This window comes from Lepidochelys olivacea (assembly GCF_965140295.1).
Source record: "Lepidochelys olivacea isolate rLepOli2 genome assembly, chromosome: 9".
In the NCBI taxonomy this organism is placed as follows: Eukaryota; Metazoa; Chordata; order Testudines; family Cheloniidae; genus Lepidochelys; species Lepidochelys olivacea.
In genome coordinates this window covers 21,618,002-21,678,949 of record NC_140419.1, presented here as the reverse complement: position 1 = coordinate 21,678,949, position 60,948 = coordinate 21,618,002, and the positions used below count along the sequence as shown (strand labels likewise).

Here is a 60,948-nt window from a genome sequence, read left to right as displayed (position 1 = left end):
CTCCCAAAGTCCTTTCCTGGCAGTCACTGGGCTCACTGCAAAATCTGGGAGGGAATCATTGGGGCACTCCCTCCTGTAGTTGTTTCAAACTTCTGTTTAGGAATCTTGCAGGGATGTTCCCAGGACAATGCATCTGATATACATCAAAGCAGAGCTGGATACCTCTGCTCCTCCTGCACTCAGAAACAAAAAACGGATTGGATGTGAGATTCTCTCTCTCTCTATTTTTTTTTAAATTTTTTTTAACACCATTAGTTTTAATGGGAAATTAAATCTTTGAGATGACTTCATTAGGTGACAATGTTCATTCATTATATTTAAGAGAGAGACCATAAAGTGTTGTCGGACTCGGAGCATAGAGAAAATGTTTTCATACTGCCACTTCAGCCAAGAGAGAGATGAGCACAGCCTGGGTCCATTTTTTTTTATAGAGGTCAAGGTTCAGGCCAGAATAAATCCTGGTTTTAAGCTCTGCCCGCAGTGCAGCAAATAGAGGCAGTTACTGTACTGTTTTCAATGTCCCGGGGAATAAAGCAGAGCCAGTATAGCAGCAACAGAAGGAGCAATAGCAGAAGCAGCATGGACAGCACACAGAGGAAGAGAATGAAGCTGTCAACTTCTCTCCTTCAATAACAGCTTGCTTGGCAAGTGTTATATCACTTTCCAGCGGAGGGATGCTCCTCCATTTGCTACATAGATATTTTCTGTAACTTCTGTATGGCAAAAAAATAAACACAAGACATAAAAATGATTTGTGTCTCTGCTTTGCAGTTTCACTGTGAAGAGGATAATCAGTGTTGTGACAAGGAGAGGTGACAGGACAAGTGTAGAATCCTAAAGCATCCAATTTGAAAGGGCTGGTAGGAGTTCTTGATTGAGGTGAGACAACTGTAAAACAGGAGTACTATAATTCCTTAGTATTAGACATAACAGCAGCATGTGGTGAATTAGCTTTCTCTTCAGTGCACAGATGACCCCTGTGTATTGGTCTTTTCCTTAGCGTTGGAGTTGGAGTCTCACTAGGTCTCGCTGTGGGAACACATGCAATATAGTAGGTTCAGGGGGTGAAAGTAAAGGACACGATCCACTCCTGGTGCACACATCTACCTTTTACTGCTGTAAGCTGAAATCACTGTGTTAGTACAAATGAGTGTGACAGCAGAACCTGCAGGAGCCATCATGCTTAAATAGGTTGGCTATAGCCAGTTGCATTGCTTTCAGAGCTCTGTCAGAAACCATGATTAATTACTTAAAAATCCTATAAAACTGCAGATCCCATAATTCATTAATGACTGTTACATAGTGTCACTGATGGACATGGCACAGTACAGGTGACTAACAAGGTAGTCATTTTGACAAAGTAGATGACATTTTAAGGGCCCTATCCTGAAACACTGGGAGTGTCCTTATTTCCCTTGGATATTTTACAAAACATCCCTTGGTGACTTTGTACATTCTGAAGGCCCTTCACTTTCCTTAACCCCACTTCCTTTCTATCTCATGTGTGCTCATTCCTGTAGTATCTAGGTGATAAAATCAACAACAGAATCCCAGTCTCTGAGAATGAACTGTCTCCTTTTCTCCTTTCCGGATTAGTTGTATTTCTGTAGATTGGCTGAATGACTTTCACTTTTGCAGGGAGGGTTGGATGCAACCCCCTCTAAGAGCTGTCAATGGCGCTCCCTAAGACAGCAAAAGTGATGCATTTCTGGAGAGTAATGCGTGTCACTTTCCCTTCATTATCATTTGTAATTTGTAGGCCATATTTTGTTTTCAGATGCATGTGCAAGACTCCAAATATGCATAATTATTTAAGCTATTGTATGTTTTAGAGAGAGGTAGGTGGTGATTAGAACATGGTATAAATGTGTAAGTCCAAAATTGTGCTTTATTTAGAAAAAATTAGAAATCTTGTGGGGAGGAGATTTCAAAATGAAGACATGGATAAAGCAGATTTAATGTTTGCTGACTGCTGTTGGCCTTGTAACTTGCCCATGTGGAAGGAGAAAAAAATGTGTTCCTTGGGTGAATGACTTTCTCCACTATTGTACCTTGACCTTCTTCCCCGTTCAGTTCACTCCCTTATGTTGATCCCAGGAGATGTGTGTAAATCCAAAAGCACCATTGTGCCAATTGGGGTTTCAGTGAAAGACACTAAGTAGCATTTCTATTCTCAGGGAGTTAACAATACGCAGTATCTGCTGGGCATCTGGAGGCTAAATTTGCCAATATTGTAGGAAGGGGAATTGGACTGTACAATAAACTGAGGAGCACAGAGTGAACAATTGGGTCAAACTCTGTATAACTGCCAATGTTCATGCAATCTGAACCTCAGACACTGACAGTCTTAAGGATCTATTGCCCTGATCCTGCAAACATTTACACACACGTGTAATTTTATTGATATGAGTATTTCTATTGAAGTCAGTGGGACTACTCACATAAGCAAAGCTATTCACGTGCCTAAGTGTTTGCAATATTGGACCTGTGGGATTAGGGTTGGGGGGAAGGAAGAATCCATACTAAAATAACTGGAGAATCCTACGAGATTAAAAATTGATATTCTGAAAAATTTGGAAACAATATTAAAAAGCTCTGTTCATTTTAAATTTGTTCTAGTAAAAATAACTTCCTGCATCAGAGACAGAAAGAAAAGAGAAAAATTCCTGTCAGGCACACTTAAAATTTATAGTTAAAGCAATTTTAGAAGACAGATTTAATATCTTGTAGTGCTGTAATTCCTCTAAAGACTTGACTGTTATCGTCAGAGAATATGCTGAATGTTCTAAAATTTTTCTCTTTAAAACATCACTTATGAAAAGCAAGACCTATTTTTCTCATCTAGCACCTTTTTACTCACGACCTGACATAAGCAGAAAAAGAACGATGCTGCAGTTAGACTGTATTTGGCTTTTTCCTGTTATTTTTATGACTAATTTAGAAGTTGATCAATAACTATATTGCTACCTTAAAATAATGCTGTGAAAAAGTGGCATGTTGTAACTTTGGCAGAGCTTTTCTGAAACACCCATCTCTGTTAGCAGGTGTTAACCCTCCTCGGAAAGTGTTAAATCGGTTTTGCTGACTCAGTGGTGCAGCTGGCTTGTTATCACATCCAAAATAAAGATTTAAGAAGACACCTAGGGTTTGGACCAGACAGGTCCTGAGGGAAAAAGCCCTAGAAACAGCTAAAACCTCTAGAGACAATTTAGACTAAGACAAAGCACAGAGATAGCCAAACCTGAGAAGAATATTTATTTAGTCTGGAGTTTCATGTAATATTGTTTTTGGAATTGCCATTTTGTTACTATGTCAGGCTGCAGGAGAGATGAGATTTTGTTTGCAGTGAGGCAAGGGATTCCACGCATTCCATATCAAAAAGATCTAAAATGGTCTATGTAAGGATAGTGGAAAGATTATAATCTGGGAAAGGGCCTCCTGTAACCAGAATCCATCTCTAGTTTAGGGAATTGATGAGTTTCCTTTATTTCTAGAGCAAATGTTCCAGCAATCAACCGGAACGTTTTCCGTAAGTATAGTGGCATTACTGCTCTAATAAGTGAAAGGTACACATGCTGGAAGAGAGCATAAAAAAGAGCAACTATAGGCAGTCCTCTTGACAACAGTTTCAGAGATTTGTGTTCTTACTCTTCTGTAATTGTCACAAATGCAACACTTCCCTCCAAATTACTGTATGCAGTAGGAAGTATTTACTCAGAAAACTGCAGCAACATCAGGCTTCACAACTTGTTTCAAAAGCATGAAGGGACCTGAATTTGTAATCATTCTTTTTAGAAATTTCAACTTGTATTGTACACACCATAAAGCACTCAGTGTGAGCTTTGTGACAAGATTTTGATGTGCACCAAGTGTCCCTTGGAAACAGATGAAGATGCAGTCTAAGCATAGCCAGACAACTTTAAGTATTCACAAACGCACCTCAGTCACTAAAAGTGAAGCTATTAAAGATGTATGAGTGCAGTAGCACTGCCCTGAAATAGGAGTTGTAAGAAGAAATGTGTATCTTTAGCAGTGTTAATTTCTGCATTTCCACAAGAAGGAGGCAAAGTTGATTGCAAAACATATTTATTGCATATGCTATTTAGGAGTTTCAGAAGCTCTTGCTGTAGGGCTACAACTACACCACTGGCCTTTATATTATAAAAACTGCAACATACCCTTTCATCTTTAGAGACTAATGCAATTTTATTATTAGAATAGATTATGTAAATCTTTATTAGCAGGATCAACACTTGTTCCTTTTTCAGATTGGCTACACAGTCAACTAGCTGTAGCATAGGATTTGGAGGCAAAGTGGCCTGAATTCTGTTTCTGACTCTGCAATTGTTTGCTATGTGACCTTTAGCAAGTCACTTGACCTTTTAAAGCTTCATTTTCCCTATCTGTAAAAAGGGGATAATACCAAAAAAAAAAAAAAAAAGTGCAGTGTTTTGTGATTGGTGAAAGGTGCTATATAAGTGTAATATATTATAATTATACCTAACATTAGCTATTAACTTCCTGCTGTTTGGAAGCACACTTGCACACACACATCCCCACACACAGAGGGGACTTGCCTGATTTTCCTTGGGTTGATATGTATATGCTGATCTTTTCAGAACTAGCTAGGCAAGTTTCCTCTTCCTTGGATACAACCTTGTAGATTATAAATAAATATGTTGAAGGGGGACTTTTCTGATGGAGTTGAGAGACAAGTGAAAGATATTGCCTTTGGGAAAAAAAATTAATTGGTGTTTCTCCAGCATTGCTTGTCAGTTATATTGTGTGTTTCTAGAAGCTCCATGATAAACTTTTCATCTAGGCTTATTATGGTTTGTAAATTGTTAGGTGAAGCAGTATACTTCTTAAAATTGGTAGTCAGATCCTACCATAAATTTACTAAGATCTTGGAAACCATTCCACATAATTTGTAGCAGAAATAACATACAGCTATCATCTTTCTTCACAAACCACCTTCACATACAACTTCTACTTGATAGTTTTTGCTGATAATAGTTTAAAATTGAATTTATTCTTTGGCAAATGGAAATCTTGCCCTGTTTCTTTTGGACAATGGTTAACGGGGAACCACTTACTAGCAGTCAGCCTATTTGCTTATTTTATTTTTTAATTTTCATTAGACTCTAAGCCAGTATGGTAATATGTAGTGTTGCTGCTATGATGCTTGTCATCAGGATTTTTAAATGATTCGTTCTTAGTAGCCTACATGAATGTGGTGAGACCTGTACGAACATCAAAGAAAGCAATAATCCTGAAAAAGTTCATAATTAGTTAAATCTTGTAATTCCCAAATGATCTTATGCTGTCATTACCATGTTTTCTTATGCCACTTGCTGCTATAATGAGAGAGATTGTGAGGAATACGCAGCATAGGAAGTGTTACTTCTGTGTATATGTAAAATGACAAAAAGAAGTGTGGGTACAAAGAAGAAGTAACTGTTATCTGCTCCTGGGCAGCTGGATGATGGTGGCTACCCCCTACCCTTGCTCCCTTTTATGTCTCTTCATCAACCCTGATAAATCCACCCATTTTCTTCCTGACAGTTAGTAACATGTGGAACCAGCTGTGGGGCACAGGTGATTAGAAAAGAAGAGAAAATTAGTTAACCGTTGCACAGCAGAGCTTGATCCATGTTCCTGAGGAGTGTGGGGCAAAGGTGTGAGGAAGGGGAATTGAATCTATGTATCATATTACAACAGCAAAAGAAGATTAAATTAACCTATAGATTCACACCTGCCACTGACAGGTGAGGGATAGATCCAGGGCTTTCAAATGCTGCTCCCCCCAACACCAACTGCTTTGATTGCAGATGTCATAAATATAGAGGGAAGGGTAAACACCTTTAAAATCCCTCCTGGCCAGGGTTAAGAAGCTAGGATAACCTCACTGGCACCTGACCAAAATGACCAATGAGGAGACAAGATACTTTCAAAGCTGGAGGAGGGAGAAACAAAGGTTCTCTCTCTCTGTCTGTGAGTTGTTTTACCAGGAACAGAAAAGGAATGGAGTCTTAGAACTTAGTAAGTAATCTAGCTAGCTATGTGTTACATTCTGTTTTGTTTAAATGGCTGATAAAATAAGCTGTGCTGAATGGAATGTATATTCCTGTTTTTGTGTCTTTTTGTAACTTAAGGTTTTGCCTAAAGGGATTCTCTATGTTTTGCATCTGATTACCCTCTAAGGTATTTACCATCCTGATTTTACAGAAGTGATTCTTTTTATTTTTTCTTCAATTAAAATTCTTCTTTTAAGAACCTGATTGCTTTTTTCATTGTTCTTAAGATCTAACGGTTTGGGTCTGTGCTCACCTATGCAAATTGGTGAGGATTTTTATCAAGCCTTCACCAGAAAAGGGGGTATAGGGTTTGGGGAGGATTTTTTGGGGGGAAAGATGTTTCCAAGCGGGCTCTTTCCCAGTAATCTATTTGTTAGATGCTTGGTGGCGGCAGCAATAAAGTCCAAGGGCAAAAGGTAAAATAGTTTGTACCTTGGGGAAGTTTTAATCTAAGCTGGTAAAAATAAGCTTAGGGGTTTTTTTATGCAGGTCCCCACATCTGTACTCTAGAGTTCAGAGCGGGGAAGGAACCTTGACAGCAGACTTCAGCCTATGTGTCCCATACAGCTGCATAGGACCCTGCACTTCCAGAAGCCTCGCCTGCTACATGCCTACCAGTGGCACTCTCTGGCACAGCACCAGCAGACTTCACCTCTGTGATTCCCCTCTGACCAGCTGGCTACAGCAAAGGTCAAAGCCCTGAATGACCTGATTTCCCCCCTCCTCCACCCAAGAGCAGAGGCGTTGTGGTTGGAGGGAGACTATGGAGTAACCAAAGGCTGGAGCAACATATGACCTCATGGGGGCACTCATAGAGGGGGAGAGGGAGCTGGCTGCATGGGGCCTTGCAAAGCCTAGTGCTAGGCCTGAGATGCTGCTCTGTCTACTGAAGGAGTTGTAGAGGGCAGGCTGGGGATGGGGATCAGTCAGTCCATCGGGGCGGACCCCATCTAGAGCCAGCCTGATGTTGGGTCGGGCCAGGCGTCTTCAGTCCTTTCTAATGCGAGGCGCCCGTCTGCTCCCCAGACTACAGGCCCCAGCAGCCTTGGAGCTGGTTCCTGCCCATCGCAAGCCCACAGGCTGCTGGGGCGTGTAGGCGGCTGGTTCCCTCCGGGGCTCTGGAGAGGAGGGAGCAGCCAAGCCGAGCCCCGCCCCGCCGGGCGCAAGAGGTGGGGGGCGCCAGGGGCAGGTACCTTCGCGCCGGGCTGCCGGTGCCATGGCTGCTGTAGACGGGCCGGTGAGGGCGAGGCGGGATGGTGCCCGCCTGAAGGAGCCTCTGCCCGGGTCAGCTCCAGGCAGGCAGCAGCCGGGGGGCGTGTCCCTCTTAGGACTCGTGCGGGTAGAGACCTTGCGCCGTTAGCCGGGGGCGCGGTTCGCCGCCCGCGGGAGCCGCTCACCGGCCCTGCCGGGGTTGGTCCTACAGCACCCGCGTGCGCTGATCTCCGCTCCCTTGCGTCGGGCCGCCCCAGCCGTGTGCGGGTCGGGGAGCGCGGCAGGCGGCGCAGACCGGGGGGCGGGGACCGTGGTCGAGTCCGGAGGGGTGGGGTGAAGAGGGTGACGGGACAGGCGGCCGAGATCATGCGGGGGGTGACCGGTTCGGGGGCTGGAGGTGCTGGGCGCGGAGCTCCCGTGACCTGGGAGTTCAGGGGCCACAGCAGAGAGTCCCTAGCCGGGGCGGGGGGGCAGGGCTGGGGTCTCCCCCAGTCCCACAGCTCTTGAGGGGAAACGGGGAGAATCCGTGCGTCACGTGACCCGCTTTACCTCAGTGAATTGTTTGGGCAGTAAAAGCTCCAGGGGGTGGATTCTGCGTGTCCCGAATAATTAACACCGACCGCTTGGACAGTCTTTTGTTGGGGAATGGTGTGGGCCGGGCTCCCCCTTCTGTAAGGGGCTGGGCCCAGCAACAGCAAGGGGGGTTAGGCGAAAGGGGAGACTGCACCGGTGTGGTTTTTTTTTTTTTTTTTTTTTTTTCTAAAAAAGTGAATGTCAGCAACTGAATTTTTCAGTAACCCATTCTCTGGCCTAGCCCAGACAAGAGAAGTGAACCGAGCTCATCCTCTTTATCTCTTGCAAGTTGTTTCTATGAATGATACCTAACCATGTGTCTCTTCTCTCCCTCCCCCGCACACTTCCTGCTCCCAGTTTCCCAGCCAAGGAAGTTTTCCTCCTTGCATCATCTTCTGGGGATGGTATTGTTACTTGCTAGTGTATTCTGACACATGGAGAGCAACCTCAGAAGTCTTTTTCACTGCCCTTTAGCAGTCTGTGCTATAGATCTGTAGTTTGTTTCAGGGGATAAGGAAAACAAAAGGGGTGCCTTCATGAATTCAGAGTTCAACCCCCATTATCTTTATCTGGGTTATGTGTGGTAGGGTTGATTATTATTTGTTTGGGTTTTGCAAATAGGTGTGGGAACGGTTCATGCTGAAGGCTGAGTCGGGGGGGGGGGGGGAAATTCACCAGCTGAAGAGCTCTCCATTTGTTTTGTGTTGCTGCTATATTATGGCTGAGGGCTTTGGATTTCCTTCATCTGCTCTGACAGGTCAAACAGCAGAGGTATCTTTCTTGAAAAATTCTGACAGCGATCAGGCACTAATGATGCACAGAAGGCCTGCAGTTACTGCCTCTCTGAGCCTATACGTATGTTGTCTCAACAGCAGACATTACATGTAAGGGAGAAAACTGCCTAAAATCTGCATTACTGTTGTCTTGCTTTACTTACAAAACTGTCAGTGTAGGAATAATGATCTATGTCGGAAACCCTTTAACTTACTCCATCTTAGACCTTTGTCAGGATTTTATTTCTCTATTACACAGCTAAAGAGTAGATTCAGTTCAGTGTTTTAAATCACTGAAAGTTCTATGTTCGTGCTATTTATTTGCAGATTCAATGGAGTCCTTTAGGGTGATTTGCTGAAATCCGTTGCAAGAGTCAGTCCAGAGAGGTTCATGCAAGTTACCCACTGTGGTGTGGATTTTGTTAGGGTATTCCATTAGGTTACTTCCTGTATTGCTAATAAGAATAAAATATCACTGTCAAAACAGGTTAATGACAATGTAAGGAAGATTACTTTTAATGCTCAGTTATGCTTTAATCTTATGTTTCAGAATTGCATGTATTATTTCTCTCAACTTGTTTTAAAAGGTCTGTACTAATAAACTCTTCCATAGCATAAGACAGAACAATGAGACTCGTGTGCATAATGTTGTACAAATTGGATATGTGTGTTTAAAGAAGAAAATCTAGGAAAACAAGAATGGATGTAGTCTGTGCTTAAAATAAGGAGGGAGCACGCTTTCCCCTTATCCCATTAAAAGACAAGGAAGAATTTCCTCTCCTCAGCCAGTCCAGTGAGAGCTCCACCTCCTGTTTCAGTCTGTTTTTCACATGGGATATGGTACTGTGCCAAATAACTTTATAACAAGATACCCTGGTTGAAAATTGAAGCTCAAGAAATTCTGATGGAAAATAAGGTGCCTATTATTAACAGTGAGGGTATCTAACTATTGGAATAATTTAACCAGGGTTGTGGTGGTTTTTCTAAGCCAGGATTGGATGTTTGTCTAAAAGACATGCTCTAGTTCAAACAATAATTCAGGGAAGTCCTATGGCCTATATTATACAGGAAATCAGATTAAATTATCACTGTGGTCCCTTCTGTCTTTATAATCTATGAAAACTGAATGGTAGCAAATATGCCAGTCTTTATTTTAAAACAAACTGAAGGAGTGATTCTGGGAATTACAGATCAGTGTGCGAGAAAAATTGATTGAAATAATAATCAAAGATAAAACTATGAAATATTAAGGCTAACAGAAAAGTAATGTCAAGGACTGGCAAAGAGACACGGAAGAATACATAGGAATAAATGGTCAATATTCAGGTTGGCAAAAAGGAAACAGTGGAGTGCCCCAAAGTTCTGTACTAGGACTGGAATAATAGCTAACTATATGCAATTTGGGTTTTAGTTTCTTCTTCTTCTCTTCCACAATACTACATGGCTGAGTTTCCTGTTTAATCTAAGGCTGCCTTTTCTTGCATGCAATATTGCGATGTGGCATTCAATGTAAGCACCTGAGAGAGAGTGGCAGCAACAAATAGGATAAATGGTTTTTCTATGAGGGGTCCTTTTCTTTGGAATTCACTTTATATCTTTGTTCTGCCAGAGCCTGAGTTACTTAACCATCTGGGCACAGTTTAAAAAAAAAAAAGGCACCTTCTTTCCGCATGTGGGGAGGTGGTATGTTGATGGGTCATCATTGTAAAGAAGACTAGTCTGGTGACAATATGGCAGAAGCATGGGAAAACCATAGAAAAGCTTACACAGTGACAGTGAACGTTTAAAAATAAAATAAGAGCAGATTTGTGCATCAGAAATCACATGGAGTGAGTACAGGACATTCAGGGGTTCATGCCTGTCAAGGTTCCTTCCCCACTCTGAACTCTAGGGTACAGATGTGGGGACCTGCATGAAAAAAACCCCTAAGCTTATTTTTACCAGCTTAGGTTAAAACTTCCCCAAGGTACAAACTATTTTACCTTTTGTCCCTGGACTTTATTGCTGCCACCACCAAGCGTCTAACAAATATAACTGGGAAAGAGCCCACTTGGAAACGTCTTTCCCCCCCAAAATCCCCCCAAGCCCTGCACCTCCTTGCCTTGTGAAGGCTTGATATAAATCCTCACCAATTTGCATAGGTGAACATAGACCCAAACCCTTGGATCTTAAGAACAATGAAAAAGCAATCAGGTCCTTAAGAATTTTAATTAAAGAAAAGTAAAAGAATCACCTCTGTAAAATCAGGATGGTAAATACCTTACAGGTAATCAGATTCAAAACACAGAGAATCCCTCTAGGCTAAACCTTAAGTTACAAAAAGATACAAAAACAGGAATATACATTCCATTCAGCACAACTTATTTTATCAGCCATTTAAACCAAACAGAATCTAATGTATATCTAACTTGATTGCTTATTAACCCTTTCCTAGGAGTTCTGACCTGCATTCCTGCTCTGGTCCTGGCAAAAGCCGCACAGAGAGAGAGAGAGAGAAACCTTTGTTCCCCCCCTGCCCCCCTCCAGCTTTGAAAGTATCTTGTCTCCTCATTGGTCATTTTGGTCAGGTGCCAGTGAGGTTATCTTTAGCTTCTTAACCCTTTACAGGTGAAAGGGTTTTTCCTCTGGCCAGGAGGGATTTAAAGGTGGTTAGTCTTCCCTTTATATTTATGACCATGCCAAAAGGATGTTAATCTTGGCAAGCTAGTTGCTCCTTTATGCCTTGCAGTAGGTTCTATCCCTGAAGCTATTCTGAGAACACACACTCTAAAAACGAGTGACCAATTAAGCCCCTTTATTTAAAAGACAAAACTATGAGAGTGCTAATGCTGTACTTGATCTAATACATCTCTCTGTTTCATATAGGTATCAGGTTTCAGAGTAGCAGCCGTGTTAGTCTGTATCCGCAAAAAGAAAAGGAGTACTTGTGGCACCTTAGAGATGAAAGTCAGTCAGGAAGACCTATAGTTCCTGAACTTCAGAATCAGATAAGTCTTTCAATATACAACTTTTTTTCTTCCATTCTCTAAGTGTCAGTATTTTCTTTAAAAAAAAGAAAAGGCGTACTTGTGGCACCTTAGAGACGAACCAATTTATTTGAGCATAAGCTTTCGTGAGCTACAGCTCATTTCATCGGATGCATGGAGTGGAAAATACAGGAGGGAGATTTTATATACACAGAACATGAAACAATGGCACACACCACACAACAAAAACACTAAGCCAGAAACCTATCCTTGTAACAAAGCCCGTTGCCAATTGGGTCCACATATCTATTCAGGGGACACCATCATAGGGCCTAATCACATCAGCCACACTAACAAAAGCTTGTTCACCTGCACATCTACCAATGCGATATATGCCATCATGTGCCAGCAATGCCCCTCTGCCATGTACATTGGCCAAACTGGACAGTCTCTACGTAAAAGAATAAATGGACACAAATCAGATGTCAAGAATTGTAACATTCAAAAACCAGTCGGAGAACACTTCAATCTCTCTGGTCACTCAATTACAGACCTAAAAGTCGCAATATTACAACAAAAAAACTTGAAAAACAGACTCCAACGAGAGACTGCTGAATTAGAATTAATTTGCAAACTAGACACTATTAAATTAGGCTTGAATAAAGACTTGGAGTGGATGTGTCATTACACAAAGTAAAACTATTTCCCCATGTTTATTTTTCCCCCTACTGTTCCTCACAAGTTCTTATCAACTGCTGGAAATGGCCCACCTTGATTATCACTACAAAAGGTTTTTTTCTCTCCTGCTAGTAATAGCTCACCTTACCTGATCACTCTCATTACAGTGTGTATGGTAACACCCACTGTTTCATGTTCTCTGTGTATATAAAATCTCCCTCCTGTATTTTCCACTGCATGCATCCAATGAAGTGAGCTGTAGCTCACGAAAGCTTATGCTCAAATAAATTTGTTAGTCTCTAACGTGCCACAAGTAATCCTTTTCTTTTTGCAGATACAGACTAACACGGCTGCTACTCTGAAATCAGTATTTTCTTTATGCACCCCATTTTTGAGTCTTTAAAGGCCTTCCATGCTCTTTTCAGGATTCCCAGGCTGCAGCTGACTTGCCTCACAGGATAAATGCTCAACTGAATACTGTACAATCACAGATAAAACCCATGAGCCACTAAACTTATTTCTTTGTCTCCCTGGCATTGGGAGGTGTCTCAAACTGGCTGTTCCTCTCCACCCATTTCCTTCTTCCAATCAAATTGCCCTCTATACTCGACAGGATCTCACAAGCACCAGGAAATTGGCTAGCTCTGATGAGTAAAAGCATCTTTGGACATCCCATTGTTCCAAGGATTAAATGGACCTGAAATAACTAGTAGGGAGGGGGAAACACCTAAATGCTTTAATTACACAGATGCCTCTTAAGAAGCATCATATTGTTTTAGTGAAACATAAGTGAGTAATCATCAGTGTGTTAGCACGTAGGCCAGACGGATTGAAGATTTGTGTAGTTATACTAATAGAACTGTTAGTATGTAGACCAAAGTTCCCTGAAGCTTTATGTAGTCATGCCAAGAGAGAGAATTGCAGTTACTAGCAGATGAACTTTGTATTGGTTATGGAATGGAAATATATCCAGGCCAGCGGTCCCCAAACTTTTGAGGGCTGCACCTCCCTGACCCTCCCCGAAGCCAGGGTGGGGAACATAAACAGGGGTAAGGGAGCTGAGACGGGGGCTGCAGGGATGGGACTGAGGCCAGGGCCCGAGCTGCAGCCACAGGCCGAGGCTGGGGGCGAGGGGCAGTAGCAGGGTTGCAACCGGGCTGCGGTTGGGGGCCGGCAGCTGCACCCAACACTTTGGGGACTTCTGATCTAGGCCATCACCCATTTTTGCAGTTACATAAGATGTTCTAACTGCAAAGAACAAAATAACCTGATGGCTTAAGATGTATTTTATGGGTAAACCACAAACCGCAAAAAAGGTAAACAAGTAGGATATAAAAACCCACAAAATTTTAACCAGTTTGGAATAGACTAAAGTGTGAATCTGCCATCAGAAGGGTGAGTTGTATTAATCTTTGCTTTTTGGTATTTGTGCTGATCTCTTGTTGTTTAATAAACTGATTGAGCCTAGGTATCAGATGTCTTATTAATCAATAATCTATATCAAACGGTCTTACAAATGCTGCATTTATGATCATGGATGGAGAAAATTTACCAAGAGCCTGTAAAGTAAAATGGGAGACAGGTTCTTGTAACAAGGAAAGTATAATATCTGAGGGAAAACTTGTAAATGGATTAAATTAGAAACCTCTAATGTGTTAAATTTTAACCAATTTCTGTTACTTTGTGTAATATGATTTTTAAATTTGTTGAGACAATAATACAAACTATAAAAAACCTTGTTAGGATACTGGAATGTCAGAATAACTCATTGGCAGATTATGTATTTTTCTAAAATACTTCATTTTGTAGGAGGAATCATCTTCCTTTGCAAATTTTTGTTGCCTCTAATTTTGATTTGAATAAGATATGATGACTTCTTAAAAGTAGTGCTCATGAATGGTGGTAATGTTATTTTGGTATTTTTCCATGATTGGCAAACGTCATTTTTAAAATATTTTCTTTTTTTAAGAAAAGCAAGTACCTTCCCCTACTCTAGCACTAAACCTTACTGTTTTTCTTTCATTTTCCTGAATTATTTCAGTGAATGCTTTTGGTTGTGGCCTTCACTATCTCTGAAGATACTTAATTGTAATTCCCCGAGCTCTCAAAGAGTTTGGGACCTTTGAGACACAAGTGGGGGAGCGTCACTATGACAGCTGCTTGCTAATGCCTCCATAATGTTCCATTTCAGTTCTAGTACTCCCTGTTCTGACTTGCTTTGGTCAGGCCTAGAGTGGGTGGTGGTAGGGATATAGATGGGGATAAGGCCTGGAGGTGGTAAGGTTAGGGATGGAGAGCTTGTATGGGAGTTGACAGAAGGGATGGGTGTCCTCTTAGGCTCACCCACCCTCATGTTGCATTCAGTCAAATTAAGATGGATGGATAGAAGTGTGTGCAACAAGAGTGATGTAGTGGTGGGAGTCTGCTATAGACCACCGGACCAGGGGGATGAGGTGGATGAGGCTTTCTTCCGGCAGCTCACGGAAGCTACTAGATCGCATGCCCTGATTCTCATGGGTGACTTTAATTTTCCTGATATCTGCTGGGAGAGCAATACAGCGGTGCATAGACAATCCAGGAAGTTTTTGGAAAGCGTAGGGGACAATTTCCTGGCGCAAGTGCTAGAGGAGCCAACTAGGGGGGGTGCTTTTCTTGACCTGCTGCTCACAAACCGGGTAGAATTAGTGGGGGAAGCAAAAGTGGATGGGAATCTGGGAGGCAGTGACCATGAGTTGGTTGAGTTCAGGATCCTGACGCAGGGAACAAAGGTAAGCAGCAGGATACGGACCCTGGACTTCAGGAAAGCAGACTTCGACTCCCTCAGGGAACGGATGGCCAGGATCCCCTGGGGAACTAACTTGAAGGGGAAAGGAGTCCAGGAGAGCTGGCTGTATTTCAAGGAATCCCTGTTGAGGTTACAGGGACAAACCATCCCGATGAGTCGAAAGAATAGTAAATATGGCAGGCGACCAACTTGGCTTAATGGTGAAATCCTAGCGGATCTTAAACATAAAAAAGAAGCTTACAAGAAGTGGAAGGTTGGACATATGACCAGGGAAGAGTATAAAAATATTGCTCGGGCATGTAGGAATGTTATCAGGAGGGCCAAATCGCACCTGGAGCTGCAGCTAGCCAGAGATGTCAAGAGTAACAAGAAGGGTTTCTTCAGGTATGTTGGCAACAAGAAGAAAGCCAAGGAATGTGTGGGCCCCTTACTGAATGAGGGAGGCAACCTAGTGACAGAGGATGTGGAAAAAGCTAATGTACTCAATGCTTTTTTTGCCTCTGTTTTCACTAACAAGGTCAGCTCCCAGACTGCTGCGCTGGGCATCACAAAATGCGGAAGAGATGGCCAGCCCTCTGTGGAGATAGAGGTGGTTAGGGACTATTTAGAAAAGCTGGACGTGCACAAGTCCATGGGGCCGGATGAGTTGCATCCGAGAGTGCTGAAGGAATTGGCGGCTGTGATTGCAGAGCCATTGGCCATTATCTTTGAAAACTCGTGGCGAACCGGGGAAGTCCCGGATGACTGGAAAAAGGCTAATGTAGTGCCAATCTTTAAAAAAGGGAAGAAGGAAGATCCTGGGAACTACAGGCCAGTCAGCCTCACCTCAGTCCCTGGAAAAATCATGGAGCAGGTCCTCAAAGAATCAATCCTGAAGCACTTGCATGAGAGGAAAGTGATCAGGAACAGCCAGCATGGATTCACCAAGGGAAGGTCATGCCTGACTAATCTAATCGCCTTTTATGATGAGATTACTGGTTCTGTGGATGAAGGGAAAGCAGTGGATGTATTGTTTCTTGACTTTAGCAAAGCTTTTGACACGGTCTCCCATAGTATTCTTGTCAGCAAGTTAAGGAAGTATGGGCTGGATGAATGCACTATAAGGTGGGTAGAAAGCTGGCTAAATTGTCGGGCTCAACGGGTAGTGATCAATGGCTCCATGTCTAGTTGGCAGCCGGTATCAAGTGGAGTGCCCCAAGGGTCGGTCCTGGGGCCGGTTTTATTCAATATCTTCATAAATGATCTGGAGGATGGTGTGGATTGCACTCTCAGCAAATTTGCGGATGATACTAAACTGGGAGGAGTGGTAGATACGCTGGAGGGGAGGGATAGGATACAGAAGGACCTAGACCAATTGGAAGATTGGGCCAAAAGGAATCTGATGAGGTTCAATAGGGATAAGTGCAGGGTCCTGCACTTAGGACGGAAGAACCCAATGCACAGCTACAGACTAGGGACCGAATGGCTAGGCAGCAGTTCTGCAGAAAAGGACCTAGGGGTGACAGTGGACGAGAAGCTGGATATGAGTCAGCAGTGTGCCCTTGTTGCCAAGAAGGCCAATGGCATTTTGGGATGTATAAGTAGGGGCATAGCGAGCAGATCGAGGGACGTGATCGTTCCCCTCTATTCGACATTGGTGAGGCCTCATCTGGAGTACTGTGTCCAGTTTTGGGCCCCACACTTCAAGAAGGATGTGGATAAATTGGAGAGAGTCCAGCGAAGGGCAACAAAAATGATTAGGGGACTGGAACACATGAGTTATGAGGAGAGGCTGAGGGAGCTGGGATTGTTTAGCCTGCAGAAGAGAAGAATGAGGGGGGATTTGATAGCTGCTTTCAACTACCTGAAAGGGGGTTCCAAAGAGGATGGCTCTAGACTGTTCTCAATGGTAGCAGATGACAGAACGAGGAGTAATGGTCTCAAGTTGCAGTGGGGGAGGTTTAGATTGGATATTAGAAAAAACTTTTTCACTAAGAGGGTGGTGAAACACTGGAATGCGTTACCTAGGGAGGTGGTAGAATCTCCTTCCTTAGAGGTTTTTAAGGTCAGGCTTGACAAAGCCCTGGCTGGGATGATTTAGCTGGGAATTGGTCCTGCTTTGAGCAGGGGGTTGGACTAGATGACCTTCTGGGGTCCCTTCCAACCCTGATATTCTATGATTCTATGATAAATAAGGCTATCTGGGGTGGTGACCAGTGTGAGAGGGAGTTTAATTACTGAGCTAGAAGCTGTGTGCTAAATTAATCCACTGAATCTATGTGGAGTTATACCTTAAAGTATCTGGAAACAAGCTAATGCAGAATGTGGCAACCCACCACATAGTGGAGTGTATAACCATAAGGATATTAATCAAATTTTGTGTGACAGCTGATTTTCAGGTGAAGTTTAATTTAGAATGTTGATTTGATCTATAAAGCCCTAAAATGGTTTAGGACCTACCTACCTGGGTTACCATCTCTCTTCAACTGTGGCAGAATGGCATGAGGAATTGGCAAAGCAGATTGAGCTGGAGCCCTATTGCTATAAATAAGAGTTGCTGGCAGGTCATTCTCCATCAAAGCTCAAGGACTTGGTATTTCTCCCATTTTTCTCAGTCTGACTTTGATAACCTTCAGGACATGTTGCAAAGCTCATCTTTGTTCCTAGGCATTTAAAAATTGAAAGAATTTTTGGAGGGGGATTAGCTTGCAAGTGGCCTGGGTCACAGCCGGTGAGTTATATTAAGTTGTACTGATGAACTTGTTGGACTGAGGTTCACGTACTCAGCGGCTGGATCTAACAAATATTTATTAAGACAAGACACTGAGTAGTGATAAATTACTTACAAGCGGGAAGCTCATTAGGAGGATCTTATCACAGTCACCTCCAACACCGGATAATGCAATGTCAACATCCCTTTGTTACACAAACTTATAACTTTTTGTTATCTTTTCTTATACATATTGTGATGGGTTGGATCACAGAAACTCCCTTGGGGCTGCCAACTGATGTGCCAAGACTACTTCTGCCCCTGCTTTCCCTGCCAGCTTGGGACTCCAGCACCCTGTCTTGCTGAGCCAGACGTGCCAGTCTGCTCCAACACAGACTCAGGGTCTGAACCACATGCCCCAAAGCTACAGACTTAACTGAAAGCAACTTAAGAAGTGTTCCTGTCTTTAACACTCAGATGCTTATACAGGGTAAACTCATAAACTGTTCGCCCTCTATAACACTGGTAGAAAGAGATGCATAGCTGTTCCCCCTCTTCCCCCCCCCCCCGGTATTAATGCATACTCTGGGTTCATTAATAAGTAAAAAGTGATTTTATTAAATACAGAAAGTGGGATTTAAGTGGTTCCAAGTAGTAACAGACAGAACAAAGTGGATTACCAAGCAAAATAAAATAAAACACACAAGTCTAAGTCTAGTACAATAATAAAACTAAATACAGATAACATCTCAGCCTCAGAGATGTTTCAGTAAGTTTCTTTCACAGACTGGATGTCTTCCTAGTCTGGGCCCAATCCTTTCCCCGGTACAGCCCTTGTTCCAGCTCAGGTGGTAGCTAGGGGATTTCTCATGATGGTCACCCCATTTGTTCTCTTCCACCCACTTATATTTCTTTTGCATAAGGTGGGAATCCTTTGTCCTTCTGGGTTCCCACCCCTCCTTCTCAATGGAAAAGCACCGGTTAAAGATGGATTCCAGTTCAGGTGGCATGATCACATGTCACTGTAAGACTTCATTACCCACTTGCCAGCCCACAGATATACAGGAAGACTTACAAGTAAAACAGAGCCATCTACAATCAATTGTCCTGGTTCATGGGAGCCATTAAGATTCCAAACCACCATTAATGGCCCACACTGTGCATAACTACAATAGGACATCAGAGTTGTATTTCATATTTCTAGTTTCAGATACAAGAGTGATACATTTATACAAATAGGATGTTCACACTCAGTGGATTATAAGCTTTGTAATGATATCTTACAAGAGACCTTTTGTGTGAAGCATATTCCAGTTACGTTATATTCACACTCATTAGCATGTTTTTATAAAATCATATAGAGTGCAATGTCACATGTGTATTAGTCTCTTATTTCCATATAATTCTCCTCCTGTCAATACAGGGTTAGTTTCAGTTCAGACTGGTCTTTTCTAGCTTTTTAGTTACTGTATCTTTTCTTGTTCTTACAGACATGATTACGCTGCAATTTCTTATACATACACAGTTCCACTTATACTGTTAAATGTTCTCGGAGCAGACTTAAAATCCATAGTAGGCTTCTGTCCAGGCCTAAATATACCTTTGTTCTCAGCAGCACTGGCTGGTATGATGTATTTTAGTTTTGTCAGTGGCACTAAATAAATATGTTGGGGGGGGGGGGGGGGAAAGTGGCCTGGTCTAAAGAGGTAGATGGGAGTTGTTTCCGAAGAGGATCCGGGTGCATCCCTCCACAGCTTGCAAGCTCCACAGAACAATCTTTAAACCTTGTTCAAACTTAAGAAAACTCCCGGACAAAAGAATTCCTGCTGGTTTGCATCAGTCATTGCATGATCTTTCCTCCCTGTTCTGAGTAGACATCCTGTGTCACTATCGCATACTTGCCCTCAGATGACATCAGACTCCTCCCTCCTTACTCATTTGATTACCTTTCATCATGTAATGTGGAAGTTAGATTGTTTTTCTTGTATTTAGCTCTCTGAGTCTTCTAAGTTTCAAAACAGAAATGGGCTGGAGGACTATAAATGTCACCAAATTATTGGAAGATTTGGGGTGATTTCCCTGCTTTTGATGGTGTCATCCTCCTCTCTGGATATTTCATGTCAGAGTTTTTTTTTTGTTTTTTTTTAATTTGTGGCTCATAAATGCTTCAAAATTGCCTTCACAATGCACTTGGGGTAGGTTTTTTTTCTAAAACATCTTGGTTCTCACCAAGTTGGGGACGACTTTCTGTTTCAGAAAGTGGAGGAAGAAACCAGGGCGCAGCTGTTTTTAGACTTGACCAACAGGAAATAATTGTTTGTGAATCTGAAGGTGGAAGGCAATTTGGAAATGATTGATTTCATGGTTCTGAGGAAAGGAAGGAGTCAGAGCAACAGAATAAGGAAAATGAACTTCAAAAAAGCAGACTTTATCAAACAGAGAGAACTAAGGTCCCATGGGAAGAAAATCTAAGGGATGAAGGAGTTCAGGAGAGCAGGTACTTTGTCAAAGTGACCATATTTAAAAGCACAATTGCAGACTATCCTGATGCTAAGGAAAGACAGGAAGAATAGTAAGAGGCCAATATGGCTTCATGAGAAGCTCTTTAATGACCTGAATCAAAAAGGAATCCTACAAAAAGTGGAAACATGGACAAGTTGCTAAGGAGGAGTACAGAAGAAGAGCACAAGCATGAAGGGACAAATTCAGAAAGGCTAAGGCTGAACTAGCTGAAGTGAACTTGGAACCATTAGCAATTACGTTCAAGAATTCATGAAGGAGAGGTGAAATCCCAGAGAACTGGAGAAGGGCACAAATAGTACCTATTGTTAAAAAGGGAACAAGGAGGACCTGAGGAATTATTGACTAGTCAGCCTAACTTTGAAACATGGAAATATACTGGAACAAATGATTAAACAGTCAGTTTGTAAGCGCCTAGAGGATCATAGGTTTATAAGGAGTAGTCAGCATGGATTTGTCAAAAACAAATCATGCCAAGCCAACCTAATTTCCTCCTTTGACAGAGTTACTGGCCTAGTGGTGGAGGGAAAGCAATAGACATGATATATCCTGATTTTTAGTAAGGCTTCTGATATAGTCTCACGTGACCTTCTCCTAAGCAAACCAGGGAAATGTGGTCTTGAAGAAATTACTATAAAGTGGGTGCACAAGTGGTTGAAAGATTGTACTTAAAGTATTTTAGTTATCAATGGTTTGCTGTTAAACTGGCAGGGTATCCCGCAGGGCTCAACCCTGTGTCTAATACTGGTCAATATTTTCATTAACAACTTTGATAATGGAGTGGAGAGTATGCTTATGAAATTTGTGAATAATACCAAGCTGGAACAGGTTGCAAACAATTTGGAGAACTGGATTAGAATTCAAAGTGACCATGACAAATTGAAGAATTGGTCTGAGATCAACAAGATTAAATTTAATAAAGAGAAGTGCAAAGTAATACACTTTTAAGAAGGAAAAATCAAATGCACAACTACGCAGTGGGGAATAACTGGGTAGGTGGTAGTACTGCTGACAAGGATTGGGAGGATATAATGGGTAACAAATTGAGTCAGTATGATGCGGTTGTGAAAAAGGCTAATGTCATTATTAACAGGAGTGTAGGACATAAGATATGGGAGGTAATTGTTCTGCAGTGTTCAGAGCCAGTGAAGACTCACCTAGAGTACTGGCTCCAATTCTGGGTGCCACGCTTTAGGAAAGATGTGGACAAATTGAAGGGAGTCCAGAGGAGAGCAACAAAAATGATCATAGTACAGGTTTTCTAAACCTTTTAAGAAAGATTAAAAAAACCTGGGCATATGTTTAGTCTTGGGAAAAGAAGACCGAGGAGGTGACCTGATAACATATTTGAAGATATTAAAGGCTGTTAAAAAGAAGAAGATGATCAATTGTTTGTCCACTGGAGGTAGGAGGAAAAAATAATGGGCTTAATCTGCCAGCAAGGGAGAATTAGGTTAGATAGTTGGAAAAACTTGCTGAGTCATTATCCAAGACAGCTATAGCATGAAATACATGGCAGAATGCGGGTAAAACAGAGCAGGAGACAGACAATTCTCCCCCAAGGAATTCAGTCACATTTAATTAACACATTTTTTTTTTTACGAGTGTCATCAGCATGGAAATATGTCCTCTGGAATGGTGGCCGAAGCATGAAGGGGCATATGAATGTTTAGCATATCTGGCACGTAAATACCTTGCAATGCCGGCTACAAAAGTGCCATGTGAATGCCTGTTCTCACTTTCAGGTGACATTGTAAATAAGCGGGCAGCGTTATCTTTGTGAATGTGAACAAACTTGTTTGTCTTAATGATTGGCTGAACAAGAACTAGGACTTAATGGACTTGTAGGCGCTAAAGTTTTACATTGTTCCGTTTTTGAGTGCAGTTCTGTAACAAAAAAATCTACATTTGTAAGTTGCACTTTCATGACAAAGAGATTGCACTACAGTACTTGTCTGAGGTGAATTGAAAAATACTATTTCTTTTGTTTATCAATTTTACAGTGCAAACATTTGTAATAAAAATAATAATATAGAGTGAGCACTGTACACTTATTCTGTGTTGTAATTGAAATCAGTATATTTGAAAATGTAGAAAAATATCTAAACCATTTAAACAATAGAATATCAATTGAAATTTATGGAATATAATTAAAGCTGCGATTAATTTTTTTGAGTTAAACACATGAGTTAAACTGCGATTAATCTTAACAGCCCTACTTGCTATAAATCTCAATGGCTGTTTTCTGCCCTATAGCTCCACCACAGTGTTCCCTTTTGCTGCACAGGGCTGTTGCTATTCTAGCTGAAGTAGTGAGGCTGATCCTGGAACATCCATTGGATGCCCTGAAGATTTCTGCTCAATGTGGGAATTTCATCTGCTGTTGTGACTATATACTTCTAGGCTTCCTAAGCGTTCTGCCAGAGATCTTAAAGCCATGCTGAACCCTGGAGGGTAAAAGGTGACAAAAATAAATGACATTTCTGATTTAAAAACAAGCATGAATTGGAGTCAAAGAAATCATGTGACTTGAGTGCCTTTAGACTGACTTCCCAGTGAAATGACCTGCAAGGATCCTTGAGATGATAAATGGGCATAATGATGGACTAAGAATTCCATGAAACAGAAATAAATGCTTATGGGGGGGGGAAAGAGTGGCATTGGATTGATGGGACAATAATGGTTGATCATGCCCCTTCTGGGCACTTTAGAGAAACAATGTGGTATCTTTAGGTCCAGAAGTTTCTCTGTGGAAACTGCAATACATCCAATAAGAATGTCATGCCATTGGCATTGGTTTGGCTAAGTTCTATGTAACTTTCGGGATGCATGGTTCAAGGTTGTTGTTTTCACTCTTCCTTGTGCATCACTTCATCTCATCCTGTTTTCTATTTCCTATCCTTCTTCCTTTTTGTCTAATTAGTTTCAAATTTTTTTAAAACTTTGAAGTAAACTGCATGATAGCCTTGCCATAACCATCAAGTCGGGCTGGCTAAAACAGCATACATGGCCTTACCGCAGCATGAAAGAAGACCCCAGTAGTAAGAGGTGACCAGTGCATCAGCCAAATGTTATTCTAAACAGTGCAATGAGCATGGGCTTTAGAAGTTCAGGTGAACTTTAATGTAACTGACCTGTCTGAAATTTATCCTGCCTGCACAGTTCTTCCTTACTTTTCTTTTTCCTTTGCTTCTCGGCTCCTTAGAGCTAAGATCAAGTGTAAGTAGTCTCTTGGCCTATCCAAGGCCGTGATCAAGTGTCTTGATGTTTTTGGTCTTTTGGCCCTGAGATGAAAACCTTGTCTGTGTCTCTTGGACCGTGAAGTACAAAAATTTATCTAGAAAGCATCTTGCGAACAATAACTCTGGATCTGAAATTGAGTGGTCGGTGAATTCTTATTTTTCCCCAAGGAAGACTTCTGGTATGAACAGGATTTTAATTTTTCCACCTGAAAGACTTTACTAAACCTAAATGAAAAAGGGGAACTTAGTGAGTAGCCATATAACTTCTGAATTCCAGATATTTGAATGTTTGTTTTGCTTTTTTCTTTAATTTATACTTACTGAATGTTGGAAAGGATTTCTGTATTGTGGCTGTTACAATAGCAGGCTGGAGTCCTCCTATACACAGCCCTGAACCACAGTTCTTCCTGGGTGACCAGGCAAAAGAAGGATTCTAGAAACACTGCAACACCTTTAAGCTCGATGACCTTCCATACCCTTCCCTTCTCCCACCCCGCTACTGACAGTATAGCTAGATTGCCCTACTCCATGGCTTTTTCTGTCTGAATGTGCTGTGTAGAGGAGTTGCTCCATAATTTCCCCCTTTTCCTCTGTCAGTTTTGCAGTGCTCTGCTTGTGCTTGGAATCTGTTAGCAGATATGCAGTAAGGCTGTGGGACGCTCTTATAGCTGCCTACACCTAGTTCCACGCTTTTGCGCCCCTCCATGCCATTTAATTCAATGGAGACTAAATAGGGGTCACTGTGAGTCTAGCCTGCACATACTTCAAATGTCTCCCATCTCCTACAATAATAATGAAATAAAACAGTACAGCTGTTTTTTTCCAAATATGTTCAGAACTTACAGAAAACAACCATGCAAATCTTAATATTCTGCATGTAACTTAACTTTAAGAAGCACCTAGTTCAAAATTAGCATTTGAGGAGAGTATTAGGCATCCCATAACTTCCCTCTACATTCTTCCGAATGTACCCTGTTCCAGGCTTATGTAAATCAATGTTGAAATATTGCAATGAATTGGCACGTGCTATCCCCAGAGCAGTGAGTAATTTTGGTTCCACGCATAGGACACTAGAGAGGAGAAGCTTCCTTTTCTTACTGTGAATGGAAAAAATGGTGAGGTAGGTGGAAGATAGAAGCTGCCCTCCCTAGAAATAACATGCTGTCTAGGAAAAGCCTTTTGTTGCTGTACACAGCCACAGCAAAACTGCAGTACCACTTCCCTGCAGGGGATTGGACTAGATGACTTCTCAAGGTCCCTTCCAGTGCTACGATTCAGTGATTCCCCAATCATAAAAAATACTGGCCTGGATGGAAATTTTTTGACCAGTTCTAATAGAGAGTTTCAGCTTGTGTGCAGTAAGGGTATGTCTGCACTACGGAATAAGGTTGAATTTATAGAAGTCGGTTTTTTAGAAATCGGTTTTATATATTCGAGTGTGTATGTCCCCACAGAAAATGCTCTAAGTGCATTAAGTGCATTAACTCGGCGGAGTGCTTCCACAGTACCGAGGCTAGAGTCGACTTCCGGAGCGTTGCACTGTGGGTAGCTATCCCACAGTTCCCGCAGTCTCCGCTGCCCATTGGAATTCTGGGTTGAGATCCCAATGCCTGATGGGGCTAAAACATTGTCGCGGGTGGTTCTGGGTACATATTGTCAGGCCCCCATTCCCTCCCTCCCTCCGTGAAAGCAAGGGCAGACAATCGTTTCGCGCCTTTTTTCCTGAGTTACCTGTGCAGACGCCATACCACGGCAAGCATGGAGCCCGCTCAGGTAACCGTCACTGTATGTCTCCTGGGTGCTGGCAGACGCGGTACTGAATTGCTACACAGTAGCAGCAACCCATTGCCTTCTGGCAGCAGACGGTGCAATATGACTGGTAGCCGTCATCGTCATGTCCAAGGTGCTGCTGGCCACGTCAGGGACTAAATTTGGAGTGACTTGACCAGGTCATTCTCTTTAGTCCTGCAGTCAGTCCTATTGAACCATCTTATGGTGAGCAGGCAGGCGATACGGATTGCTAGCAGTCGTACTGTACCATCTTCTGCCAGGCAGGCAAGAGATGAGGATGGATAGCAGTCATATTGCACCATCTTCTGCCGGGCAGGCAAGAGATGTGGATGGCATGCAGTCCTTCTGCACCGTCTGCTGCCAGCCAAAGATGTAAAAGATAGATGGAGTGGATCAAAACAAGAAATAGACCAGATTTGTTTTGTACTCATTTGCTTCCCCCCGTCCCCCGTCTAGGGGACACATTCCTCTAGGTCACACTGCAGTCACTCACAGAGAAGGTGCAGCGAGGTAAATCTAGCCATGTATCAATCAGAGGCCAGACTAACTTCCTTGTTCCAATAAGAACAATAACTTAGGTGCACCATTTCTTATTGGAACCCTCTGTGAAGTCCTGCCTGAAATACTCCTTGATGTAAAGCCACCCCCTTTGTTGATTTTAGCTCCTGAAGCCAACCGTGTAAGCCATGTCATCAGTCGCCCCTCCCTCCGTCAGAGCAACGGCAGACAATCGTTCCGCGCCTTTTTTCTGTGTGGACGCCATACCAAGGCAAGCATGGAGGCCGCTCAGCTCACTTTGGCAATTAGGAGCACATTCAACACCACACGCATTATCCAGCAGTATATGCAGCACCAGAACCTGGCAAAGCGATACCGGGCGAGGAGGCGACGTAAGCGCGGTCACGTGAGTGATCAGGACATGGACACAGATTTCTCTGAAATCATGGGCCCTGCCAATGCATGCATCATGGTGCTAATGGGGCAGGTTCATGCTGTGGAACGCCGATTCTGGGCTCGGGAAACAAGCACAGACTGGTGGGACCGCATAGTGTTGCAGGTCTGGGATGATTCCCAGTGGCTGCGAAACTTTCGCATGCGTAAGGGCACTTTCATGGAACTTTGTGACTTGCTTTCCCCTGCCCTGAGGCGCATGAATACCAAGATGAAAGCAGCCCTCAACAGTTGAGAAGCGAATGGCGATAGCCCTGTGGAAGCTTGCAACGCCAGACAGCTACCGGTCAGTTGGGAATCAATTTGGAGTGGGCAAATCTACTGTTGGGGCTGCTGTGGTGCAAGTAGCCCACGCAATCAAAGATCTGCTGATATCAAGGGTAGTGACCCTGGGAAATGTGCAGGTCATAGTGGATGGCTTTGCTGCAATGGGATTCCCTAACTGTGGTGGGGCCATAGACGGAACCCATATCCCTATCTTGGCACCGGAGCACCAAGCCGCCGAGTAGATAAACCGCAAGGGGTACTTTTCAATAGTGCTGCAAGCTCTCGTGAATCACAAGGGACGTTTCACCAACATCAACGTGGGATGGCCAGGAAAGGTACATGACGCTCGCATCTTCAGAAACTCTGGTCTGTTTCAAAAGCTGCAGGAAGGGACTTTATTCCCAGACCAGAAAATAACTGTTGGGGACGTTGAAATGCCTATATGTATCCTTGGGGACCAACCCTACCCCTTAATGCCATTGCTCATGAAGCCGTACACAGGCAGCCTGGACAGTAGTCAGGAGCTGTTCAGCTACAGGCTGAGCAAGTGCAGAATGGTGGTAGAATGTGCATTTGGACGTTTAAAGGCACGCTGGCGCAGTTTACTGACTCGCTTAGACCTCAGCGAAACCAATATTCCCACTGTTATTACTGCTTGCTGTGTGCTCCACAATGTCTGTGAGAGTAAGGGGGAGACGTTTATGGCGGGGTGGGAGGTTGAGGCAAATCGCCTGGCTGCTGGTTACGCGCAGCCAGACACCAGGGAGGTTAGAAGAGCACAGGAGGGCGCGGTACGCATCAGAGAAGCTTTGAAAACCAGTTTTATGACTGGCCAGGCTACGGTGTGAAAGTTCTGTTTGTTTCTCCTTGATGAAACCCCCCGCCCCTTGGTTCACTCTACTTCCCTGTAAGCTAACCACCTTCCCCTCCTCCCTTCGATCACCGCTTGCAGAGGCAATAAAGTCATTGTTGCTTCACATTCATGCATTCTTTATTCATTCATCACACAAATGGGGGATGATTACCAAGGTAGCCCAGGAGGGGTGGTGGAGGACGGAAGGAAAATGCCACACAGCACTTTAACAGTTTACAACTTTAAAATTTATTGAATGCCAGCCTTCTTTTTTTTGGGCAATCCTCTGTGGCGGAGTGGCTGGTTGGCCGGTGGCCCCCCCCACCGCGTTCTTGGGCCTCTGGGTGTGGAGGCTATGGAACTTGGGGAGGAGGGCGGTTGGTTACACAGGGGCTGTAGTGGCAGTCTGTGCTCCAGCTGCCTTTGCTGCAGCTCAGCCATACACTGGAGCATACTGGTTTGGTCCTCCAGCAGCCTCAGCATTGAATCCTGCCTCCTCTCATCACGCTGCCGCCACATTTGAGCTTCAGCCCTCTCTTCAGCCCGCCACCTCTCCTCCCGGTCATTTTGTGTTTCCTGCACTCTGACATTATTTGCCTCCACGCATTCGTCTGTGCTCTGTCAGTGTGGGAGGACAGCATGAGCTCGGAGAACATTTCATCACGAGTGCATTTTTTTTTTTCTAATCTTCACTAGCCTCTGGGAAGGAGAAGATCCTGTGATCATTGAAACACATGCAGCTGGTGGAGAAAAAAAAAAGGGACAGCGGTATTTAAAAAGACACATTTTATAAAACAGTGGCTACACTCTTTCAGGATAAACCTTGCTGTTAACATTACATACATAGCACATGTGCTTTTGTTACAAGATCGCATTTTGCCTCCCCCCACCGTGTGGCTATCCCCTCAACCCTCCCTCCTCCCCGTGGCTAACAGTGGGGAACATTTCTGTTTAGCCACAGGCAAACAGCCTAGCAGGAACGGGCTCCTCTGAGTGTCCCCTGAAGAAAAGCACTCTCTTTCAACCAGGTGACCATGAATTATATCTCACTCTCCTGAGGATAACACAGAGAGATAAGGAATGGATGTTGTTTGAACACCAGCAAACATACACTGCAATGCTTTGTTGTACAATGATTCCTGAGTACGTGTTACTGGCCTGGAGTGGTAAAGTGTCCTACCATGAAGGACGCAATAAGGCTGCCCTCCGCAGAAACCTTTTGCAAAGGCTTTGGGAGTACATCCAGGAGACCCGCGAATGCCAGGGCAAAGTAATCCTTTCACATGCTTGCTTTTAAACCATGTATAGTATTTTAAAAGGTACACTTACCGGAGGTCCCTTCTCCGCCTGCCGGGTCCAGGAAGCAGCCTTGGGTGGGTTCAGGGTGTACTGGCTCCAGGTTCAGGGTGAGGAACAGTTCCTGGCTGTCAGGAAAACCGGTTTCTCCGCTTGCTTGCTGTGAGCTATCTACAACATCATCATCATCATCTTTCTTCTTCTTCTTCTTCTTCCTCCCCAAAACCTGCTTCCGTGTTGCGTCCATCTCCAGTGAAGGAGTCAAACAACATGGCTGGGGTAGTGGTGGCTGAACCCCCTAAAATGGCATGCAGGTCATCATAGAAGCGGCATGTTTGGGGCTCTGACCAGGAGCGGCCGTTCGCCTCTCTGGTTTTCTGGTAGGCTTTCCTCAGCTCCTTAAGTTTCACGCGGCACTGCTTCAGGTCCCTGTTATGGCCTCTGTCCTTCATGCCCTGGGAGATTTTGACAAAGGTTTTGGCATTTCGAAAACTGGAACGGAGTTCTGATAGCACGGATTCCTCTCCCCAAACAGCGATCCAATCCCGTACCTCCCGTTCGGTCCATGCTGGAGCTCTTTTGCGATTCTGGGACTCCATCATGGTCACCTCTGCTGATGAGCTCTGCGTGGTCACCTGCAGCTTGCCACGCTGGCCAAACAGGAAATGAGGTTCAAAAGTTCGCGGTTCTTTTCCTGTCTACCTGGCCAGTGCATCTGAGTTGAGAGCGCTGTCCAGAGCGGTCACAATGGAGCACTCTGGGATAGCTCCCGGAGGCCAATACCGTCGAATTGTGTCCACAGTCCCCCAAATTCGAGCTGGCAAGGCCGATTTAAGCGCTAATCCACTTGTCAGGGGTGGAGTAAGGAAATTGATTTTAAGAGCCCTTTAAGTCAAAATAAAGGGCTTCATCGTGTGCATGGGTGCAGGTTTACATCGATTTAACGCTGCTAAATTCGACCTAAAGTCCTAGTGTAGACCAGGGCTAAGGAATGGAAGGGAGAAGAATAGACTGCAACCTTTAAAACATTGCTTAGGGCATATCAACTGAAGATGGAGTCTTTATTAGTTTGTGGAAATGATTTGGCTGTAGGCAGATCAGCTGTATAAAATGTGACTATGCAGCTGGACAGATTTCAGTATAATCTGTTTTAATCAAGATGCCTCAGATCTTGTGGGTTTGTGTTTTTTAAAGGGAAACTTTACTGTCATCTTCCTGCTCCTGATCTTGTCAATATATTGTCTCAAGTGCTTGCCCCTATTTTAAAATCTCTGTATCAGGGTGGCTAGGGTAGGCAGGAAGACAGAGTGACAGAGGGGCTTGAAGTACTGTCTCAAAAAGAGGTTTGCAGAAGGTATTGGCTTCCACTTGGGGCTTCTTGGTTAATTGGCTGAAGATCAAAAACTCTTGATTTGAAAATGATGCTATTGTGCCTCTGTATGGCTCTTCAGGTGCTGTATCATTCTTAAACTCTGCATTGCAAATGCATTATTTGAATTGAACAGTCTGGGGGCATACTATCCATGATGACTCCAAGAAAGGTCTTGGAGTCATCATGGATAGTTCTTTGAAGATGTACACGCAGTGTGCAGCAACAGTCAAAAAAACAAACGCGATTTTAGGAATAATTTAAAAAGGGATAGAGAATAAGACGGAGAATATCTTATTGTCCTTACATAAATCCATGGTATGCCCACATCTTGAATACTGCATACAGATGTGGTCCCCTCATCTCAAAAAAGATATACTGGCATTAGAAAAGGTTCAGAAAAGGGTAACTAAAATGATTAGGGGTTTGGAACGGGTCCCATATGAGGAGAGATTAACGAGGCTAGGACTTTTCAGCTTGGAAAAGAGGAGACTAAGCGGGGATATGATAGAGGTATATAAAATCATGAGTGGTGTGGAGAAAGTGAATAAGGAAAAGTTATTTACTTGTTCCCATAATATCAGAACTAGGGGCCACCAAATGAAATTAATAGGTAGCAGGTTTAAAACAAATAAAAGGAAGTTCTTCACTCAGCACAGAGTCAACCTGTGGAACTCCTTGCTTGATGAGGTTGTGAAGGCTAGGACTATAACAGGGTTTAAAAGAGAACTGGATAAATTCATGGAGGTTAAGTCCATTAATGACTATTAGCCAGGATGGTGTCCCTAGCCTCTGTTTGTCAGAGGGTGGAGATGGATGGCAGGAGAGAGATCACTAGATCATTTCCTGTTAGGTTCATAGAATCATAGAATATCAGGGTTGGAAGGGACCTCAGGAGGTCATCTAGTCCAACCCTCTGCTCAGAGCAGGGCCAATCCCCAACTAAATCATCCCAGCCAGGGCTTTGTCAAGCCTGACCTTAAAAATGTCTAAGGAAGGAGATTCCACCACCTCCCTCGGTAACGCATTCCAGTGTTTCACCACCCTCCTAGTGAAAAAGTTTTTCCTAATGTCCAACCTAAACCTCCCCCACTGCAACTTGAGACCATTACTCCTTGTTCTGTCATCAGCTACCACTGAGAACAGTCTAGATCCATCCTCTTTGGAACCCCCTTTCAGGTAGTTGAAAGCAGCTGTCAAATCCCCCCTCATTCTTCTCTTCTGCAGACTAAACAATCCCTGTTCCCTCAGCCTCTCGTCATAAGTCATGTGTTCCAGTCCCCTAATCATTTTTGTTGCCCTCTGCTGGACTCTTTCCAATTTTTCCACATCCTTCTTGTAGTGTGGTGCTCAAAACTGGACACAGTACTCCAGATGAGGCCTCACCAATGTTGAATAGAGGGAAACGATCACGTCTCTCGATCTGCTGGCAATGCCCCTACGTATACATCCCAAAATGCCATTGGCCTTCTTGGCAACAAGGGCACACTGTTGACTCATATCCAGTTTCTCGTCCACTGTTACCTCTAGGTCCTTTTCTGTAGAACTGCTTCCGAGCCATTCGGTCCCTAGTCTGTAGCGGTGCATGGGATTCTTCCGTCCTAAGTGCAGGACTCTGCACTTGTCCTTGTTGAACCTCATCAGATTTCTTTTGGCCCAATCCTCTAATTTGTCTAGGTCCCTCTGTATCCTATCCCTACCCTCCAGCGTATCTACCTCTCCTCCCAGTTTAGTGTCATCTGCAAACTTGCTGAGGGTGCAATCCACACCATCCTCCAGATCATTAATGAAGATATTGAACAAAACCGGCCCGAGGACCGACCCTTTGGGGCACTCCACTTGATACCGGCTGCCAACTAGACATGGAGCCATTGATCACTACCCATTGAGCCCCACAATCTAGCCAACTTTCTATCCACCTTATAGTCTATTCATCCAGCCCATACTTCTTTAACTTGCTGGCAAGAATACTGTGGGAGACAGTGTCAAAAGCTTTGCTAAAGTCAAGGAATAACACGTCCACCGCTTTCCCCTCATCCACAGAGCCAGTTATCTCGTCACAGAAGACAATTAGATTAGTCAGGCATGACTTGCCCTTGGTGAATCCATGCTGACTGTTCCTGATCACTTTCCTCTAAGTACTTCAGAATTGATTCCTTGAGGACCTACTCTGTGATTTTTCCAGGGACTGAGGTGAAGCTGACTGGCCTGTAGTTCCCAGGATCCTCCTTCTCCCTTTTTTAAAGATGGGCACTACATTAGCCTTTTTCCAGTCGTCCGGGACTTTCCCGGCTCACCATAAGTTTTCAAGGATAATGGCCAATAGCTCTGCGATCACATCCGCCAACTCCTTTAGCATTCTCGGATGCAGCGCATCCGGCCCCATGGACTTGTGCTCGTCCAGCTTTTCTAAATAGTCCTGAACCACTTCTTTCTCCACAGAGGGCTGGTCACCTCCTCCCCATGCTGTGCTGCCCAGTGCAGTAGTCTGGGAGCTGACCTTGTTCGTGAAGACAGAGGCAAAGAAAGCATTGAGTACATTAGCTTTTTCCACATCCTCTGTCACTAGGTTGCCTCCCTCATTCAGTAAGGGGCCTACACTTTCCTTGACTTTCTTCTTGTTGCTAACATACCTGAAGAAACCCTTCTTGTTACTTTTAACATCTCTTGCTAGCTGCAACTCCAGGTGCGATTTGGCCTTCCTGATTTCACTCCTGCATCCCCGAGCAATATTTTTATACTCTTCCCTGGTCATTTGTCCAATCTTCCACTTCTTGTAAGCTTTTTTTTGTGTTCAAGATCAGCAAGGATTTCACTGTTAAGCCAAGCTGATCGCCTGCCATATTTACTATTCTTTCGACACATCGGGATGGTTTGTCCCTGTAACCTCAATAAGGATTCTTTAAAATACAGTCAGCTCTCCTGGACTCCTTTCCCCCTCATGTTATTCTCCCAGGGGATCCTGCCCATCAGTTCCTGGAGGGAGTCAAAGTCTGCTTTTCTGAAGTCCAGGGTCCATATTCTGCTGCTTTCCTTTCTTCCCTCTGTCAGGATCCTGAACTCGACCATCTCATGGTCACTGCCTCCCAGGTTCTCATCCATTTTAGCTTCTCCTACTAATTCTTCCCGGTTTGTGAGCAGCAGGTCAAGAGGAGCTCTGCCCCTAGTTGGTTCCTCCAGCACTTGCACCAGGAAATTGTCTCCTACATTTTCCAAAAACTTCCTGGATTGTCTGTGCACCGCTATATTGCTCTCCCAGCAGATATCAGGGTGATTGAAGTCTCCCATGAGAACCAGGGCCTGCGATCTATTAACTTCCGTGAGTTGCCGGAAGAAAGCCTCGTCCACCTCATCCCCCTGGTCCGGTGGTCTATAGCAGATTCCCACCACGACATCACCCTTGTTGCTCACACTTCTAAACTTAATCCAGAGACACTCAGGTTTTCTGCAGTTTCATACTTGAGCTCTGAGCAGTCACACTGCTTCCTTACATACAGTGCAACTCCCCCACCTTTTCTGCCCTACCTGTCCTTCCTGAACAGTTTATATCCATCCATGACAGTACTCCAGTCATGTGAGTTATCCCACCAAGTCTCTGTTATTCCAATCACATCATAATTCCTTGACTGCCAGGACTTCCAGTTCTCACTGCTTGTTTCCCAGGCTTCTTGCATTTGTGTATAGGCACTTGAGATAACTCGCTGATCGTCCCTCTTTCTCAATATGAGGCAGGAGCCCTGCCCTCTTGCGCGCTCCTGCTCATGCTTCCTCCCGGTATCCCACTTCCCCACTTACTTCAGGGCTTTGGTCTCCTTCCCCCAGTAAACCTAGTTTAAAGCCCTCCTCACTAGGTTAGCCAGCCTGCTTGCGAAGATGCTCTTCCCTCTCTTTGTTAGGTGGAGCCCGTCTCTGCCTAGCACTCCTCCTTCTTGGAACACCATCCCATGGACAAAGAATCCAAAGCCTTCTCTCCGACACCACCTGCGTAGCCATTTGTTGATTTCCACGATTCGACGGTCTCTACCCAGGCCTTTTCCTTCCACGGGGAGAATGGACGAGAAGACCACTTGCGCCTCAAACTCCTTTATCCTTCTTCCCAGAGCCACGTAGTCTGCAGTGATCCGCTCAAGGTCATCCTTGGCAGTATCATTGGTGCCCACGTGGAGAAGCAGGAAGGGGTAGCGATCCGAGGGCTTGATGAGTCTTGGCAGTCTCTCCGTCACATCGCGAATCTTAGCTCCTGGCAAGCAGCAGACTTCTCGATTTTCCCGGTCGGGGCAGCAGATAGATGACTCAGTCCCCCTGAGGAGAGAGTCCCCGACCACCGCCACCCGCCTCCTTCTCTTGGGAGCAGTGGTCGTGGAACCCCCAACCCTAGGACAGTGCATCTCATGCCTTCCAATCGGCGGAGTCTCCTTCTGTTCCCTTCCCTCAGATGTATCATCTAGTCCACTCTCTGCATTAGTATCTGTGGAGAGAAAATGAAAATGGTTACTTACCTGTATCTGCGTTGCTGGTACATGGACGCTCCCCTTTCTTCTTCTGGAGGTCACATGCTGCCAAATTTCTTCACCGTCCTCCTGTCCCCGCTGCATAGCCTGTTCTGAATCTTCAGAACATGGTGCCCGTAGAAGCATATCCTGACGTCTGTCCAGGAAATCTTCAGTTTCTCTTATGCAACGCAGGGTCGATACCTGTTGCTCCAGACCTTGAACCTTCTCTTCCAATATGGAGACCAGCTTCCACTTTGTACAGACAAAGTCGCTTCTGTCCTCTGGAAGAAAGACAAACATGGCACATCCAGTGCAGGTCACAACAGCTGAACACCCCGCATCCATATTACCTTCTTTCTACGAGCTCAATCAGAAGTTGTAGTAATTACTCAGAGAAGCCGGCAAGATGTAAGCCTCAGCAGGCTCTCCCCAGGCAGATCCCAGGCAAACTCCCTCTGTTATCCACTCTGCTGTTCGCTGCTCAGCTGGTTCGCAGCTGACTGGTTCATTTCCTCTGGGGTACCTGGCATTGGCCACTGTCGGTAGACAGGCATTGGCCACTGTCGGTAGACAGAATGCTGGGCTGGATGGACCTTTGTTCTGACCCAATATGGGCATTCTTATGTTCTTCTACTTGGCAAATACTACTCTGAAGTCTTACAGGAGCAGAGCTCTGAACTTTGAGACTCAAAATTGGGAAAGGCACTGCTTGTGGCAAGCCTCCACTGCTTCCTCTAAGGCAGTGGTTTTCAACCTGTGGTCTGTGGACCCCATGGGATCCGCAGACTATTTCTAATATTTCCACCTCCATTTGAAAATTTTTAGCGATCCGCAAATGAAAAAAGGCTGAAAACCACTGCTCTAAGGCAGTATCTCAGCCTGTTCTGTCTCAGTCTGCATGTGGTCCCCTGATTTTGTGCAGGTTATAAAATTAAAATTGTTGTGGAACCTGTCACACAAACTGGGTGCCTTGGCTGCATAGATTGAAATTAATATTGTTGCATAATATATGGGATCTTGGCCAGAGGTGCTTTTAGCAATAATGAGGAAGGGTGGGGCAGTCGAAACACCCTGTTGGAATTCAGTAACCAAGCTCAGTATTTACACTTCTCAATTCAGTAAGTAGATCTGCAACAAAAGGCAGGAGCATCACGTATCCAGATTTAACATCATACATCCAGAAGGAGAGGAGTGAGTTTTCTTTGTTTTGCATGGAATGTGCACTAACTTTTTTGCAATATTAAAAAAAAATATTTTTAAGGGAGAGACAACCTCCTTTCTTAAAAGTAGTTTGTGGCAATTAAGTTGCTTTGATATGGGATTTTAGCATAACTGGGCTTTTACTATAAACTATATGTAATGTACAGCAAGGTGAATGTTACATTAACGATAGTACTGAGCAATTATATGTCTTCGTCTATGGTGAAGGCACTATATGTACACTAACTAGTGAAATCTACCTGTGAGGCAGGTAAGTGAACAATACTGTCTTCATTTCATAGAATAGAAAACTGAGGCAAAAGTTTTTAGTGGATGATCTGGTATTCCCGTCTAGCCTTAAGCTCTGTGACTGAGTGATTTGTCCAAATCCGCAAAGGGCATTGGGCTTAATTACCATGTTTAATTTCTGTTGTAATAATTCAACTTTTTTTTATGTTCCTGGAAAAAAATTGTTTTAATTAAAAAAAAAAAAAGGGGTTGGTTGATCTCAGTGGGGCCAGGATCTCACCCTAGATATTTATATTATATTTCAGAAAATTATCCATGTTCCAACTAAAAACAAAATAAAGTCTTCTCTGTTTTCCTTCTAAGTTATTTTTTTATGGCAAGCATAATGTACCTATTTGAACTGGGTTAATGTGTTACTTATTGTCAATAAAAGACAGGAGGCCATGAGACAACTGAAATGATAGCACTTTTATTCAAACCCCTTTGGTGACCCCACAGTGTTGGTATATAATGCAGGATGATGTGTGATATGTTCCAGGAAGAGAATAGAGTGGGTGAGAGAACAAACGTACAATACTTCCTAAAATAACTTCTTTATATACTTGTAAAGTGTTCATCCCATCTGACAGGCTCCCTGGGTTTTCGATGTTGGTGTCTGATTTGCCTAGTCAGTGTATTATTGTTTTTCTCAACAGTGTTATATTTATGTAAATTACTCTGGATTCTTTAATTCCTTTGCTCTCATTGGTTTCTGTATAATGAATTTTCAAACTGTGTGCCAGCAATGAAGTTACTCTGCTCAAATCAGCCTCTAAGATTCACATGAAAGAGAAGGCAGGACAAGTGAGTGAGGAGATGGAGGAATTTATTAATTGCAACAAAACTTTGACAAAAATTCACAAAAATGTTATTGAAATTTTTTTGAATTTCCCTTGGGTTTAATCTACTATAATGTAGGACAAAATAATAAAAAAATGACTGGGTGAGGTGGGCAAAGCTCCTAATTTGATTGGATTACATTGTGACCCTTCTCCTTTCCTTTATGACCACACAAAGGGGCAAGCATGAATGGAAACTTAATTCCTCTCATACTCCCCTCAGATGTCCTCAATGACTGTGCCAGAACGAGACTGTCAAATACCCCTCCCTGAGGACCTCAGTCAACTTGGCTCCCTTCCATTTGTCCCTGGGAAAATGAAATGCACTGAGGGGGATGTCTCCTGAAAGCATTTTGAGGTTTGGTGCCTCATGGGAGCTTGTGAAATTCCCAGATCTTCCTTCTTGCTTCCAGTTTTGATTGCCTGCAGAAGTTCCAGGTTTCCAAGGCTCTGGTGAGTCCTGCAGCTGTTCTGGGCCACCAGTCTGTCCTGTGTGTCCAGATCCCATACCTTGATTACTTTTCCCATTCTTGTATTTCTCCCTATGAACTCTTAGGATTGACAGGAACTGCTTTGGATCTTAGCAGAATCTACAGGACCATGACTTACAATGACCTGCTATGCTTCAGAGCTGCTCCTGTAGATCTTGAAATAATCCTTCAGGAGGCCGAGCTAAGAAGGTGGAGTATGACTCAACCTATGGAGCTTGGGGAGAAGTTGGGGAACATTGACATGTTGAGTCTTTCTGAAGAACCAGGGATCACACAATTCTCCTAAACTAGCTAGCTCAGAATTTCAGACAGAAGAGGCACTACAGGTACCTTGATATGAGGAGGTGTGTGAGAATCTGGCCATGCTCATTTTTGGATGGCTTCTCCTCTCTCTCGCTCTAGTCTCTTAGCATCTGATCAAGTCTTCCCACTTCAATATGTGTTTTCAGTTGTAGGATTTTAGCTGTGTTGTCACAAAGGTGATATTATCATTGTGGTTTATGTTCAGTTGCAATATGTGACATTGACTAACTGAATGCTTCACTCCTTGAATATCTCTTTCAATCTTTACTGCTGTGTGAAACAATTACAGTGCACAGAGCTGAGCATGGCATGGCTTTTCACTGAATCATATTTATTTTTTGCTTTATCCAAAACTTTTTACATTGTCTCTTCCCCTGCTAACTTTCTTTTCTTTGTTCTAATAGGTCAAACTTCTTGAAGCTGGTAAAAAATGAAGATGGCTGTTAAACGTTTGATGACCTATCTCTACTGGCTATATTATCAGTATAAACTGATCACCTGTAGTGAACTCATGGTACCCTGTGAAAAATTGGTCTTCTACACTGTTATTGTTCCTATGCTTGCTGCGATTGTGTACATGGTTTACATCTTTATCACTATGCAGATCAATCTTGCTTTTCAGTTTTTCTTACTTGTATTTGGAAACCAGCCTGAAAGTACTGTTTCTATTATAAAATAGCCTAGCCACCATCATGGTGGCTTTTTGATCCTGCACGCGGTTCTCCTAAACCTGTGTATTTGTTTAGAAGCAGTTTGAAGTTTACGCGAACACTGCTTTTTGTGTGTGTAAAATCTGCTTAACTAGGAATTGTACAGAAGATGAAACCAACCTTTATTCTGTAATGGACACTTTATCCTAGACATATTACTTACTGAATATTCCACTTGTCCACCTTAAGAATAATGTGCATATACAGTATTTTAGATATACTGAAATAGGAGAAATTAAATCTTTAATCCTTATAGATTAGAGCTGGTAAAAAAAATTTCAATATTTGATGGAAAAACTGGGGGGAAAATTGTGGGGGGAAAACTTACATTTTCATGAATGCTTTTTGAGCAGCTTTATTAAACATACAGAGCTTACTCTTTACCATAGTGGGTAATATCTAATGTAGAATGACTTACTTTTCCTAATTAAGACTTACATACTTTCTTGAGCGGGATTTAATTCTAATTGTTTATATAAAAATGTGTGGAGAAAAACAGCATAAAATATTTATCAAAAGTGTAAGGGAGGAAGAAAATGTTAAAGTAATGTGTCAAGGCAGGGCATTAACTTGCTATATATTACTTACTTCTGCTTCTGTAGAGAATATAACTGTTAATACTTTACAAATCTTGTACAATATTTGTCATGATTTATGATCTCTTCCACAGTCCTGACTTATAGTATATCAAAAATGTGAGTCCAGTGCAACGTGACCTGAACACTGCCAGTAAAATCCTGGCCCCACTGAAGTCAATAGCAAAACTTTCATTGACTTCAAATGGGCCACAATGGTTGTTCTAAGATGAAAGCCCATCATACTGACCAATATTGTCTCATTCTCTCCTTGTACTCCCCCGTCTGTCTGTCTGTCCATCTGTTGTCTTATGTTGTAAGCTCTTTGGGACAGGGACTGTCTTTTTGTTCTGTGTTTGTACGGTGCCTAGTACAATGGGGTCCTGGTCCATGACTGGGGCTTGTAGGTGCTATGATAAAAACAAATAAATAATAATAATGTTCTGAAAGAGCTTTGGCCTTGTCCTTTGCTACTTGCCCCTTTTCTCTCAGCCTTGGGTTTGTGCTGGTTATAGAATGATTTCATTATCCATTAAGATTGCCTTCGAATTATTTAAAACACACACAAAATTCCACCTCAGTTAATTGGACCCCAGAATGCCTAAATTAATTGGGCAGAAAAATCTGTTTATTACCTTGAAAGTTTTATAAGTTTTGATGAAATTAATTATAACTAACATTTTCAATTTTAATTTTAAAAAAATCACTTTGTTTTGGTTTTAAAAAACTTTTATCAAATACATTTAATCAAAGTGGAACTGATTTTTTGCAAAACACTTTGATTATTTTATTATTCATTAAAAAGTTATTTTATTGAAAAAAGTGTTCAGTTGAAAAATGTCAGTCCACTCCCATCTTATACACCTGACTGTGACCCTGTTCTTCATCAGGAAACCCCCTCCCCCGCTCTTTCTGATCCCGTTACCCCCACCCCCATCCCCCAGCATTCAAATGTGTCTAAAATTAAGGTATTTGTTCAATGTTCCTACTTCAGTGCAGTAGGAGAGCTGGACAGCTCAGCAGCGTGGTGTAGAAAAGGGCAGCACCCATCCGGATTTAGTGCATCACACCCGGAATAAGCAGTAAGTTTTCTTGTATGTATTTGGAACTTGTAGAAATGTTTCTGGAATATCTTTCTCTTTCATTTTAAAGGGCATAGAATCTTCTTGTTAAAAATAGTTCATGGCTATTAAGCTACTTTGTGGGTTGTTTGTATGAACTGAGATGTTGCGATGCTTTCTGGGGTACCCAACGTTATGAGGCACCTCACTATCACCTGCTGGTAGCATGAGGAAGCCTTGTCTGTCCCTGCCGTGAGTCAGCTCTCCAATTTCATGGTTTCCTGGCAACAGAAAGCCCTCTGTTCTTGGCTCTCCTGTCACTCTGCAGGTTAGTAATTGGCACACTCCAGCATTTGCACCCTGTGAGCATTTCCCTGGATTGTCCAGCTGCTGGTCCACTGGACACTGGAAGTATTTGCAGATTTGCTTCTTCCCAAGAAGCAGTACAGCCCAGCTTGCCAGTTTCACCTCTGATGGCTTCTCAGCTTAACACACAACACTTGGATGTGTTTATAGTGAAAACAAGTGTATGTCTATTTAACAAGGAACAGAGATTCAGGCAGTAAAAGTAGACGTAATGGTTACATATAAAATAAAATCACAACACACATTCTGGAACCTAGACTTAATTAACAAGATGCTCTTGTGTCTAACCAAGTATTGCTCACCCAAAGTCCTTGCCGTACCTTGACAGGTTGGCTGTGACCTTCCTTTCATTAGACGAGCATGCTGTCAGCTTGCCTCCTTGGTGAAGGATCCAGTATGTCCCTTTCCACTCTAAGATACACCTGAACAATCCTTTGTCTTTGTTCATCAACAGGACATGCCCCTGTTGTTTGTTTCTTCCTGTAGATTTCTTCTCTTGCACATTTCACAATATCTCAATTAGCCCTTTTGTCCATATGCAAATAACCATACATTATGAGGCACAGTGTACCAAATGGCCAGTACCCAAATAGTCAGACAGGGAGATAGATATCTGTCACCTTCTGGAGTATGCCACTTCCTGGTGGCCTGCCTTAACTCCTAGACCTTAAGAATGTAATTTTTGGTACAGATATGTAACTCCTCAGATATTATCAGTACATACCTTTTACAATGATTATGATGACCAGGGAGCTACAGGCTCTTGATGGAAACCCCACATACCACCCTGTTGTGAACTATTTGTAGATCTCTCACCCAAGGGATGCCTTTAAAACACTATGTATCCCCTGTGTCCTCTGCCAGAGATTCCTCACCAAGAGGCCCCTCTGTCACAGATGTATATAGATAATATGTATAAGCTGAATGTTCTAATGATATCACTTGAAGATATTGATGTTCATCACTTATACAGCTCTACGCATTCAAGGCATGTAACAAACATTAACTTCTACAATATCATCTGCAAACATTTTCCCAATTTGCAGTTAATGAAACTGAGTCAGGGTGTGTAAATGACGGACTGAAGCTCAGAAGGGCAGTTTGGGCCTAACTAACTCATTTCATTTCTGTTGAGTTGGATGGATGTTCTTTGAGCTCTGGAAACAGTTTCTCCTGTCTTCCATTTCTGAGGTGCTTTTCGTATCAGAAACTCAGGTGCATATTGTGTCTCTGCTCATTCCTCCTTTCCTGACACACCCACCTTGGGGAAAGGTCACAGGCTGGGGTGATGAGTCCCTAGAACTGCTCCCTCCAGCCTGGATCAGGGGAAGGGGACCTTGCTGCAGTCCTCCCAAAGTCTGGGAGAGAGGGGTGACGAGCCTCAGGAGGAGCAGAGGTGAGGCTTAGGGGGCTGAACTGCTGGAGGCACAGGAGGATGAGCGATTTGGAGGTGTGGGCAGAATTAATTGCTGGGCAGGGATGTGCTGAGTTGGAGGTGAGAGCTCCTGCAGGGGGAGCCAACATCATGTCTTACCTCAGGGGTGGCCAACCTGTGGCTCGAGAGCCACAAGCGGCTCTTCAGAAGTTAATATGCAGCTTCTTGTATAGGCACCGACTCCAGGGCTGGGGCTACAGGTGCCAGCTTTCCAATATACCAGGGGCTGAGTGCTCAACCTCTGGCTCTTTTACGGCCCTATCCCCACTCCACCCCTTCCCGTCCTCTCCCCTGAGCGTGCCGTGCCCTTGCTCCTCCACCCAGAGCCTCCTGCATGCCACAAAACAGCTGATCGGGAGGTGCAGGGAGGGAGGGAGAGGCACTAACTGGCAGGGCTGCCAGTGGGTGGGAGGCGCTGGGAGCGGGATGGGGAGCTGCTGATGTATTACTGTGGCTCTTTGGCAATGTACATTGGTAAATTCTGGCTCCTTCTCAGGCTCAAGCTGGCCATGCCTGCCTTACCCAATACATTTCTCACAAACAGGATGGCCAGAGAGAGTTTTAAAAATCACCATAGACCAAAAAACGCAATCTAATCTTTTGTTAAAATAATAAAAAAAACCTTGTGTTGTGGGCTTATCTTATGATTTTTTTGGAGGTCTGATTCGTGATTTTTGATCTCTTGAGATTGGCAATATGGAGTAACTGAAGACAATTGTGAAAAGCCCACACTAAATGCAGCATACTAAGTATTTGCCTGGGAAATAGGAACTTCAGAATTCTAATCTTTGCTCTGCCACTGACACACAGCTTGGCCTTGAGTGAGTCACATCACTTCTCATTGTTTCATATTCCCCACCCTGTAAAATGGGGAGGATAATTGCATGTGTCAAGACTTTGAGGATCACACAGTTAATTATAGCACTTTTAAAAAACTAGTGTAGCTGCAGAAATGGATTTGTACAGTAACTAGTTATTAGTTCTTATGAAGGGTAATTCTGATTAAAAATGTAACTTGTTATACTTGAAGATGTTAATAGCTGCTGTCAAGCATGTGAGATCTGTACGCAATTACAGACTTCGCTAAAGCTGGTGGGTATGCAGCAGCTAGCCATCCTTCATCAGGCTAAATAGAAGACCGCAGAAGCCAGTGTCTGAGGTGCTAAGCCACATGCAAATCTGAGCCATGTGGACTGAAGGATTCTTTGTGAACCTTGCAAACCTCTGATTGCAAGTGCAGGGGCTGGGGGGCATTGACTGTTTGCAGCTGTGTGTGTCTGTGTGAAAGTAACCAGAAAGCCAGACAGCAGTCTTGGGCATTTCTGAAAGGGAACAGAGACAGAGCTCTTTGGGACACAGGATTGGCTGGAAAGGTAGGCTTGGAAATTATTGTTAGTAAGGAAACTGCCTGCGGCTGTTTCTACTGTGTTCGGGGAAACAGGGCTTTTGTATGTGCTTTGTAAATAACCAGGATTTTACTGAAGAATATTACCTGCTGTGTATCATCCATTTCTCCTCCTAAAGGAAACAAGCCAGAAAGGCCCCAAATATTGGTGAACTGCTCAGGCCAAATGGCAACAAACCAAATGAGTTTTATTAAATATCAAATGGAACATCTTGTGCCCCTATTATAGATACAAATATGGTGAGATCTGTAAGCAGCATGACAATATTAAAAAAAACAACCTTTCCACTATGGAAATCCTTAATCCTAGTTTGGCTACATTTAAAATAATTAAACAGAACATCATAACATGGCAGATAATAAGTCTTATGATTTATTGTCTGTGTAATCATCTTATTGCTTCAGCCACACTTGTGGAATCATCAAGTGATGTGTTCTCTAAATTTGCTGAGAAACTCTGTATTTTTTGTCTTTTTTTAGGCCTTGACTCTGTAATCTGCTGCATGTGGGCAGATCCCTACAGCCACAAGGAGCCGCCCTGACTTACATGGGACTCCATATAGGCTTTTTTTTTCTTTTGAGCAGAGAAATCCCCATTTATTGCCCTCCACGGCCCTTCCACAGAGTCGTGCCAGGGTGAGATCACAAAGGTATTTAGGCACTAAACTGCCTCTTCAGGGTTGGGACCAGTTTATGGTTCTAGGGCAGGGTAAAGGTTTTGGACAGTTTGTGGCTCTGGGCAAGGGTTAAGTTTAGGGCTGATGTGTGGTACCAGGCTAGGGATGGTGCCAGTTTGTGGCCCAAAGCTAGGGTTAAGGTTGTTGCTGGTTCCAGTCTAGGGTTATGGATGGTACTGGGACTAGCTGTTTGAATCAAAGCCTGCCTGACCCTTGCTGGTCCTTGAAGTAGGGTTAAGGTTTGTAACTGTTTTTGGCCCTATGCTAGGGCTAAGCATGGGGTTTGTTGATGGCCCTGAGCGGGGTTTAGGGCAGGGGCCAATTGATGGCACTTGGCTAACATTAGGATAAGGATCAGTTGGTTGGTCTGGGTTAAGATTAGGGTTGCAGCCAATTGTTGGCCCAGGACTAGTGTTTGTGCTGGGACCATTTAGTGACCCTAGACTACTGCTTGAGTTGAGGTTTATTGTTCCAGGTTAAGGCTATTGTTGAGGCCTTGATTTAAAGTTAGCGTTTGGCCAATTAATGGTCCAAGGCTAAAATTAGGACTGAGGCTGGGTGGTGGCCTCAAGGTAGTGTTGGGGGTTTGTCCTGTCTGTGAATCTATGCTTTGTTTATTTGTGTGAAATTATCTTGGTTCCAGTCTGAGTGCTAGTGTACATGTATCAGAGACCCAAACATCACAATTGTCCACAGCCCTCATAATGTTCCTTAGCCATGTTACTAGCATCATCAATTGCCACTGGATGGAATATGCAGTGCTTTTAGAATAGTCACTATTGCTAGAGAACCACCAGGCATACATGAGTAGGAAACATTACTTTTGCATCAATACAATACACAAAATTGCTATTAGTTTGTTTTGATTTTGATTTTGATTTATACAAAGAACAAAATGGAGGGACAACTCTCCACTGTTCTAGGTGCCTGTGCCATAAACTATGCAAACAAAATTAAACTGCCCACAGAACACCAAATTCTCATCCCCTCACAAATCTGATTGCCTTTAAAAGCTCTCCTTTGAAGCAACCCATGTAAATAGACGTGCCTTGCCCTGAGCCCTAAAGGGCAATACACTTGTGCTATTTTGGACTGGGGGAAACCTGTTCCAGAGCTGAGAGCCCCTCACAGAGAATGCCTCTTCTTATTTAAATCAAGAGGGATCCAGCTCAAGTGCCCTGTTGACTCAAATTTCTCAGCAACAGAATATTTGTCTGTTTAATTATAAGAACAGTAGATGTAACTATGTGCTGAAAGGTGTCTGGCAAACAGCTACAGCACCATTTCAAATGATTTTAATCAAGACTACATCCTTGTTTACCTATGAGATGACTGTGCAGTCAGCCTATACCAATTAGAGCATGTATTTAAAAAACACCAGCTTTTTAGTGGTGTTACTCTGATCCCTGATTAAGCACCTGCTTGGGTTGTTCTGGGTTGGTAATCTTGGCTGTTTGTATGTGGGAACAACAATCCCAGATGCAGGTTTTGGAACTAGACAGGTGTTCATAGAATTTATAAATCTTTTCTCAGTGTGGATTGGATCTGCAAACAAGTTTGTTATGCTCTCATTGCAGAGGCCCTGCTAAATATGTACTCTTTGTTGTTGTTAAACAGCAGCTAAATTACAACTCTGTCTTATTCCTAACCTGAGAGGGTAATTGCTATGAGGACTATATAGTATGTTCTAAAATTAAATAGTCTGGCTAGCAGGCTAAAGGGACTGATGATCAGCAGACTCCTTGTGTAACAAATCTGGTCTTTTAGGTATAGTAGCTTTCTTGATGAAGCATGAAATAGCAAATGTATAACAAAGGGAGTTTCTCATTGTCTCAGTACGGAAAATGTTGTGTTTGTGGCTGAAGAGTGCAAGTCAACAATCTGCACACAAGATGTACAGCTAGGAGTTTCTTTAATTTCTGACAGCAGTGAACAAGCTTGAAGTTGCTGAATACTACAGTAGCAAGGAATACAGTACAAACTTGCTCCCTCTAGTGACCAAGTGGGGTATGAGTACTTTATACTCCTAAAGAAAAGGAGTACTTGTGGCACCTTGGAGACTAACCAATTTATTTGAGCATAAGCTTTCGTGAGCTACAGCTCACTGCATCGGATGCACAGTGCCACAAGTACTCCTTTTCATTTTGCGAATACAGACTAACACGGCTGCTACTCTGAAACCTGTCTTTATGTTCATAGTAGGGGACATCCCTTGCCTCGATTAAGGTGGGTATGATCTTTCTGTTTAAGAAATGATTTTTTTCCAAAGTTGTTTAACATGCATACTTTTGGAAGTTGCTGTGCATCATCAGTATTGGGGGGTAGAGTTGGTGCGAATGTGAAATTTCTTGTTTATGAAGTTCCTGAGCGACAGTGGCCAGAAGATAAGGACCCATCAGTAAAACATTCACATTCTTAAGGATTTGTTTGCACATACCTGTGGCTCATATTGTTGCACTGATTTCCTTTGAAAACTGATGTTGCCCATGGGTTTGATCTCAGGAGCTCATTTGTGAGCAACACAGGGAGCAATATACTTGTGAGCACTACTCCTTGAGCCCAGGGACCTGGAGTTTGAATCTTGCCCTGAGGGGAGTTGCATGCTATGCACATTAATGCTCTTAACCTACTTTTGTTGGTGTCTGGGTTATACTGGGATTCCTTGATGGTGTGTACAATTTTGAAGATGTTCAGCACATCACACGTGTACCCCAATACCATCTACTTGTCTGCCCAAGACGAACCAGAGACAGTAGTGAACAGTACTGTGTCTGGGATATGAAGCCTGGTATGGGGATGTGAGTCCAGGCTGATGTGACAGGAACTAACTGCGGCTCTGAAAATGATTCTAGGCAGTATCATTGGCACAAGAGTCTTGGCTAGGATAAATCAGTTCCATTGCTGAACTCCTGCTGGACAGCACTAGACATGACAGAATGGATCTGTGTCCCGGTGTGGGAACGGGTATGTTCAGTTTGCTAGGATTGGGGATGAGAATACTCACTGAGATCCATACCTCTCAGTGGTATTATTTTATTTATTTCTATAGGGTGTTCTTATTCCAGTGAGACTTGAGATGAAGGGGCCACCTCCCATCTCTGTGTGCAGAGCTCCTATATTAGTACACAGAGTAGATTTCGGTTCAGATAGTAAATGAGATGTGCCAAGGAAACCCATTGTACCACTCTTATAAATGCCCTTCACTCTCCGTGCTCTGAAAAGGAACAAGGCAGTCTTAGGCAACCTTAATTCTTCATTAACAACATGTTTTGAAGTGACTTATCCTGAGTATGACATTTGTGAAGGAAAAGTTTGAAACATAACCTACTGCTTAAAAGAACACCTTTCTGGGAGTGCCTTCTGCACTGCCAGGGACATACCGGCTCTATCATCTGTCACACGTGAATGTGAATTCATCTCTACATATAACCTGATTTGACGGAGAACCCAGATAGCTCTGAGATCGAATCAGAAGCATGAATCTACAAAGAATTTAATTAAAACCTATTTCCATGACATGCAGGCTCCATGTGTTTGATTAAATCTAGACATTGAACACTTTTAAAACTGACTCTCTAATGCACTTAGATCCTCTGCACTTTTGGGACATTTCCTCAGCCTGTGTGAAGCTCAGCCAGTGTAAATTGTCAGAACTCTATTAAAGTCAACGCAGTCGTGACAGTTAACACCAGCTGAGGATCTGTGCCCTGTCTAATAGCTTTGTTTACAAGACTGAATATTCAAAGTTCCATAAGGGACCCTTTCTCTCTTACCTAATCCAAAGATTTTTGTACCATGCTAATCATCATGGACTCTGAGAACCTTACAAGTTTTTAAAATTATTTTATTAGTAACTTCTATTACTTAAAAAACAGAGGAATACTTGTGGCACCTTAGAGACTAACATTTATTTGGGCATGAACTTTCATGGGCTAAAACCCACTTCACTGGATAAATGCAGTGGAAAATACAGTAGGAAGATATTAGCCCACGAAAGCTTATGCCCAAATAAATTTGTTAGTCTCTAAGGTGCCACAAGTACTTGTCGTTTTTTTTTTGCTGATACAGACTAACACATCTACCACTCCGAATTCTATTACTTAAGTTTCTCTCCTACACTGAGATTTTTATGATGCTGTTGAACATGGGAAACGTAAGTCAAACAATTGAGATTTGCATTTAGTTTTGAAGACACTGAGAGTCATTGTTATATAGTGGACATGTTCTGGAGTGAGTTGCACAGCTGTGTCCAACTGCCAAGAAAACTCTGCAACTCATGTTCATGAATTTCACTCTTCTTGTTAAAGGTGCCCTTGTTCTGGTGGAACATGGCTGGCATGAGTGGCCTTTGCTGTGCAGAGAGAGAGGTTTGGAATCCCAAGCCTCCCTCTGCCCTGGACTTAGGTGCCTATGACCCTTTGAGGGGCAGGTGGAATGACCCCTCTCATCAGCAGTTCCTGGGTGCTAAATTCAAGGCTGTAGATTCCACCAGGTCACAAGGTACCTGAAAGTTAGATACTGGAACACCCATGTCCCTTTGTGAATCTAGTCTTGCATCTGTAAACAAGAACTGTGAAATAATGGACTGAGCAACGGCTGGAAATAAAGAGTTCTACTGCTGGCCCTGCCACTGATGTGATATAACCTGGACAAACCTTAGGCACCCAATTTTGAAAATGTTGGCTTTAACCAATCGGGGCCTCGGTTTCCCCATCTGTTAAATGAGGGTAAGAATACATACCTCACAGGAGTGTTGTGATGCTTATTCAGTCTGTCTCTGTAAAGTGATTCAAATGCCTCATGTACAAGGTGCTAGATAAATTTGGAAATTGATTATTATAATAAATATTTAGTTTTAAATCTGCTGGAAATCCCAGCCTAAATAACAGGGAATGGTTTTGAAATATGTTCTCTGGAGTGTTCTGCCTGGCCCAGAGGCCCTGTTTGTTCCACTCTCCAGCAATGCTGCATGATGTTTAATTATCACAGGATATTATTGATGGTTGGAACATTTTCTTAAAGTCCCTTTACAATTGAAGTCATTACCTGTAAATCTAAACAGAACACAGCTGGTCTGGTCTCCAGAAAATGATCAGTACAAACTGAACGAGATTCATTTCTCTGAGTGTTTAGTACCGACTGCTGTGTTTTAAGGGCAGAGCAGTTGTGGCAGGGAAAGTGGCCATTGTGCTCTTGTTGATCAGATTCCTACCGATGCCATTTACATTAGGGAATATTGACAAAAGGTGGCCTCTCCTATGAATTTCCCACTCTCCACTTCTCTTTGTTAGAAAATGTCAATCAAACAAAGCTGCCGCCAACCAACTGCCCTGCGTAATGGATTTTGACTGATGGATTGTGCCTTTCAAGTAAAGCACTCATCCTTTCAAGCAAAATATACACAACTATTTGCTGAAGAGTCCAGTGTATTTGTTTGTGTGTTATAACCATAATACTCCACTCTCTAGCACAGGCTTTTTTAGTAACAAAAAGAAGAGCTCTGTATAAGCTTGATAACTTGTTTCTCTCGCCAACAGAAGTTGGTCCAATAAAAGATATTATATCGCCCATCTTGTCCTCTCTCAAAAGAAAAACAAGTGTTTAAGGCAACCAGAAATCTTACCTATTGATTATCCCTGCAGAAAGGCAGAGTCTGAACATTCCTTGGGCAACAAGCATTTTCAAAATGGACTCTCTCTCTGATAATCCTGCTAGATAGAGCCCTGGATCCTAGTCCACCCAGGGCCTGATCCTGTGCCCAGTGATACCAATGGGAGCTTTGCCCCTTATGGAAGTGGGTGAAGGGACAACCTCATAATCTCCATTGAACTTCCCTGGAGGCTGAGGGGCAATAATCTAAAATATGCATGGAGCTTTCATTTGGAGCTATCATGCCCAGCTAGTTTAAAATTCTTCTGAGTTTCCACACTCACTCTCTAACTGTATCACTCTGGTGGTGGTTATGCACTGAATGTATGATTCTAACATTCTCTGTTCTAATTGGTTCTTTGATTAATCTTACTAAAAAATTGCCTATTTGTCCACTGTGGTAAAGAGAGGCATAAAAGTTTTAAGATGTAATTTTAAAATAGTGTTCAATGAAGCTTGTCAAAATTAACAGTGCTACCTTTTACTACTTCACACTTTTTTTAAAAATAAACTCTGTAAAAAATGTAGAAGTCAGATACAGGACCTCATGAAAACAATTCAGTGCAGAATGTTAGGCTTTTCCCTAGACAATTGAAAATGAATCTCTGTTCCTAAGGCCATTTTAAACTTCAGGAAAATGTTTGAGACCAGTGGTGCTCAACCAGGGGCAGGTGTACACATGGGGTACACAGAGGTCTTCCAGAAGGTACATCAACTCATCTAGATATTTGCCTAGTTTTACAACAGGCTAAAAAGCACTAGCGAAGTCAATACAAACTAAAATTTCATACGGACAATGACTTGTTTATACTGCTCTATATACCATACACTGAAATGCAAGTACAATATTTATATTCCAATTGATTTGCTTTATAATTGTGTGGTAAAAATGAGAAAGTAAGCAATTTTTCATTAGTAATGTGCCTGACATTTTGTAAGTGACTAGTTTTTAAGTGAAGTGAGAACTGGGGAAGGCAAGACAAAACAGACTCCTGGAAGGGCTATAGTAGTCTGGAAATGTTGAGAACCACTGCTCTAAACGTCACCCATACATCAGCTTAATCCCAGAAGCCTCAGGATGTCTGTCCTTTATTAACAAAACTTAACCCTGCGGAGAAATGGGTCACTCTGAACAAAATACAAATTTAGGGATAATGGGGGAGTTAGATATAGGCTTTTTCCACTGTGGGCAATTCTAGTAATTCATTGGCAAACTACAGCAAAATGTGATTGCTATAAAAAATCTCTTTGGTAGGAGAAAGTAATTATTTAAGCCATTGCTCCTGAGGAAAAATGAGGATAAGGCAAGGCTGGAATTTGATTGGAAGCCATATTCAGTTTCCCATTGTAGGAGTTTTATTTTTGAATGAACAAACCTGTGGCTGTTTTGAAGACAAAGGCTCTCCTGTGCTGACATGGAATCTCTTCAGCTGCTTACAGTGAATTCTTTTAAAAATACTTTCAAAAGGAAGGTAGTTTTTGTTTCTAGTCTCACTACAAGAATTTCACTTTCAAGGCCCTTTATAACCCATCAGTGCCCTACCTATCATCTCTCATTCACTGAGATATTGATTCCTGCCTCCGATCTGCCAATATTGCCAGCTTCCATTGCCTGCTTTTTCCCATGCTGCCCCTCAGGCTTCGGAGAAGCTCTTTGTAAACATCAGCAAAGTTACCTCAAGTCATTACTCTCCTTTGCTGTGGTGCCTACAAAAAACTGGACAATGGTTTGGTTATTGGTGTGCTGAAACCTTAGCCTAATACTATCTCATTGTTTCTTTGTACTCCCCCATCCATCTGTCTTAGTCATTGGTTGTCTCTAGTGTTATACTTAGTTTGGAAGCTCTTTGTGGCAAGGACCAACTTTTTGTTCTGTGTTTGTACATAACCTACCACAGCGGGGTCCTGGTCAATGAATAGGGCTCCTAGATGCTATGATAATACAAATAAGTTAAAAGTACATTTCAAAGGTTGGACATCATGTAGCCATTTTGGACAGGCCTATTTTATTCATGCTAATACATTGGACATATCATTATTTTGTGTTTATACTGTGGTAGTACACATCAGTCCCACTGTTCTAGGCACTGTATAAGTGCACAAAAAGACGCAATTCATGCCTCAAAGAGCTTATGATAATTTTTCCTTTAACTCCAATTTAGGATTCAACCACATCTGTGCTCAGTCAAATCTTGAAGTGATTATTAACTTTAAATTGACTTCTGTGTAATGTAAGGAGAGGAGGGCCTTTCTCTGTAAGCTGCATCTCTGCTTCTACAAATATGTATTTTTAAAAAGTAGCTCTGGAATCAATTAACATATAAAAAGGTCTTGCAGGCTGCGGTGTAGGCAGTAAATGACAGTCCCTTATCTGGTGCAAATTAAGTACTTGTTATCAGATTACCAGCCACTACTAGTATAATCAAGAAGGGTACATGTAAAGCAGCAGCCAGTGAAGTATGGACTGAACCTTTTTTGGCTCTTGGCTCTTTTGAATGCTAAAGGGAAATTATCAAGGCTGGAAGGTCTAAAATTAGATTAGCTTTGATTGATTTCAGATAGGCACAATACACTGCTAGTCTGCTCTGCCTGCCAGCTCTTCTTGTGAAGGTTACCAGCTGGCAGACAAATGCACAAACAGCCAGCAGGAATCTTGTTTATTTATCTAGCATGTTTGGAGTGAATGGCACTTTCTGAATAAGACCCTTGGTCAGAGCTGGTTACAGTCTAATTTAGGCTAATAAGGAGAAATGGTATTAAGCTACAGAAAGGAGGGGAAACAGAAACCTGCTGTTTGGAGAGCACTAGTCACACACAACTTGGGTTATTTCATTTTGTGGTTTTGGGGGGTGGGTTTGTTGAATGGGCATTTCTGGTATATTTACAGGAAGATCCAGCATATGGGAGCAGATAGTGATAGCTGAGGTTGGTGAGGAAGAAAGGAAATGTCAGCAGGGGAATGAAAGAGGTTGGCCCAGGAGCTGGTGTGTGGCCTAGCTGAAAAGCTGGGATAACTTTTTAACACAACTCTCTCCTACATTTCTCAACAGCTGGAATCGTGTGTTTAAAAGTTAATTTTTAGGGAAGGTTAGATTTTTGGGTATATAAGGTCACTTTAACGAGCGAGTACAGCATATTGCAGGCCTGGATAATATTCCCTATGCAGACAGAGATGATTTGATTTAAAGTTCTAAATTTCCATACTAAATTGCAGCTCAAAGGAATTTTTGTGGTCCAGTTTATTCACGCTACCTCCATTCCTACTGGCAGGTGTAGCTACAATACAATATTTATTATAAAATCCATGTTTATAACAGTGAAGATTCACTTTGGTGACACAGATGAATTCTCATAAAAAGATGTTTTTAAAAGCCTTGCTTTTATTTTCTATACTAGAGCTGAACTATGGATCTGGCATAAAGTGTATAACTAAAACCAGATCTCAACAGTTTCAGAGTGTTTTTTTACTGCTATTTGATGTAGTGAAAACTTTAACCAGTTCCTGGGAGAGGAGCTCAGTGTGTCACTAGTACGCAATGATATGTAACCATCTCTAAGAACGGCAACTCCACACAATGCCAAAAGTGCAGCTAAATAAAAATGCCTGCGAAATCTGCATTTTTCTGTACAAATGAGATACTGAGCCATATGGTCTTTTTAAAAGCAAGTTACAAAATTATGAAGCATAATCTAGAAGATAATTGAGCCGAATCAAACTCAAACCAAAACCTTGACCTCAATGAGAATTGATTTGAGCCTTAAGGGTACATCTACACTATGCAGTAAGTAGCCTGTGGGACTCAGGTTTGTAGACTCAGTGTTTCCAAGCCTACGCTTGAGCATCCACACTGCATTGTAAACCCATGCCTTCCAACTGTGTTGATGTGTCTATACTGCGCTACATTGACCTGAGTCAAGCTGTTTCTGGAGGCATATCTGCCAGGGTTCCAAGCACCCTTGTAAGATACAGCCACTCTAGGGCATGATTCTTAGTGGATTTTGGAAAAATTTGTCTGTCCACCTGTTACACCCAACCAAGCCCTTTTTGAACCTGCACAGTCCTACCAGCCAGAGTTGTTAACATAGATCCAAGCTTGGTGGAAGAACTTCTCCAGCTCACTCTCAGTGCCTATTTCAGAAATGAGAGTGTCTGTGACACTGGGGGACATTTCGGTGGCAGTATTTGACCTGCTGAAGGCACCTCTTCCCCCTCCCCCCCCCCGTTCTGATGCTGCTCATGCCTGTTGCCATAGCTGCAGATTCCCTTTATGTAAACCACTTCTGGAGCAGGGCTACAAACACAGACTGGTGAGATCACATTGTCATGAGGATGTAGATGACTAGCAATGGCTCTATAACCTTTTTGCATAAAGACGCAGATGTGGCTGGAGGTTTGCCCAGACCCTTCAATACCAGGACACAATGAAGAAGGCCATATTCAGCCACAAGTGGATTGCTGTAGCTATCTGGAAGTTAGCTACCCTAATCTGATATAGGTCTGTTGCTAACCAGTTTAGAGTTGGCAAGTCAACTGTCAGGGTTGTTGTGGGAGGTTTGTGAGGCAATTTGTGGTGTACCCAGAAGGGGTTGGCATTGCAAATATTCCTGAAATAAGTGCTGGCTTTGAGAGAAAAGGCTTTCTAAACTGGTCAGGGGCCACTGATGGGGCTCATGCGTCCAATAGTTCATTCTCTGCAAGGAGCACTAGACACAGATGGCAAGGGGTACATCATTATACAGCCCCATCTATAGAGGCAGATTTATAGACACGAACATGGGTTGCAGTAGCAGGGTGCATGATGCCAGGGTTTTACAGAGATCAGGACTTTACCTTCATTGACAAAAAGGGACGTTATTCTCACTGAATGATGTTATAAATGGAGTCACCATCCTCACCCTGTATTTCCATGGCTAGGGCTATAGATTTATCAGGGAGGAGGGGAACAAAGGTCATGGATGTCATGATTTTTCTGTTTATTACTTTTTTTTCCTGTGTGAGATTTTCCCAAAGGCTGGGTCACTAGCCCAGTGTGGAGGGGAGACCTGAAGCGGGGGTTGGTTGTATCACCACCAAGGTTTGCCCTCCCCATCTCCCTTGTGACAGGAGGTTGGGAAGGTCAAACCTGAGCAGAGCTAGGTCACAACACTGAGTGGGGGGCTGGGCCCAGCCCTAAGGGACAAGCGTTATAGGAGCCACCACTGCCTGGGTTGAGTGTGGGGCAGGCTTGTTCTCCAGTCTCCACCCCAGAACCTTCCCTCCTCTTGAGATGTGGTTAGGGGTATAGTGCTGGGGCAGAGGGTGGTTGGTGCCCCCACACTGGGCAAGTAGGGCATTTTTTTTTAAAATAAAAAATCAGGGAGAAGTCACAGTAAACAGTAATTGTAACTCTTACTAAATTTAGTGACTGATCCATGATTTTTTATTAAAAAAAAAAATGCTGTGACAAATTACAGCTCAAGTCATGACTTCTGAACCTGACTACAATGGGCTTGGAAAAAGGAAGTTCAACTACCCATTCAGTAGCTGTAGGATGGTGGTTGAATGTGCATTTGGCAGACTGAAATCCCATTGGCTGGGCTTTCAGAACCATTATCAATGCTACCTGTGTTGTTGTAGGCTGTGGCATTCTGGACCTCTGGGAGGACAAAGGAGAAACTGTCAACCAAGAATAGATTCAAGCAACTCCTGGATTTCTGAACTGGCACGCACAGCCAGAAAGTGCTTCTGTCATAACTAGGGCTGCATGCCCATGTACAGCAGAAATGATGGATGTTTTGTGCACCTACATAACAGGTTTACTTGATCCCATGCAGCAGGAGGGAAGTGGTATTTGTAATTGAGCTGTCCAAAAGGACAGGGGCTTGAAATATAAACTGGATTATAGGATTAAATATGGGAATTCTTGTTCACATGGCCATGTCAGGGATTCTTAATTTTTCCTTCAATCCCAGGAAAGCTATCAAAGTTGAGGGTCTTCACAACAAACTATTAACCTAATCTTAAGAGAAGCTTGCTTTGGTTGGACCTCAGTCCTGCCCATCTTCTGTGTTTCAATCTTGTACATCACAAAAATACATGTAGGAAGGAATGGTCCACACCTAAGTCCAATTCCTAGGCTGTGTATGATACAGTTAGAGACTATATCCTCTATTGAATTGACACTAGACTAGACATTAGGTCTTCTTTTAACTTTCTACCCCTTTAAATTTTACAGTGAAGCAAGGAGAGAGAGTTTCTTCCTTACTTCACATTCTAGTTACCTTGCATCTTTTTAGAAGAGTTAAAAAGATGGTGGCAAGACTGGTTTTACTGCCTTGTATAGGTTTATCCTTTCTATCCCATTATAGATTTGGGAAACCTGAAAGCTCTCATGTAATTCCACCAACCCCTCTGCAGTAAAAACAAAAAAAATTGAAGGATGTCAATATTTCATATTCTGTTATACCAGAACAATTGCACATTTTGACCATGCCCTCTTTGGTGTTAAAACTTATAACAATTAAGTGAGTAACAGTTGACCATGACATTTTGTTAATATACTGAGTTATTTGCTAATAACAAGTGTTCAGAGTTCTAAGTTTCAAATGTAAGATTCACAACTGGAGATATTTATTCATGTTAAATTAACATATGGATACTGGCATTTAGGATAGTGCAGTATATCCTACAATGAGTGAGAATGGCCAAGCTTTGTGATTCAGAGGGCTGTACTGGCAACTGACTTACATATTTTACATAAAATCCTTATGCACACAGTAGAGGAACAAACAGTTTACTCATATTTACCAGAAATTTTGCTGAATAAATTCATATTACATCTTCCATTCAAAGATCTTAAAGCACTTTCCAAGCAAATCAACAACTCTCCTGCTAAGAAGAGAAAGGTCTCTTTTACAGGAGAGGAAGCTACAGAAAGTCTGGCAGAATCAGGAACAGAACCCATCGCTCTTGACTCCTCATCTTGCATCTTAACCTCAAGACAATCATGTGGATACACCTGCAGTTTCAGCTTGCACTCACATTGCAGAAGTCATAGGGAGAAGGCAGCAGGAGAACATCTGAAAAACTTGCAGGCCTTATATTGTGACACCATCAGGAGTTTGATTTTACTAAATCTGATCCTCATCAGCAGTTTGTATAGCACACACACTTATTTATGGGTAAGAGGTTTACGTGCACAGCCTTTTATATTCACAAGACTACATGAATGTCTACAATTAGTTCAACAGTTCATTACATTTATTTCTGGGCAGGATAGTTTCTCCTCAAGAGAGTACAATGATTGCATTTATTAATGCATATGCTTATTGTGTCATCATATCAGAACCCTCCCCACCAGTGGCATCCTGGGAGATATGGAGTTCCTCTAGCATCTCAGCCAGACTGATTCGTGGAGCACCTTCATCATCTGTGTCACTTTCCACTGGAATTTTTGAATCTAAAAAACCAAAAGAAAAACCAAATAAGGGAATAATAGCTCCAAGAAATTTCATAGCTTAAAGCAATGAATACACCCTGTCACTTTCATACAGGCTGCTGCATTATAGACCAATCCTTCCTACAACTGTTCTTTCCCCCCAAATTAGACTTCCACACCAATCCTACCTTTGTTGCAAATACAAAACATGAACACACAGTAATCAAAGGCTGTAAAATACCTGTTGACATTATGACCTCAAGCAATATGCATTTTTCTAAGTGTATGTCACTTTACCCTGAGCATTCAAATCCTTCTGAATTACCAGAAGCTAAATAAAATCTGAAGTCACAAGTGTTTTGACTTACCTTTATAAATATTGACATTCCTTCTAATTGTCTCATCTTCTTCAAGATCTTCAAGGAAGTCCTGGTACTGCCTAAAAAAGCAACAAACTCAATTGAATACATTAACTCTTCTCTTTTCCTTTAGAATTATGCAAACTCTGGAGTCTGGCAGGCTAGCAGCCCAGTGGAATCATGCCAGATAACTATTTAGGCCAATCCTAGAGGTGAAACTCTACTGCAGGTAAAACCCCAATGGGGATGGGTGGAGAGACTTACTCAGAAAACTTCTGGAGTTGACAAGTGCTCTTGTTTTTATTATACACAGAATACATTTTGTAGAAGCTGCAGCTGTGTGCTTCAAGCACAGATTAAAAATTTAAAAACTTGAAGAGCGGCTTATATTTCTCTGGGTGCTGTGGGGACCACTGAACAAATGGCAGAACCCTAGCTCCATCCCCCAAATCCCAAGTTGCCTGGATGTATTCGAAAACAAGACAGACAACTTTAGAGTTGGGGGAGAAGGATAGGCATGACTCACTGACCACTGCCCTTCTACTTGCATGGGTTTAAGGCACTTATTTTATGTCTTGAGCATGCAGTCAGCACTTAAATAACTGCTCTACATCTCACTTCTTTGCTCCTCTCAAGGGCCATCAAGTGTAGGGAAGCATTGCACACCAAGAAATGATTACAGGATTTGGTCCCTCAGACATATGCTCTTTTAACATATCCATATTTGTAATTCAGTCTTCGGGTAGTTTATAGTATGCCACTAATATTCTGTAGCTTTTACATTCCAATTTAACTCTGATCTTTTGCTTCCATTTTCCAGTCAGCTAGACATTAGAGTTAGTCAGCTGTTGCATACAATTTGTTACTGAACATACCAATGACAAACATTTCCTCTCCCTTGCAGATGTCTCTTTAGACAGCTTAATGTCTAATTGGTTGCCCACAGACATGTGGTCTGTGACCCTACTCACTAATGATTCCAGTTTTAAATCTTCGTAGTCCATGCTTATACTGTGTATCTTGAATTTTGCCCACAATCTTACAGCCATTACTAAAGAAAGTTTTACTATATTGTCTCAAATATCAATCTCCCCTGCAATTTCACAAAGCAGTCAAAAGTGGGATGAGGTTTCACTCTAAGCACTCGGGGCTAAATTGTGTCTTTAAGGCACTTCCTGCAGTAGGGAGCAGTGAAGAGGTATACCTCTCCCTGGAATGCAGGGAGACCAGACCTGCTAAGCCATCTTCTGATAATGGTGAGCATGCACTCCCCCTTATGGAGTGCCAGTTGTACCTGCCTGTGTGGAAGAAGAGGAGGAGTGGTGTCTCCACTTATTCTGGATACTCTTTAGACCTGAGCATGAACTAAATCTAGTACCATTATCAGGAGAGATTGAGAAATGCTGCCCATTACTGGACCCTGCACAGATGGTTCAAGGGGAAGAGTTACTGAGCAGAAACCAAACCTTTCGTCATCTGTATCCATGCCTTCTCTGTCCCTTTCCAGCTCTTTCAGTTTCCAGTTCCTGCGACGCTGGCGTTTAGTACGGTCATAACTCTTCTTTATTAAAACCTACACAGAAGATATCATTTTAGACCAACTTTCAGAAAAACACTAACATTCTTTAATCTATGAACCAAGGAATTGTACTGCATTGTGGATTCTGTAATATAATAATTGGTCACAAGAGGGCAGCAATGGAAAGCTGTATAGGATAAATGAGTCAGGCACCTCATTGAGCCTGAATAGTGAAGTTCTCACACGATTTACATAGAGCTTGTCATACAAAGGGCTCCCCAAGTCCTTTCCAAGCTATATATGTGTATGGAAGGAACAGTACACAGTGCTGGCGCAGCATAGATAGGACACAATAGTTTAGGGAAAGAAATGGATACTACAGATCCAGAAGAGCAGATGGGATAACTGATCATCTAATTTGACCTTCTGCATAACACAGGCTACAGGACTTCCTTGAATTAATTCCTGTGTGAGCTAAGGCATGTCTTTAAGAAAGCCAATCAAAACAGGGAAAATTTAAACAGCCAGAATATAATTTCCAAAACTGGAATTTGACCAGGATGTTGGTGCCAATACCTCATTTCCCCAGATTTTTAAGCTAGGACTACAACATACATTTTATAGACCACAACGTTCTCATCTTCAATTATGCACAAGAAGGAGACTCTAGGACCTTACCACATCAGGAACATTGTGTGGGTTCATCTTATTTGCAAATTCGTCATTGAGGTTACAATTGGCCAAGTCATATCTAAAAGGAAGATATTTACAACACACTTAATTGCTTGAATACTTAACCTTTCATGTTTTATACTTCCAAGAAGAAACGAACATGGTATAATTACAATTTTATAGTTCACACAAAAAGAGATACACAACAGGGAAGAAAATCCATGCTACTAAGTATCCTTGATAAACAAGTTAAACTCTTTACATTATAAGGTATCTAACACACACTAACAGCGATCAAGTACATTACATGCTATCAAGCTGCAGAGCATACCCTTCAACCTGTTCCGTTGTCTCCATCCCCTCTTTTCTTCTGACACATTCCAGCATACTTGGTCTTTGAACATGTCCCTATCGTGGCATCTTAAAAACCCTCCCAAGCCTCTCCATGTCTAAGCAGTATGTTTGTCATATGTGCACTCTATACACTCATTGCTTTGATTCTGACTGCTAGCTGACTGACCCCATTCCACTCTGGCTTTTGTCCCTCTATGCCATTGAGACTTCTCTCATTAAGGTCACCAATGACCTCTTCCTGGCCATGACCAAGGGCCTCTTCTCCACCCTCATTTTCCTGCAACTTCTAATTTTGAAAATTAGAACAGTTCACAATTCTGTTGTGAAAGCATGAGCCGAATCCAGATCAGCTTCCCACAGTTGTGATAGCACTTCAGTGCTAACCATAGCAAAAAGTGGAAAAACTAATTAGATACAATTCTGAACACGCACAGGCAGTAGTACTGAGTCAAAAAGTGCCATTTTTACAAGTTTTGGTTTAGACCAGGGGTTCTCAAGATTGATTGCATTGTGATCCCCCTTCTGACAACAAAAATTACTACACTATCCCAGGAGAGGGAACTGAAGCCTGAGCCCTGCCACCCTAGGTGGGCTGGGGGGGAAGCCGAAGCCCAAGTCTTCAGCCCCTGGCAGGGGGCCTTTAACCTGTGCTCCACTGCCCAGGGCTGAAGCTGAAGTCAGAGCAGTGCCACTCAGGGTTCGGGCTTTGGCCCTGGGCCCCAGCAAGTCTAATGCCAGCCCTGGTGACCCCATTAAAACGGGATTGCAACCCACACTGGGGTCCTGATCCACAGTTTGAGAACCGCTGGTTTAAACAGACACTTTAAAAAACAGAAGCCACCTCTTCTCCTACCAACCCAAAATCCTTTTCCAAAATGACAGAATTACAAGATCTTTCCTGTCCCCCATGTCCTGTAACTTTGGGGTCAGTGTTACAGGAAATTGAGATTTTATTAATCTGCAAAATCTGTCTCAGTCAATCAAATATTGATTGAAAATAGCATATATCATACAAACCCCAAGACTAGGTCTCCAGGATTTAGAAGGTGCCCCAAGTGAGTGCGGCAGAAATACTGATTATCTGTATTCATC

The 60,948-nt window shown here is 42.8% G+C and overlaps 1 protein-coding gene and 1 long non-coding RNA gene across 4 annotated transcripts in view; one reads left to right on the top strand and one right to left on the bottom strand.

Annotated features, from left to right (window-relative positions):
• Positions 1-7,226: 7,226 nt before the first annotated feature.
• On the top strand, positions 7,227-39,393 carry LOC311525878. Its single transcript, XR_014712881.1, has 2 exons — positions 7,227-7,416; positions 38,061-39,393. It is a non-coding gene; the product is annotated as an uncharacterized lncRNA (long non-coding RNA).
• Positions 39,394-56,752: 17,359 nt separating this feature from the next.
• Positions 56,753-60,948, bottom strand: part of NMD3 (NMD3 ribosome export adaptor) — a 15,977-nt gene continuing 11,781 nt past the window's right edge. For all 3 annotated transcript variants that reach the window (XM_084639440.1, XM_084639438.1, XM_084639439.1), the window contains 5 exons: positions 60,874-60,948; positions 59,509-59,581; positions 58,778-58,884; positions 57,321-57,391; positions 56,753-56,973 (listed from right to left, as the gene is read on the bottom strand). The exon at positions 60,874-60,948 is cut by the window's right edge and continues 38 nt beyond it. In XM_084639440.1, the coding sequence (XP_084495566.1) occupies positions 56,840-56,973; positions 57,321-57,391; positions 58,778-58,884; positions 59,509-59,581; positions 60,874-60,948 (460 nt within the window). In that variant the 3' untranslated portion in view covers positions 56,753-56,839. The remainder of the gene's footprint in view (positions 56,974-57,320; positions 57,392-58,777; positions 58,885-59,508; positions 59,582-60,873) is intronic.